This window comes from Diuraphis noxia, unplaced genomic scaffold (assembly GCF_037042655.1).
Source record: "Diuraphis noxia isolate RWA-SAM2 unplaced genomic scaffold, SU_Dnox_SAM2 contig0001, whole genome shotgun sequence".
NCBI lineage: Eukaryota > Metazoa > Arthropoda > Insecta > Hemiptera > Aphididae > Diuraphis > Diuraphis noxia.
This window is the reverse complement of record NW_028301711.1, coordinates 33,890,212-33,951,141: the sequence shown is the minus strand read 5'-3', so window position 1 is coordinate 33,951,141 and position 60,930 is coordinate 33,890,212. Positions and strand designations below refer to the sequence as shown.

Genomic DNA, 60,930 nt, shown 5'->3' with positions numbered 1-60,930 from the left:
ATAGTCAAAATAAAAAACCATCATTAGTACCTAAAAGGTCCTGGACTTCAAGCACCGCTGCTTCTGAATAGGACTCAGAATTTGGTGACCACTGGATACCTCAAATAGGGTCACTATAGTAGTACTTTGTAGCCTTGTAATTCTAATGCAACTGATTATAGCCTATGGATATTTAATGAGTATTTTACATTGGGATTGGTTGTGTCTGTATGTATACGTCAAACGAATGTGAATACGTCTAACAGTATAAAACCCAGACTTATCTTAAACTCCTTACATTGATGAATAATTTTATTAATTTTTCATTTGATCAACCATCAACATTGAAAATACATATTATTTTTATTTTATTTTTAATTCAATAATATTAAATTATTCAGAGATACATAGTATGTAGAGTATTACTCCATATAAGTCGCCTAAATAAACATTCATAAGCCCACTCACAGAATTCAAATTAAGTTGCCAGATGTAGTGAAAGTAGTATTAGCTGCATCCATGCGAACATGTATACACTATACAGGTACGATGTAGATACAAGTGTAGATGTGACAAGGATATTTTATTATACACGATTACAAAAGACCATAATATTTTTTATTAAATTCGAACATAATAATATTATACACATGCATAGCAACCAGTTCTTATCTCCTGCAGCTGCAGTCGGAGATTCCGGATTCCCGCAGTCTAAGAAGGAACCGGTTTTTTTCTTGCATTAAAACTATTTTGACGTCCGTGTGCATCTATAATATACAAGGGGCTTAGATTTAAATCATAAATAATATGTGTACACTGTTATTGTATAGTTCAGCTTACGGTTGAAATGTATAAATCGTATCTTTCGAAAAAAAAAAATCCTACGCTATATGACTCGGCCGTTTTGCATAACTTAACGAAATAGGCGTTTCATTAATTATAATAATATTCGAGGTTGGTTTTAAAAAAAAAATCGATTATGATCTCATATCGTCATCATATTAAATTAACAGAGGACATAAAATCGTTAGTTCTATTCCAATGTTTACTTTCGATATTTTCGTGTTAGGTAGGTGCCATATCGATAAAAAAAAAAAACGTGAATTATCGATGTTCCCAAAATATTATTATAGGTATATCTAACCTTATGTTAACTGTTGTACTTACCTGGGTCGACTACACCATTGTAATATCCCCTCTGGCAGTCTGACCCATCTAGATGCCGGGTAAAAATTCAGCTGCCACACCTTCCGACCGTCATCATTATGATTTCAGTTGTTGTCATTCGATACAGGGTGACTAACGTTCGTATAGATTGTACTCCTCTCACCCACATACTATTGCTATCGTTGTTATTATTGTTATACAATACAACAGCGTCGTTCGTATCCATATTTTTGATGATCATGAGTACTTACCTCGACAATCCGATAACGGAGAAGGTCTCAGAAGACATGGAAGACGACACGTTGGTGTGTGGGGTCAGCTCAATGCAGGGTTGGCGTGTCAGACAAGAAGTAATGTTATATAATATAAGAATACAACACAATTGATGTAATAATTAATTATTATATATAAGTTAAATATAAGCAAAAATAGAGTAAGGGGGGATAGAAGGTAAGAAGGATTTTTGAAACGTCTTATTAGTCCCCCCCCCCCCCGAAATTCCACTATATTATAATAGTAAATAATAATGTACTTATTATATTGAACACTAACAAAACTATATAACGTAATGTTAGTCTATTTTATTATACCAGTTATTATTGCACATTTCAACATTTTTTTCGGTCGTAATTTTTTTACACCTCTTTAATAGCGAACACTTTAAAGCTCCCAAGCATTAATATCCGTCGGATTTTTTGTTTACTTCACCTAATAGTGGACACCATTTAATGGAGGCCATATTTTAATTTCTTATAGACGATGGTGTCTGCTATGAAGAAGTTTTTCTATTATTATACATTATTATTGTATTTTCGTGTGTTTTCTGTTTTAAATATTTGTAACATTTGAACTTTTGTCTTATTTAAATATATTTGAATATATCGTTATTTAAATTCAAGTGTCTACCATAATCTACTTTTATTATTATTCAATCTTATTTCCTGACAACACAGTATGATCGTTGTTTAATGTTGATTCATCAATACGCAGCAATATACAATTTACAGTTAATATAAGACTCTGGAATCTCTTAGAGGTTTTTTTTATTCTAAAATTATCAAATTCATTGAATACTCCCAGGTAATAGAATATTTAGATTCTATCAACTTTCTTACTATTTTCAAAACTTTCACTTTTACTTCCAATAATTGATTAAAATTGTATTATAGAGAAAAAAAAATAATTTGTTCGAAAATATGTTGTTTTTTATCTAATTTGAAAATTGTTTTACTAAGACAGTTAATCTGTTAATAACTAATATGAGGTCCAACATCATATGTTTTTCTAACAGTGAACAACGAACCTAAATTTAAAAAAATTTAATGTGTAATGTATGTTTATAGAACTATAACAAGAATTTCCAAATCATATTAGAAACCGGAAACTAAAAAAATATTTTCAAATAACCTAAACTTATATTTTTAATCATATCCGGGTATCATTTGTTATTAATTTTGTTTTTATCTACATAATAAGTTGAAACCGATCCATTGCATTGTTTTTTACCCGAACCCTAACCTTGACGATTATTTTATATTTTCCAAAATCAGTAGCCGAAACCATAATCGGAACCCAACAAACTTAAGGTTGTAGTCCAGAGGTTTCTTAACATGTTATTGTACGACCCATTTTGGAAATGATTTTCATTTTGGCAGCTCAAAATAATATCAATGACCTTTTTTGTTTATTTTTTTTTAAGTAAGCTCATCATCAATTAAGTTTGTTTAACCGTTAATACAGATATATTCTATTTCTTCAGGTTCAGCAGAATTTTAAGTCATTGATTTTTTTGTTTGACCATTTGTTCATAGTAATAACACAAAAGCACAAAAAAAAAACAAACGAGTTTATAATTTATTAGTAATTTGAAAAAAAGTAAGATAGTACGTGTATCGTATTCGACGTACCTACCATATGTTACTGAAATATTCAATTGATTTGAACTTCATGCAGGTACCAGTTTGTTTCAAATAAAATAAATTGCCATTTTTTCAATAACAATGATCTGATTGCGTCTGATCGACACAGTTACAGTAAATTTTAAATTGTCATTAACGCAGATAACAATTTATGAAATGATTAAATTTAAACATCAACGAAAAATAATAGAAACACATGTCTAAAAAATGTATTATTTAAAAACGAAACGCGATCCACTAAAAATATTATCATGACCCACAGTTTGGGAATCCCTGTCTAGGCCTTTAAACGATACGTGGATATATATAATATATATATATATATATATATAATAACCATATAATTTAATTTACTATTTACTATTGATAACGAATGTAAGAAAGATGTCTTCTAATTACATATCTATTATTTCAATACATCATATGGTTATTATTATTTTATTATTATTGTTTAAGGATGCTCACTTCAGTCTGCTAGACTTTGACGAGAACATGTCGCTTTTTGGTGTATTTGATGGACACGGCGGTGCTGAAGTTGCTCGGTTGGCGGTTGAAGTTTTGCCTGGTATGATAAAAAACCAATCATTTAATGTCGGTGATTATGAAAATGCTCTGAAAAACGCGTACCTGGATTTCGATCTATACTTGCGCTCCAAAACTGCTTTAGATAGAATGAAAATTCTTGCGGAACAAGACGATCCAGTTAATGCAGGTGGTAAGTTTAAAAAATATATAATGGTAATGCGGTTGAATGTTGCCTTGGCCGGAAATGGTAATGCCGTTTCGTTTGCGATATTAACAGAAGAAGAATCAACCAAATTAAGTCACTTTTATATCATTTCTATAGACAATATTAAATCAGAGAAACTATACATGAACATTTTAAATCTTTTTGTTTTCGGAAAACAATAACATAAATATATGGGTGGTTATAAATTTATTTATTGTATTAGGTTTATAGTGTTTTATACAAATTTGCGTAATCTCAAATTTTCTTAAATTATATTGACTATCTTCTCAATAACATTTACCATAATGATTATTATTTTAAAATTGGTTCATACACATACTGCTTTCTGATTAATCTATATAAACCTATATTTAAACTATTACAATTTTCTTGTTTATTTAGACGCCAATGCAGACGAAAAAATTGACAACAATGACGTCAAAGATGATAGCGACATATACAAAATGGTAACAAGTATGATTGTGAATATTAATAAGTAATTTGTATTTTATATAACGATACAGTAAATATCTAAGATATTTCATGAAATTATAAACAATTTTTATTTGGCATGATACCGAATAATTAATTTTTAAAAATGTATTTTAGACATGAATACATGATTTGGATCTGATTATTATTTCAACAATAAATATAACATTTTTAATAACTGCAGAAAAAAACGATTAAATATAGATTATTTTATTTTAACATAATATGTTAAACATTGGCGTAAATTAAATAATTTACTTGAGATTATAATGTTTGCATTAAAATTTAAGATCTTATCTAAATTTTTTTATTTATAAAGATTGTTTTTATATTTACAGTATGGCTTTTATAGTGGTTGCACAGCAGTCGTAGCGTTATTAGTAGACAAGAAAAAGCTGTATGTGGCTAACATAGGAGACTCCAGGTGTGTCGTTGCTGTTCACGGCACCAAAGCCGTTGATATGTCAAAAGACCATAAGCCTAGGGACAAATCAGAGTTATTAAGAATTCATGCAGCTGGAGCAAGAGTTACGTTCGACGGACGAATCAATCGCGATCTTAATTTATCCCGAGCTTTCGGTAAACGTTTTATTCGCACGTTTTACTTGCAACTCGATAATATATTTTTATTATACGTAATCAATCGCTATGAATAATATAGGTGATCACATGTACAAACAGAATACTTTTCTTTTGGAAACAGAACAAGTTATTATCGCTCTACCCGACGTACAGGCCAGAGTGTTAAACGCAGAAGACGGCGATTTTATTGTATTGGGATGTGATGGCATATGGGATTCATTAAGTAGCCAGTCTACTGTAGATTTGATATCAAATCATATCCATGAATCCGGCATAAAGTTATCGTCAGTTTGTGAAAAAGTGAGCAAAAAAATATATTTTATTTGTACAATTTCATTGTATCGCGTTTAGTGATACAGAATAGGCTATTAATTTTACAATCTACCGTTCGTTTCAGTTACTCAATAAATGTTTCTCAGCTGAACGCCGTTCAAAAGGAGTCGATAACATGACATGTATCATTGTGAAATTAAAACATAAGAAACAAAAGTCAGACCAAAAGGATGGTGATGTAATCGCCTGCAAGCTTAAAGAGCTCGAATTGCATTCATGAATTATCAACAATTATACAGTTATTAATTGGCCATCTATTGCTGCTAAATTCTCATAATATAATATTTTTATTTTATACACTAGCAAAATCTAATTATATAAATATATAATGTATAAAGATTTAACGTATTATAATAATATTATTATATAGTTTTTTTTTTCATATTGCGCTATGTCCGGGAGTAGGCACGAAGGCCTATTTCGGACGCCTATTTGGCAGAATTTCTATTGGGGCACCCGTAGGTTTCTGCCATGCCCCGGAGTGGGGGATGGCGGAACTTGTTCTCCGGACACCGTGACTTGCCCGGAGAAAAATGTCACCCGATGGTATATTGGTATATAGCAGGGATAGGCAACTGTCGGCCCGCGTACCTTTTTATCTGGCCCGCGCTACATTTTCAAATTACTTTATATAATTTTAGCACTTATCTGTATTTTATTTTATTATATTTTTCGATAAAATGTGGATATAAATTCTTATCTAGTTTTAAACCGAAACTAAATTATTAAATGTCTAAATATATATTTATAATGGCGTAGCTAACATAGTATTTATTTCATTTTTGGTTTAGTCATATCCGTACTGCCGTTAATAAATTTAAAGGACCTTTTTTTTTTTTGCCTTCTCCTATGCATTGCGGCCCGCTAGATTTTAAAGTACTTAAAAGTGGCCCGCTAGTTACTTTGAGTTTCTGGTATATAGTGTAATACTTTTTATTATTATTTTTATTTTATACACAAACTCATATGAAATACATACATTTGACCTATTGCAGCATTTTAATATTCGATTAAAAATATCAACATAATATATTGATAATGCAATCATTAAATTAATTTTAAATCTTTGGGTCATCATTAAAATATTATTTAATATACATTAGTTATGGAAAAATCAGGTTATGGGATGGTATGGTACTAATTATAGTATTTTTATTACTTCTGAAATAAAAATAATTTCAGAAGAATTTAGTTTTTTGTTCTGTTTATATACAACTACTCTATCTACCCTTAACAATTAGTTTATAAGTTAAATTTATATGCGTTTACTTTTGAGATTTCCATTAGGTATTGCAAATAATATTTTTTTAATGCAATTAAAGTGATAAGTGCTTGGAGAAATGACAGTTGATGTAGATGGTTTTTAGTATAATATGGTTTTAAATTTTGATGCATTTATTAATTTTTTCTAGAATGCTTACCACGATGTTTTCCAAGATGGAATAAAACATTTTTAAGGCATTATTAGTTTTTGGTCATTTTTTACCAATTTCAAGGAATAAAAAAAACCTAAATCCTTATGTTCCGTTATTTTTTATATGTTCCAATTTCTATTTTTTTTCCTGGGTGTCATCAAGTCACCCGAATTTCCATTTATTTTTCTGGTGATAGAGGGAGGGATAGAGAGCGTATTGTATTTAAAGATAACAGCTTTTAGGAATTTAGGAGATCTTTTAAATAATTAAGCGATATTTTTTCACAATATTGTACCAAATACTCCTTCGAGTAATCTATTATATCTTAAATTTATTATTACATATAAAATTGAAAATATTGTTGTTTAAGAAGCCAAGATTTTATTTTTAATTTTAGTAACTGAACTGGAATTCGTTTTTTTGTTTAAAATATACCTTTAATATTGTATTGTTTACGAGAAATGTTCATATTACGTCATTCATAAATTATAAAATCATTTACGCACTCTGTCGTTGTCCTAAATAAAGGCTGGTTGAAATGGTAATCTACCAATTAATATAGAAATATTTTACATAGATTATTTTAATATTAAAAATACTACAGTTAACGTGTTTAATGATCAACATCCGCACAAGTTGCGCCGGTCATTCGTCAGAGTGTACTGTGACTGTGAACACTGAATTGTGCACGTTGGTGTTTTGTCGGCTTTCGTTGCATACTACTTTTATATTTATGAAGATTTTATGTTTACTAACCTAAACGTTGCCTATTTTTTTGCTCAAACGCGTGTTTTAAACTCACGCTATTATTATTATTATTTTTTTTTTTGAAAGAGAAACACTTTTACAGGGCACATTGGACTTGGATATTCAAAATTTTATTTCTGAACCATATTAAACAGTTTTGAATAGAGCCAATTTTCACAAGCTTTTGTTGTTATTATTATTATTTGTTATAAGCAATCAAATTAAAAATCAAATTCTAATGCACCTTGCAGAAATTTATCCTTTTTCTAGCAAAAAAAAAAAAAATCAAACAAATCAAACTTCCCTAAGATACATATACAATCACACACATTCTAAACAAGTATTTCTCAACCTTTTTGATATCACGGAACACCAAATAATAATATTTTTTCATGCGGAACCTCTTTGAAAATTATCTTTAGAGTACCGCCCGCTGGCGGTCTCTCTCTCTTGCGATTTTAAACTTTCGTGGAACCCGTAAGTGATCTTCGAAGAACCCTAGGGTTCCGTGGAACATGGATTAAGAAACACTGATTAGAATTAAATCATCATTGACGACGAACATAATCTATGAACGGCGCCATGAAACATTTGCCTAAATATTGCCCCTTAATAAAGACATAATATGTGAAGGTCTCATAATATTATTTATGAGAATTAGGTAACATTTATTCGAATTATTTCAATTACATTGACTGAGGTACACTAAAACCGAGATACACCAATTAGCGCTGTATTTTATAGTTGGTAATTTTTTTCCGAACAATATCGGGTCTTACAACTGTCAACTAGTATAATGTAAAGGTACACATATTATTGAACTAAAACGAAATAAGATAAACTAGTTTTTAAAAAGAACGATTCACAAATTATCTTCCTTTTTTAAGGAAACCCAGGGTAAAGTTTTGAGAATTTTTTAGGACATATTTACGAGTTTAAACCTTTAAGATGACAAATTCATTTTTAAAAGAGTATTTTTTAAGAAATTTTACATATTTAACACATTTACATTACATTTTATGCACACTTTCGGTATATTTCAAATCATTTAAATTTGGGAGCTAGTTAGTAGTTTTGAAATGGATATTGCATTTTGTTTGAAAAAACAAATTTGTTGAACGTTGAAGTCTTATTTGATGATCTCACTTATTAGCTACTTATAGTTATGGTTAGGCTGGGGTTATAATATTACGTTCATACGATCATCCGGTTATCTGAATTTCATTGCATACTATTTTAATATAGACTGACCACTATAACATGCGATTTTGGAGGCGCGCAGGATAACTGAACAATGTTTTTGATATTAGCTTTTCTATGATTTTAGACTATATAATGTTGTATAGCTTACAATTTTTACTAAAGTTTGTTGCAATTATATTACGATTGCTTTTTGTCTAGAGTATTATATGTATAAATATACCTGTACGCGCCCAATATTAGGGAGTACGGGACTAATGTGTTGTGATACTCGAACTAAAAGCTACCGTCTCTTGGTTAAATAAATATCCTATCGCTGATTGTCTGTCTAATTACCCCTGATACTTGCTGGATAGGCAACTATATGTACGTGACGACACCAAGGAATGGGAGAGTGCTATTTTGGGAAAGAGGATAGTACAGGTTAATTATGGGGAGGGGGTCTCTGTGATCGGTTCGGTATGGTGCAATGATCACAGAGCTCACAACAACTAGGGACAAGACTTAAACTAAAACTTAAAATAATGAGGTCTTGAGGTGATTGGAGTGCAGTGACGGTGGTCTGGACGGCCTGGGCGGCCTCCCAAACACCACGGCGAGTGCTGGCGGTCTTACGCGGGTGTGAACAGCACGACGCTCAGACGAAGGTGGCCCACGCGTTGCTGAACTCGAGGAAGCTGAGGATCTTGTCAACCTGGGCGGCCTCCCACACACCACGGCGAGTGCTGGCGGTCTTACGCAACGGTGAAACAGCACGATGACCAGACGAAGATGTCGTAATCGACGAGTATGCGATGTATAGGATTACGTACTAACCTTCAGTAGGAGTCGACGTAGTGACATTCACATACGACAAATCGGGTGATGAATAAAATAGCAAAAAAAAAACACCCATGATTTTACGCCTGAATGGCGAGACAAGTATAATGAATTTCGTGTCGTATTGACAACGAATGAAAATAATAAATATAACAATGTAACAATAATAATTGATGTGATGATTGCGCTCAATGCGACTTACAATAAAAAAGAGCTCAACATAACTCTAAACGACAATAAAAACAACGCTACAGTAGCGGAATAGCAACGAACACATAGACACGGCGACGCCAATAATACATAATAATAATAATAAGGGCGTTGGCCGCAAAAACAATAATAAAAAAAATAATGATTAATAAGAGATAATATGAAAATGATAATGAACATATGCGGCAAAGACCCACCAATAATTGTTCGGTAGAAAATACAAAGAGACTATAGATATAAATCAACATTATAATAATAATTAAATAATTTAAACAAAAAGGACTGAGTGGTGTGAAGGGGAAACGGGAGACGAGATTAGGAAAGGTGCCGCCACGCGACAATTAGACAACAGTGATATAACTTGTTTGGCGCGAACAATACCATTAACTATTGTATTGAGATTTTGAGAAATTTTTAGGCTTTGGACAAAAAAAGAAATGGCCGCTTTTCAACAGTTCTCTCTCTCATATCCCACATCACATCACAGGAGTTGTATAAGACAAGTTAATAATTACGATTTACTTCACTTAACCACATGAAACCTTTAAATTTGTTGACTTAAAATCTTCCCCCTAGATCATAAAATAATCCTGGATCCTAAATTATGATGTTATACACTTTCTATCTCTACAGATTTATTGTAACTATTAATTAATATGTATGTACATTTTAAATTAATTTATTATATCCTTAAAGTTTAAAAAAGAAGTAAAATCGCGTTATATTCAGAGTATACCTAAATTATCAAGTCTTTGAGGTCTTTCTTTAGTTAGTATTAACCTTAATCTTGTAAATCGTCTCCAGTACAATGCGTAAGTAGATTATGTAGAGTTTACTCAATATATTGGTTAGCATTATCGATTAACTCAATATATGTATGAAACTGAAAAAATTTAAAAACAATTCGTATTTAAACCACCTCCGATAATAAGAACAACTAATTGAAGTGTTTGATGTAACTTTATAATAACTTTAATAGGCATTTTAAAATATTTTAATGCTACACAAAATCTAATTAAGTACGCAGTTAGGACACAACGCACTTAATGTTTTCAGAGCTACCGATGGTTATATTTGGTGACACATTTTGTATCTTAGTCCATCTTTATACAATACTACACAATACCATGTGGTTGGTGTTTGAATCAAAGTTATAAAATTAGGTATATTATCTTATAATTAATCTTGATAATCAGTGAATATGTATAGTGTTTGAAAATTTCATGAAATTTAAAAAAATGAAATATTTCAATTATCATTATTTTTGTATTTTTGTCTTGTAAAATATTAAATAATTAATCTAAATAAATTAAATACCTCATTAGTCATTGACACACATTTTTTTCGCAGTTTCAATGTATAATAATATGTTGTATTTTTTTTCTGTACCTATTATTTGATGTAAAAATGTAAAATAAATAAGGAATAGGTAGGTATCGTATACTGTATATGTATCATGGACGTGGTTAGTTATATAGTTATATACTTATATGTTAAAAATCAGATCAGAGTTTTCTTGATCATGAATCTTTATGACATTTATTTGTATAGGAAACCAGTACTTAGGTATATATATATATTATAAAGATCATAGTTTTTTTGCTAATGAACTTGAAATAATATAAATTATAATTACTGTAATCTAGTTATCTCCTAAATTGACGGGAAGATAAAATTGATAATGCAGTAGAGCCAAATAGTGAAATGATTAATAAATATCCAATATTTCACAACTTAGTGAAATATTTTTCATACTTCAAACACTACCTATGTATCGGTTTGAAATGTAACAATAATAATATTACTATCGTTGGAAAAAAGTGATCTCAATGACGAAACAAAACGCTTAATGACCAGATTGTTGAAAATGAATACATCTAATTGCAATATACTTAAACAAAACGATGAGATCCTCGCTGATTAAAATATAACATTATAAACGTCGTGTTGATCTTCAGATTGTTGTAATCGTGACGGGAAACAAAAACCAGACTGTTACAATATGATGCTGTTCATAGGCGCACATAGGGTGTGAATTTAGGGGGTGCTGAAATGATTTATAGTACACAGACCCGTGGGGAGCGAAGCCCCCCCACTACACCGCCCTAATACTATAATAATTGCATTGCAATAATTATAAATTTTATTAAAAATAAAAATAAATATTTTGTAATTATATTACAAGTTATAATAACATGTAATCATTAATTATTAATGTTAGACAAGATTTAATTTTCTGTTTGATATTGCAAATGTTTGCAATATAATTTCCCCCTCTATTTTATTGGTAAGATCACTCTCAATGCTAAGCGTAGATAGCTTGGTAAATCTTTCTATCTTTCTTGGCCCATATTGGTGCGTAACCAGTTTTTCAATCTACGTATAGCTGAGAAGGAGCGTTCACATGTTGACGAAGAAATTGGAATTGTTATTCCCAAAAGCTTACAGACATTTGGAAACGAACTTTTATAACATCAATTTTTCATGCCTTCATATATAAAGCTGGCTGGTAGACTATTCATTAAAACCATCATTTCTGCTGATAAACTAACTGTTGATATTTTCAAAATCCGAATCATAAAAATTCAAGATCATATAAAAGCTCTAGCAGAGAATTTCCATAGTTCACTCCAAAAATCAACTAGCTCAATACACTTCAACTTATACATACGTCCACCGCCTCAAAGACGACTAAAACGCGGTCGCCCGCACGATCTTATTCGATAATGCTATTAAATAACTAGTCACTACTGTAATTATCGCTCTTAATTGTAATTGTAAATACTTATATCATGTTAAAATTAGTCAAAAAAAATTATATTATTTATCCATAGATGTAGATAGCCTTATAGGCTAGGAATAATGTCTTATTATAAAATAAAAAAAAAGATATTTTCAAAATATCTTGATATACATAAACAGATTTATATAATAATATTTCAAAAGATATGACTATGTAATAAACATTTTAAATAGTTTATGCGGTGCTAATTTTAAACCTGGGAGTGCTAAGCACCCCCAAGCACCCCCCTATGTGTGCCTATGATGCTGTTAAGCACCAACGACACCAGCGAAACTCTTTATCCTCTTATAACAGACGTAGATGATGGCAGGTTCATCGTTCACGGTCATCAAACACGCTGAGGAGTTCAAATTAGTGAAGGTGACGTACTCAAATCAAGTAGTATTTGGGTACCTCAAACTGGTGCCGACCAGCAGGTCAACAAACACGAATTCATGTGTTGGTAAGCGCTGGACATGCAGTTCCAGGTGGCCATATACGAGTTGGTCAACATGTATAAACAACTGTAAAATTACATATTTGACGTACAACCCGGTGTTGCCGGATTAAAATTACCGACTTTCATACAATCACAAAGAACCAGTACCAAACGTATTGGGTTCAGTTGTTGACATCTAATCACGTGGTCTAGAATAGGATGACCGGTTTCCATGATTTCGTTCAGGGGCTGTAACTCGATTGCGCCCGTCTTACCTTTTTATATGCAAAAAACGTAACACAATTGCGCCCAGCAAATTAGCACGATTGTTTCTGTTTTACCCTTTTACCTACAAAAAACGCAACACGATTGCGCTCCGTGAAATATATATCTTTGCCCAATACATTTTTTTTAAATACAGTCGAAGAGGTTAACTCAAAGTTGAAGTTATCTAAGTTCGACAGGTTTAAAAATTGTCCTTCCCAATTTTACAGGCTTATAACTGACAACAAAAATAAATTGTTGGCTTGGTTAAAAATTGTTTCTTAAACATTTTTTTTTACAATATGTCCAAAATAACTCAATACAATTACGAAAAAGTACGAATTACATTTATTTTGAGACGTTGTTTCTTATGGCACAATGTGAACGGAGGGACCGGGTGCATGTAAACTCCACTGATTGCGACCTTTTTAGACCTTTCTTTATGTAAATTCCGCCAGTACGTTTATTTTACCTGAAAATAAAATGTAAACTCCACCGTTATGTTTTTTCATAGCAGCATCAAGTCAAGTTTTCCAATTTTTTTTTTCAATAAGTAATAAATATATTTTAATAATAAATTCCTAATTAAAATAACAAATTGTTTAAAAAATAAATATAAATGGCATTTTTAAGGTAATTTTTAGAGCATATTTGTATGGTTTTGAGTACATTTAAATCCGGGCCCTAATTATTATAATATATCTATTGTATTTAAATACAATAATTTAAAAAAAAAAAATCAAATAGAATTAATAGAAAAATATATAATTATTAACATTACGTAAGTAATACGTACCTACATAATTTATGTACAGATTTATTATTTATATATATTATATTCAGATACTTATATCTTTTTTTACACAATATTAAAATAAATAATATAATAATAGTTGAATATCTAATATGGAATTTACGTGCTTTCAGGTCAAAACGTATCGGTGAAATTTACATGCTATAATTCCAACCCTAAAATCGACTACCTGTAAATCGGTAGAGTTTAGAATCGCCCGAGGGACCCTAGCCCAGAAAAACCGTGTGTAACGAAAATAAAAGCGTTAGTCGCTATCTCTCTTACTCTTTACCGCTTTCTATATACTTCTGTCCCTCTCACTCTATGGCCGACTATGTTGAGTAAATTGTTATTATATATCACCACATCGTCGCTGATAAAACACACACAATAGAAAAAATGTCAGGTTGCAGGTAGCTGGAAATCCTAGATAATATTATTGTTATAATAAATTATTAAAGTATTACAAATGAAACCGTTTATAACTTTCATGACTGTGTTGACGAATCCGGATTTTTCAGTTGTGATATTTTTTCGCGTTGTTTTGTTTCATCTCATCGGGCTCCGGTGTTATTGACCTTTCCTCCGTGGTGCGTGTTGTGTTGGACAATTTTTCTCAGTGTGTGTTAAGTTTTCGCGATCGTTTAGAGACAACATATCATGCAACGATGGTGTCGACGATAAACGAATGCAGTCGGCCGTAGTGTAGTTGTATTTCTCATTCGGTGTACTTATTTATATTATTATATTATTCCATCGTACGAGTACTACAAAAACTGCAGAGTGTAACGACGGTGAGAGATCAAAAAATACATATTATAATGGAAATCGATCCAACGAAATTGGTGACTGAAGATTGTGTACAACCATCTATGAGCACGTAGGTATAGAAATTTAGGTGATAGGTTGACAAAGTGCAACAACTATTTACTGCTGTATGTGTATAATTGATTTAAAACTATCGTTAAATTTAATCTTCTTTAATTCGTCATATTTTAGTGGAACAAAATAACTTTAAAAACACCGGCTCAATATCAAAAAGAGTACCGTCAACGACTAAAAACACAAAAACAAATAAATAACCCAAGGTGTGCATTTAGCTCACTGTTTATATATGTTGATTTAAAATTGAACATTTATGTACATTGCAATACATATGAATATGAAATTAATACTTTTAAAATCCATTTTAGTCAAAAAAAAAAAAAAAAAAGAAGAAGAGGAATAGGGAAAAAAATAAAATCTTAAAAAAAATGTACAGCGTCAAAAGAACATCGGCAACGTGAAAAAAGCACAAACAAATCACAGGAGAGGAGTGTATATACACTATATGAAAGAGTATCGCCACAAATTTTTATGTTCTCAGTTTGAGGAAAGTTTTAAACTGGAGTTTTGTTACAAACTGAAAATGTGTAAGAAATTTTTTTATAATTTTTTTAGTTATTTTTTTTTTTTGTTTTACTTCAGATCTAAAAAAACAGAAATTGGACAATATATCGGATAAGCCACGAGAAGAAATCATCACGACTGATAATTTAAAGTTTCTGGAGAATTTTCAATTAACAATAATACGGTGCTTTATGTATTTAATTATTTTGAAAAATTTGTCTTCAGATTATATATTATTAGAAATAAACTGATAACAATGAAATTTATAATTTTTTTGTTTAGATCACAGCGCAGTATTCAAAATTTATTTGTTACACCATACAAGCAATCTCCCGAGTGTGCAATGCCGGACTTCATTTCGAACAGTTCGACTGAAATTAATCTTTAACCTATAAGACTGCCAAAGAAACTACGTTTCTGACAGCACTTGACTTTTTTTTTAATATTTTATAATATTATATGATATTATATGGCCACATTAGTGTGCACTACTAATATACATATAAATTTTAAAATTATGTATAATATGTCCAAATCTGTATAAAAGAACCCAATAGAATTACAAATTACAATTTTATGGCACAAAATTGTGATCCCATTGCTTTTAAATATTCCATATAGCAAAATTTTCCTGTGTATTAGTTTTAAGAGTATCACGTAAGTTAAATAATTAAAATTTGGATTCTTCCAGTGATTTTGGAATTGTTGGCAATTTTTTTTATGGAAATCGTACCTACTTTTCCTCCATAACTTAGTATCGGAATGAACGATATGTAAATCATTTTCAGTGCTACGTAATTCTTGTTGAATTATTTTATTTGGTCTCGTAAATAAGTCGTTTTCACATTTTCTTTTGATGCGGGAATTTACTATTTGTTACCTAACGATATATTTTATAATGATGTTATTCTTTGTAGTAGGGAATGAGGCACGCCCTTCGCCCAATGTACTTAGGTACATCGCAATAGCCCTACCCTGACCTTCATTGGTTGGGGTAGTCTGGTCCTCCAGGTTGGGGGTTGATCGTAGGGCTAACAACCCTACATTATAAAACAAAACAACGTTAAGATACCACAAAACAAGCCTTGGAATTGGAACAAAACTGGACAACGATTGGAAACGGAAACGAGCATCAAACTTGGAACGTTAGAACGCTTAATAAAACTGGGGAATTAGTGTATGCTGAACGCCATTAAAAATTATAACATCTCTTTATTAGCCCTACAAGAAATGAGGTGGGCTGGAGAAAGAAGTCTCAAAAAGGATGACAAAACTGTTTTTTATAGCGGAAATAGGGATGGAAAATTCGAAAACGGAGTGGGATTTGTAATAAGTGGGAATATATTACCATATGTTAAAGATTTCCAGGCGATAAATGAGCGTATGTGCTACATACGGATAACTGGATGCATATTTGATCTTGTAATAATAAATTGTTACGCATCAACTGAAGACAAGGGAGATGATATCAAAGAAGATTTTTATGAAGTAGGGTAAAAAAGCCACTACTGGAACCACCGCCACCGCCACCACCACCACAGCCACCGCCACCGCCACCGCCACCGCCACCGCCACCGCCACCGCCACCACATCCCACCGCCACCGCCACCGCCACCGCCACCGCCACCGCCACCACATCCCACCGCCACCACATCCCACCGCACCTTGACATTTGACAAGCCATAGGTGCCGCCGTCGGTACACCGCTCCCCGCCCCGCCACCACATCACACCGCCACCACATCCCACCGCCACCACATCCCACCGCTCCCTGCCCCGCCATAGGTGCCGCCGTCGGACGTGACCTAACCCACGGTATACATATATAAAACACTCATATTAGGTATACTTGATATAGTCTCCCACTACAGAACCGTTTCCCCACTATAAGTTATTATCCTCACCATACTCGAAACAATTAGTTAATAATTCAGTGTATGAACATTCAGTCTTAGTTTTGTTTTAACAGTGTCAAGTCGCGAGTTTTATAACAGTGTTATTATGGGTGGATCAATCAGTGAAATGAATCGGATGTACAAATATGTTGCGCCTACATCTCCGACTGAACTTATCGATTGCACTAATTTTACAATCGATTTTGAAAACCGTAAATTTTTAAACGTTGGTTTCGATTCAAAAGATGAGTTCAATATCGTCGTGCAAATAATTACACCGTCGCGCTATGTAAATATTTCTCCAGACTTCTTGAGGCGTATTTACTCAGTGATGGGCCATGTTTTATCTTACATTCTGGATACTACTGTTCGTTATAAAAAAATTATTTTTTTGGAAGATGAATTTGTATTGCTCACGAGTATGGTATATAAGGGAGAGCATGTTTTGGTCATGGAGTCTAAAAAAATAGACGGATGTAGAACTATATTAAATCGAAGAGATCTTATGACAATTCAAGATTTAGAGAGCACAATTCTTGAAACCATAACAATGAAAATCGCCATCACACGACCTATTATTTTAAATCAAATCGATCAAATAACCGACTACCTTAAAACCGATTTTAATGTTGATAAATCAGCGAAACTTGAAGAAGTAGTTTCAATAACAAAAGGAATTCATGCCGAATTAATCACAAGCCATATACCGAAAAACAAACAGAGTTTCATACATCAGATAAAATTACTCGCAACTGAACAGCTGGCAATCAAATGGATGGAAAAGCTGAATAACTCTATAAATGTATGAAAATTTATTTAAATATTTCGATAGTTAAAATTTTCGTATCATGATTACTTATTTTTATTACAGAATAAAACGGAAGCTTTTAACGTTGACATATCGCCACCAAGATACTCAATTTTGTCACCGTCGATTATACATGACGAAAACGATTTATCACAGTCACGGGTAATTTAAAAATTAAAAAAAAAAATATTTTTCTCGAGTTAACCGTTATTTTATTTTTAGGGTGCTGACGAGGACAGGGGGTTTCGAGAATACTTTTCAACACGTTCGAGTTTACCAACGAGGGCACCAATTCGGAAAATCAAACCTATGGTAATACACACATTATTTACTTGATAAACGGATATTGATAAATTTTTATTACAGGCTGTTGACGAGAACGATGGGCCGACTTACTTTAACAGATTTTCACCATCCCCACCATCTTTGTTTGACTAAACAGACGACAAGTCTCAATCAACTCAGAGGAATACGAAATTAATTTTTTATTTAATAATATCTTATTAATGATGATAATAAATATTCTTTATATCATAACATGTGTGTTATTCATTTCGTTATACATATCCCCACCATAAAGGATAGAGTAGGGATTAATCCCCGCTCCACACGGCAGCACTGCATAAAACGTGTGACACGAGCATAGGACAAGTCAGTCGTAACCCGCTCTTCAAGAAGTGACAATTTGTGCGTTTGATCCATCATAATGGCTAGTCAACTTATCGACTGTTCGACTTTTTTCGTGGACGATAATATTTTTATAAATATAGGTCTAGATCCGGATTTTTTGTTAAATTGTGTTGTATGTATTACAAGTAACATGCAATGTGTAAAAATGAGTGTGGACTTATATGAATCGCTTAATGTATTACTTAAAGACATCAATTTTTCACTACCATCACATTTACTGTTAGAGGAGTTTAAATTGATGTCAATCGAAGAATGCAACGGCAACAACATACTGTCAATCAAATGTTTGCTTCAAGACCAGAATGTGCAGTTGACAAAAGGGAATGTTGCAAGGATCTTACAGTTAAGTGGTGCCATTGAAGAAGTTATCCAGATGAAAACAATGTACACACGGCCCACTGCATTGGATCAGGCATGTAAGATTTCAATGTTTCTCGGAAAGGAAATGCCGTTATCTAAAGATACAGCCATAACCGATGTTGAAGATTATTTGAACCGCATCGAAGTTAGGAAACTGAAAGAATGTATTCCAGTCGCAGGTACTTGCTTAATAGCAGATTTGAAAATCAAAGCACTCAAACAATTAGCAAGAGGCTGGTTATCTTATTCGGCAAAAATTGAGGTAATACAAACATATTTTTGCATATTATTTTATACTAAACAAAAACATTTTTTTTTTTTTAGCCTGAAGTCAGCAGACCTAAGACAAGAGCATTCGTAGCACGTGAAAGGGAAATAGCAAGCCGTAGATTGAGTTTTGGAAAATAATTAATTATGTAATATTTTATTGTGACTTTGGTACATAAATAAAAAAAAAAAAAAAAAAAAATGTAATATTTTAAACTCACATTTTTATTGTGGCTTTGGTCGATGATAATAAAAAACAACTTGATGTTTAAAAAAAAGTATTTTTATTTACAAACTATTTACAATTTCCTTACATCACCATTAAAAGGGTTATAAGTTATAATTTGATCGTGTAAAATGAGACAATAAGCTGCAGTCTTCGCTGGAATGGCTTTGCCTGTTTCGAACTCGATGCGTAAATCAACAGTCGACGATTTTACGTTGTCGTTTTGTCGTGATAAATCTACGACTATGATTGGTACGTATTGTTCAAAAATGGTTTTTGACAGTAGAGGCTCACTATATTCTCTATCGTAGTATGATTTTTGGAAATCTGTATATGCTTTATATAAAATGGCCGTAACGTTGTTTGTGAAATCTGAACGGAAATCTTCGTATGGATACACTTCAGAATTTAGATGTATTTTAAGGTTTTTCAGGTAACAGTGATCGAATCGTCCAGACGGATTAAATAAATTATTTTTTCGATCTGTTTGAAAGCCAATTAATGCAAATCTGGGTTTCTCGAGCAAACTGCTCGATTTAACCGTCCACGAATGAGAAGTGTTCTGAGGGAGAACCGGATATTCGCACAAGTCCCAATTTCTGAACGCACACGAGAGTTGTTTACGAGAGTCTAATACTTTTAATAGTTTTATTTTTTCTTTGTCACTCACCCTGATAACCGGCATCTTCCAAATAATTTTACTCAGCTCAATCACTACTTTTTTGAGTTTTTCTTTATTGTCATTCGCAGTGGTCTCGGAAACGTACAACGCATCAGAGTCCGTAGACGATCTGTTTAAAATGATTTGTTGGTTGCAGTTGAGTAGTATTTTTTTATAATCTTCACAAAATCCTAACAAGTGTTTGAGCGGGATACAACCAGCAAATTTGTTATTTAACGTGAAATTTTTATTTTCACTGACATTCATTTCTACGTCCCAAGCAGCATTTTTTAGATTGTTCAATTCATTCGGTGTGTGTGAGCAAAACCCTTTAAGACTCGATGATATTCCAGGAGATTTTAATTTTTGTATTTCAACACCGTTAATTTCATACCGGATTTCAGAAAACAAAAACGCCAAACCATTATTTGTAAAATTAATTTCGTTCGCATTAATTTCGTTCGAATATGATGCAATATCTGCTGGTATATTTAATTTACCTTCAATATAGAGATAGCTCTCGCAGGGGAGAGTGTAAGCGTCCATATTTTGAATGGATATTCTAATTTCGTCGTTATTGGATAAAGCTGTTGAAGAATAGGGGAGGAAAGAGTGGTACTGCATTTGAGTTATTTTGCATTCATCTTCATATCCGCCGGCCACGTCCAAATACATGTCATCCATGATTATAGAACTTTTAAAGACCGTAGAAATGATAGATTGTTCTTTGTTAGTTTCTTTACAATCGGCGTACGTCTCGACGTATTAATCTTGTTAGTAGAACTGTAGCGACTCTTGATAGCATTTCTTTTTATATAGCTGTTGAACTTAATAGCCATTTTAATGTTTAATTTGTATACGAACTGTGATTGGCTCCCCTCTTAAATTGATCAAATTATTATCTTGATCTCTTAGTACTATATTCACTTTACTTATAGACGAAGAATTAAGCCGGTAGAAAACTAGATGTTTTGGGACTTCTATGATTTTATGTCCAGGCGGCGAAGAAGGGAAAAACTCGTGTATAGTCTGGCTCGGTATACCATTACTGAATGAACCAGAAATTAGATTGCAATCTATTTTTATACAGTTAACTTTCATTATGTTGACTATCCGTTCAGATTCGTGTAGTGTCTTGGCGGAATAAACTTTATTCTCAAACCCTAATATTTTCGATATATTATGTTCAATAGTGAAATCAACATCATGACTACAAGTCATCGAGCATTTCAATGTGCTACCATCGGCTTTGAGTTGAAACAAAGTAACATGATTCGGTAATAGTTTTTGAATCATCGACTCCAAGTTAATTATTTCGTACGATCCCGTAGGTATAGTCACAGTCACACATTTTCCGAGTGAATCGTGAAAACCTATTGTATTGCAATCCGGTTCTACGTTTGGTATAGAATTATGTGTTTGCAGGCTTAAAAGGCACAGCTGAGAGGTATTTTGTACTTCTAACGGCGGGAAAATATCACAAGACATTTCGCTGGAATTACCGTTTAATGTTATCGTGTACATGATAAAAATTTCAAACACAAATGACCACAATTATATGTGTTATAACGTTGATGCCTAGTGTAATTATATTGTATTTTACATCCGCTGAGGTACGATTGTAGTTCCAGTGGTGGTGGTAGATTTCCAAAACTGTCGTAATATTCTACTTGTTTTCCGATTTTCTTATACGCTACCCAATGAGTTCCGGTACTTTTTTCAACGTCCAAATTGATAACAGCCGATTCTTTATGCTTAGGACGTTTAGGTAACCTATCTCTGGAAAACACTCCGATGAAATGAGGTATTTTCATTATGTGCGCGTGTTTTATAATTTCATAATCGTACAAAGCTCTTTTGGGTAACGTAGTAATTAGTTTTTTTTCCTTTTTACGGTTTTCTTCACAGATTTATGAACTCCCTTTCTTTTATACGAACTACCTCCTTGTGAAGAGAGATATAGTCCTTTACCTTTCTCGATCTTATACGAGCCACCTTTATTAGGGGCGAGGTATAAACCTCTGCCCAAATGTGTAGGTTCATTTCTATTGAATTCGCTAACGGTCTTTACGACGTTAGCAATACCCCCCGTCAGCGCTCCGAGTGCGGATAAACCGGCAAAAATTGGTATCAGTGGTAACATTCCTCCAGTTTTCGGTAAAGGTATAACACGAGGTACCCGAGCTTTCTTGCTGTTTTTAAGAAATATTTTTTTAGCTGCCACAAAACATTTTTTTGTTAATTTCATCATGTTTTTTTCTTTCATATTTTTTTTTAATACATTTTTAGCTGCCTTGACTGCTGCGTTGAATCCACATCCAGCACCCATTTTTCGTTTTGCCTTCATGCCAGTAGTGACCAACCACGCTGCTGCCTTTTCTTTTAAATTAGAGTCTTTTGACTTGAATCTATTCCAAGCCTGGTTTTCTAATATATAATCTGCTTTTTGACGATCAGTCAAAGAGTTGCTGTGATCATAAGCGATATCGTGTTCTTTACACAACGAGTCTAGGGGGTTGATACCTTTATCGCCGCGATCTAATCGTTTTTTCAATTTTGTACCTGGGCCGCAGTACTGATAACCTAAAATTATGAGTCGATTATATTGAATGTTATGTGTGTTGTATGGTTTATAATTACCCGGTAAATGAAGTTCAAATGGTAATTTGTTTATAAGAGTGTTCACGATACCTCCGCCTTTATTCTTGTTGTTTCTTCGAACGGGTGACATCGTGTAATGATTAGATTACAGAGATTACCCAAGTATTTATAATGAAGTTTGTAGATCAAGAAATAAAACTCACAGTGGAAAATGTCGACCCGCCTACGAGTCTCCAATCGAGGCATGGGAAGCTTTTACCGAATACTTGTCGTGCTTTAGTTGTCGGGCCTTCCGGATGCGGCAAGACAAATTTGATTTATGCTTTATTGACTAACATCAATGGTATACGTTTTCACAACGTTTATATATATTCGAAAACACTCGATCAACCTAAATATAAAATGCTTTGTGAAATTTTAAAAGATGTAGAGGGCGTTCAGTTATTCACTTTTCACGAAAACGACGAGGTTATCCCACCAGAAAAAGCATTACCAGATTCTGTTTTTATATTTGACGATATTTTATGTGAAAATCAAAATATCGTACGTTCTTACTACACGCGTTGTAGACACAACAATATCGACGTGTTCTATCTAGCACAATCATTCGCTCGCATACCCAAACAACTTATTCGAGATAATAGCAACATGATTATATTATTCAAGCAAGACGAGACTAATTTAAAACACGTTTATATGGAACACTGTTCGGGTGATATGAACTATTCTGAATTTAAAGAGTTTTGTACTTTGTGTTGGAGTAGGGGGAGATTTAATTTCGTCGTGATAAGTAAAGACTGTGAACGTGACAACGGACGGTATCGACACGGTTTCGACACATTTGTCGTTGTATAAAACAATGTAGTTCATTCTCAACCATGGAAGACAGAAGTGCAGTGTTGAACGAATTAGTTATTGCCAAGAAAAACATTAAACGTAAATTTGAAGCATTGAAAAGAGGTGAAGCTGATATTCAATCTTATGTAACGCAAACATTTAAACCAATAATCGAACCGTTGAACAAATTACAAAATTCCGAAGCCGGTAATAATGAAATTATAGCTGAAGGTACCCCATATATAGCATCCGATAGCCAGTCTGAAATTTTTCGTACATTAGAAGAAGAGGAAAAAGATAAAATATATGGTCCAAAAAAATATTCTAATGGAAAAAGCAAGTTAGGTCAAGAAGAAGTAAAATTCAAAAACAACGCAATAATTATCAAAGATACGTCTTATCAGCTAACGCCTGGACTTGTTGAGTTATTATGTTTCAGATATCCAATGCAATATACTGATAATGATTTAAATACATATAAAGAAATACTAATACAAACTTCAGCACATTTGACACAGGACGGTGCAAAAATTAAGAAAGGTGGTACAAAATATACACAAATTATTCGCAAGCTATTTCCATCGGGAATGGGAGTGAAATTACAAACACATGATTTAGTATATTGGAATGACCCAAATGAGCTGGTTGATAGGTTGCGACTTCTTTTAGCCTCTCAATCTGCTGGAAACACTGGGGTTTCAAACGAAATATTATCTATTTTTGAAGAACTGTACGAATCTGGTATAACAAGGAAAATACCAAATGTATAAACGCAACATAGCTATCGAACTTCACAGACCGGCTAGGAAAAATTATACGAGGCGAAGAGTAAATGTGTATGGAAAAAACGATTTGTGGCAGGCTGACTTGGTCGAGATGATTCCACTTTCAAAGAAAAACAAAGGATATAATTATATTCTCTGTGTGATTGATTGTTTTACGAAATTCGCCTGGGCCGTACCATTGAAAACAAAAACAGGGTGTGAAGTGACCAAATCCATGTCTACAATACTTGTAGATAGGTCGCCCAAACTGTTGCAGGTAGATAATGGCAAAGAATTTTATAATTCAAAGTTTGACATGTTAATGACTAAGCATAATATAAAAAAGTATAGCACATATTCCACGACAAAAGCCTGTTTTGTGGAAAGGTTTAATCGAACTTTAAAAACAAACATGTATAGAGAATTTACTGCTCTGGGTTCACAAGAATGGATATCAATTTTACCTGACCTAATCAATAATTACAACAATGCGAAACACAGAACGATTGGGATGACACCATTGCAGGCAGACGAAAATCCTTCACTAGTTACTTTGAAACAACGTACAATCACTAATAGAAAAGTAAAATTTCATGTCGGCGATAAAGTTCGAATAAGCATTCACAAAGGAGTTTTCACAAAAGGGTATTTACCCAATTGGTCAACAGAAATATTTACAATAGTAAAAATAAATAAAACAATACCACCAACTTATCAGTTACACGATTATAATGATGGCCCAATAGCCGGCTGTTTTTACACCGAAGAATTATCTAAAACCAATTATCCAAATGATTATTTAATTGAAAAAATTGTACGAAAGAAGGGGGACCAGATATATGTCAAGTGGGTGGGATTTGCCAATTCCCATAATTCATGGATACATAAGGACGATGTTAAAAAATAGTTTCAGTGGTTGTTCAGAAGTCAATCCGTTCGGTACAACGAATTATTATTATTTAAAAAATTCCATTTTATGTCACACCATGTCGTCGGCTATCTTGGACGTTCAGTGCATTCTCGGAGTCAACAACAAGTACTTTATCAAAGAAATGTCTATAGTAGATACTGAAACATGGTCCAACCAACACTGGATATTTAAACATACATCTTTAAAACAAGATGCAAAAAGTCGAAGCGTAAACAGTTGGCTGAAGCGTTTATATCACGGTTTAACGTTGGAATATGGTGATGTAGAGTATGGAGAAATACAGAAAATATTTCAATCGTTAAAATTCGATAGAATTTACGTTAAGGGCTCTCAAAAACAACAGATTATCAACGAGTTTATGCCACATGCCACAGTATTCAACTTTGAAAATTTGGAATGTCCACGGATTTGTCAATTGAACGGAGAAACACTACCATGCTGTATTTTTCATAAGGATTTCAATCCAAAACAATGTACATTGTATAAAGTATTTGCATTAAAAAAATGGTATGTTAATAATTTTTAAGATTATAATTTTTTTTTTCTACATTGTAAAATTACACTATATATATATATATATATTATATACATATTTTCAATTGATTAAAATTGCAAGTTTATAAATAAAGAAAAAAAATATATAATGAAGACTCCGTGTTTTTATTTGTTGTAGGCTCTCCATCATATTGAGTAAAACATATAATTAAATTATTATTTAATGATATATATTATATAGCTCAAGTCACTCGATTCTGTAATGACCATGAGCTAATGTGTTAATTCCATCTTCGAGCACATACCGTTTGTCGTCATAAGAATTCAGTGCTAGCTTTTTAGATAAGATAGTATGGATTCTATGTTTATATGATCGTATAGAATACATTTCTCTGAATGGATCTTGACCGATTTCATTAAACAGGCATTTCTTATGGTCTTCTAACGTCAAGTTATTTTTAATTACATGTTTTTTGACACCCTTGGCTTTGATTGTCTCTAAACCAGACACTGAAAAGGCATACGATTTAGCTCTAAGAGCTACAAACTCATCAATGAATTCCCCTTCAACTTCATCGGTGAACATCCCGGGAACCTTTTTTCTTTCTTCTCGATAGCATGGGTGATGTTTTGGTAAATTCGACGTGTCCATGCGATGTAATATATCGGGATTGGATGCGAGGTCATTGTAATAATCGTTTGTTACAACATCATATACGAATGAGTCTGAAAAAATTAATAATGTAATTGAATATTTAGTATTTATATACAAAGAATAAAAATACCTGTGTCCATGTACATTAAAGAAATATTATTCTTGTAATGTTTTTTCATGACATTATAATGGAAGTCGTACATTAGAGTTTTTGAAATATCTAATATAGCCATCCCGCATGCAATAGGTTTGTCAAATGTTATTTCCATGTTCTTCAGGTGTACTGCACACAAATTTTCACTATATATTGTGACGTCCTTAAACGTAGGTTTGTTAACAAGTTTTTGCATCCTCAAGGCGTCAGTGACGAGTTCAATTTTTTTGCGATTGCGTTTAGATTCCATCGTTTTTCCAAATATCTGTAAAAATAAATAAATAAATCATTACATATTAATAATAATAATAATAATTAGTTCTATCTTAACTTACGGCATTATTCATATGCTTAAAAAAATTTTCCTCGAATTTATTTTTTGCATTTTTTCTCATTTCTGTGTTCTTATCTATATACGGTGCAAGCCAAGCAGTTTGATTAAATTGTACGACTCTGTGTACCTTATCCACTACTAGTCCCGCCGAAATTGACTGTTTGAGTGCCATATAATGAACAACATAATGTTTCTTGACGTGGAACGTCGCAAATAATTTTGTAACATTGCTGCCATCAGGTTTTGTTCTTTCCGGTAAATAAGGTAAATCATTGTGCTCATCGTGCAAAGTATCGGGATATGACACATCAACATCGTAGATCAAACCCATATTTGAATTTTCATCCAGTTGTTCTAACAATGATAACGCCGAATTAACGTCGCCTTCATACCATTTAAAATTATTTAAAGGTAATTTTTTCTTCATAGACCACCCGTACAAATTGCATGCATCAATGTATATAATGTAATTATGTTCTTTATTGGAATCGTAACTGGTTGCGTCAGGATGATTAGCCTTTGAATATCGTTTGCTAGCCTGCGTCATTCCACCCCTGATTCCTTTCTCCACCGCGAGCAACATCGTATAATCAGATATTAACTCAATCTCGACTTTAGTATGTTTTAACATACATGCAAAAGAAAACCCAGGGGCAGTGTAATAATAAGCCGGGTCGAGGCCGTAAATTTTAAAACATAAATTTCTAAAATTTTGAAACACATCTGCCAGTATGAGGGTGTCAATTTTTAAATACAAGTCACTGTATTCACCCAGATTTTTACACTTAAATTTATCCCATACTTTAAGTGCATGTTCATAATCTTCGTCTGGAATGTGCTCATCCTGAAGCGAGGAATAAAATGTATGTTTGGCCGGAAGAGATGTTTCGTTTAGTTTGCCCCAATCGCTCAAATATTCATAAGGAAAACAACCTTTTCGCGTTGTTAATGGTAATTCATCTTTTGTGAATACTTTCGACGTTTCATTAAATTTGTCTTGACCTGCCGCAACTAAATCATTTGCCAAGCTGGACAAACTCGAGCTCATAAACCTCAACGAATCTATAAATCTAATACTAAACCGGTTATTAATATGTTTTGTGAATGAAATATACTTCTCCTCGCTGTTGGGGATGACTGAAATTTTTTTATTGTCAAACCAAAGTTGTCGAACGATAAAATGTGCATCGTAATTTGATAAATTATGAAACACGCATGCCACAAAGTCCGGACGCTTCAGTTTAAGGTTGCACGAACTGCACAATGTACACCTAAACTTCCCAGTTAAGTGACAATGATCTTCAACTTTAGTGACATCGTTTAAAACAAACGATTTATCGCACACCTGACATTTTGTTGCTTTAGAGTGTTTTAAAATGTCTTCCGCTGTCATCTTAATACTTATATTTGTACATAAAAGCATATCAATTCGATTTGCAATTTCGGTTACATCTTTCACGAATCGCAGAGCTATCGAATCGTAACTCGTATTTTCATTTCCTCTATAAACAATAGGTTTCCTAGGTATTTTAAATTTTTTCAACAGCGCTTCAGGAACGTTATTTGATACTACATGTATACAATAACTCATACAATTATGGTTTTGAATAAGCTTAGTGTTAGGACCTGTATTAGCATTATTTTTTTCTAGTATACTTTCAAAATCAGCGAATATTATGAACGGGTGGAACTGAGTATGTTCCACTTTATCAAACTTGACTTTTGTGTTAGGTGTTGGCATAATCGGCGAAATTGATTCATGATCCCCGCAGAATTGCTTGTGGTAACGCAGGCCCTCAATAGCGGTTTTTGCTGGTGTGTTGTTAAATTTAGATAAACATCTTTTGCAATACTCCGAATAATGTTTGTTTGACGTCATTTGATTATTAATAAGTCTCGAAAAATTGGTTATCAAACAGAAGTGATGTTTCGTGTTATTAGATATTAATAGCAAATCGTAGTGGTTATCTTTTTCCGTAGATGTTTTAAGGGGATATACGATAGTCATATCAGGTTTATTTGATGCATGTTTGTTCTGTATTGTTCGGGATCCGTTTTTTAATCCGTAAACATTAACTGAAACTGTCGGATTGAATTTTTCAAATTGTTTCTTTATGTCTTTATAGTTTACCGGATAAATTAAATGAGAAAAATCGTAGAGGTTTTCGAGATCGTCGTAATGTTTTCCTACTCTATGAGCAATGTGTTGATTGACATGTCTAGATAGAATTGAATATTTGAAACACATGTCATCGCTGTTTTGACAATTAATCACACACTTTTTTAATTTTATGTCATTCGGAAGTTGTATGTATGACGACCCTCTTAACGGAATATATTTATAGACACCTACTAGCAGCCCATCAATAGATTTAAGTGTAAGTCCACTGCCTTTTGACTTATACACTTCCTGTTCCTCCAGTAATTTATTATAATCTTGTTCTATTTGTTTGTGAATATCATTAGCCAGAAAAAATTCTTTTGCCGCAGTTTTGAAAGCCCTGTTTTCATCAGATTCGGGAATTTTAGGATTGTGGTATGTCGCTTCCAATTTCAGGTTGTATTTTATTTCGCCGTCAAAACTGTTAATTAACTGGATTAAATGTGGTTTAGTGTTATTTAAAAATGTTTTATAATTTAATAATTGGGTGTCGAAATTTTTTGTATAATATTCTCTGCATATATCGTTTAAAGAAGAATTGATTAAATTAAAACCGCCTTGTAAAACTTCTAATAATCTACGACGTTTTGTTCTTATATTGTAGGTCGATGTTTCGGAATTATTAACTACATAAAAAAAAAAAAAAAAATATATAAGTATAATATTAAAACTAAAAAGTTATAACTATAAATACCATCGTATCTGGATTGTTCAGGCACTGGACGCTTATGATTTCGCCTGGGTGTACCTAAAATAATTAATTGAATAAACGGGTCATATAACTAAAGATAATATTATACATACATACATTGGTTCGAGGAGCCAGGTGGTATATCCTCGACGTAAATATTATCAGATATTTCAATCATTCTAGACCGATCTGAAAAAACAAACAAATAAATATTGTCATAAAATTATAATATGTATCGTACTTTCAAATAAGCCACTTTTTTCGGCCCTGTCCAACGCTTCAAGACATACATCATCGTTGCCGTCATCAAACCCGTTGTTATCATCTATGTTAAAAATTTTAATTTAGTATAAGATCAAAACATTTGATATAATATACATACTTTCACTCAATCCATTTTTTTCGGTCTCATCTAACACTGCAATACAAAAATCGTCATCATCTTCAAAGGTTGTATCATCTGTAAAATATAAATTATGTAAATTATTTAACTATAAATATGTATATAAATCATACTTGTAGTTGTAGCTGAAGTTGTAATTGGCTGTGCATTACTTGTAGCTGTAGTTGTAATAGTCTGTGCATTACTGTTTAAAATACCTAAAATGGAACAATACTGTTATTTCAAACGCGAATTAAATACTACTATCATGTACGTAGGGTTGTATATACTAAACCCCTTTTAACGCTCGGATAGCATATTTTATTATACGAGTATTAATTTATTAAGTGAAAAATAAAAATCAGTGTTATATGGTTGGAATATAGCGCGCGAGCGCGCGCACACACACACACGCTCGCGAGCGGTTGAAAATAATATAAGCATAGTGATAAAAATAATATTTTCACCGATAGAATCCTAATATTGTATAAAATTTACTCACCGTGAATACTTTTCATGTGTCGTTGGAGAGAATCGTTTCTAGTAAAATTATTTAGACAAATAGTACACGTAAATTGTTTAGTACTACTATGGTACTTTATATGCCTGAACAAAGCATCTTTCCGCGAGAAAACAGAAACACATTGATCACATTTAAACATTTTGAATTATTATTTCAATAAACACACCAGAGCGATATCACTGTGAAAACAGTACTAAATCAGTGATACTGTACAATACCCGTATATAACGAAGAGAGAGAAAAAAAAAAATATGTCAGCATTCTCGTATTACCAGAAAAAAAAAAAAAAAAAAAAAAATGCTTAATAGTGTTTTAATTTTTCATGAAACGTAATAGGTACTTATTATAAATCTCAGTGTAGCCTTGTCTCTCAGAATTGGTGCTTATAACCTCCAGTGTTTCATAATGTCTAATCAACTTATTGACTGTTCAACCTTTTTCTTGGATGACAACGTGTTTTTAAATATAGGGATCGATCCAGCCTCTTTAATGAATTGTGTTGTTCATATTAACGTAAATTCTCAACGCGTGAAAATGAGTACCGAATTTTTTGAATCGCTTATACCTGTTCTCGAGAAGAAAACGTTCATGGAGTCAAAGTATCTTCGTTCAGACGAAAACAAGGTCGTGTCGGTAGTCAAATGCCGTGTATCCAACTATTTTTCAATTAAATGCATACTCGATGACCAGTGTATTCAGCTGAGTGAAGAAAATGTATCTCGTTTATTGCACATAAAGGACAACATACAAGAAGTAATTAATACAAAAATAAATGAAATACGGGGTAAAGTATTACTACAGGCATGTGAAATTTGTGGAGCTCTCGGAACTTTAATGCCAATACCCAAGAATACCAAATTAGATGTATTGACAGACTATTTGCTGCACATCGATCCGGCGACAATCAGTGACGCTATACCAACAAGAAAGCCGTGTTTTGTAGCCCAACTGACACTTAATGCAACTGAACAGCTGGCAAGGGGATGGTTAAGAGCATCAGCCTTACCGGAGTAGTTTTATCCTGATGTCTACAGACCAAAGGCAATCATATCAAAAGAGAAATATAAATCAAGCCGTAGATTAAGTTTTTTTTTTTTTTTTAACTTGTATTATATAATATTTGAAAAAATAAAAAAATTCATTAAAATATCATTTATTATTACAAATCTTCATCCGATGATATGTTTGGAGAAAACACTTCTGACATTTCTTCGTCGTCACTACTATAAATAATTTAGATGTTAGAAAAAAAAAAAAATATTATAATAATATAAAACTCACGAAATAAAAAAATGTTGTTGTTGTGTATTTTCTGTTTGGGCATTAGCGTCGGCTATAATCTGCTCTATCATCCAGAAAACATGGTCTAAATCGATTGGTGGTGGCGGTATGATTGGTTCAATACTAAACATCAAATATGGTTAATGAAATAATAGTTATAATAATAACAATGATAATATTAAACTTACGGCTGAAATAAGAAAGGAATATTGAATTCATTTTGAGGACGATTGCGACGATCGAATCTTAGTGTATTTATGAAAAAATTTAAAAATATCACTTTGAAATTAAACATCTTTTAATAACACAAAACCTTTTTAGTACAAATTACGACTTATACTGATTTAATAAGATAATGTTTCATTATTTTTAATTCATATTGAAATGGGAGGGATTTTAAGTGTTGGATATTAAAAAAAAAAAAATGATAGCAGCTTCTTTGTCTACATGGTGAACGTGTCGAATTGCAATTTTGAGTGTGTGAAAACATCTCGGTGGCATACTGTCACCCACACAAAGTCACAAATGCCTGCACACAATGCCGGCATGGACTTTGTGTCACCCACACACACACACACACACACACACACACACACACACACACACACCCACCCACACACACACCCCGTGTAATAAAATAATGTAGACAAACATGGTCACTACAGTCATGTTAATCGAATCCACGGTACTGAGTATATGCATCATTTGCGTTCATCGTGAATACTTTTCATGTGCCTAATAATTTTTTATACACATTAAAAAATTTCAACGTTTCCAAGATTTTTTTTAAAATGTCGTACAACAGTCAAGCATCCGATTTTAAACACACCTAACGTTTCAGCGGGCTTCATTGACTTTTTAGCGAATGGAGAGTTTGATGAAATGGCAAGTTTATTTATACATACGATATTATATATCTATATAAATCTATGTATATTTTTTAGCTATCAAATACACCGAGACGTGTGTTTTATGAACATTTATTAAGCCAGGAAGACAATATTTCTGTTGCCGAAGTTAGTATGACAAAATATTATTGTAGTACTTACCAACTTTATATTATGCTGTTTTAGGTTAGAAACGACGCTAGGCATAAATCTGACGATTCTGTTGGCCAACAACAAACAAACGGTATTATGTTCATTTTATTATTGTTTTATGCATTGAGTATACAAAATATGTACTATTATCATAGATAAACAAAATGATATCGACTTTTGGGGCTGTGAAGAGGCTGATGATATTTGTCTTGAAGCACTGGAAAGATTTGTCTGGGGTGAAGAATACGCAAATGATGAAAAATTACTACTAAAAGCTTGTATTGAATCTAATACCTAACACCTATTATATATTAATTGTTAAATAAAAAATTCATTATAATAAAAAAACTATACATATATATATAACATGATTTATTAATCTATCAATTTTACATTAGAAAAATATATTATATTATATATTTTTGTAACCTTTTGCCTTAAACAAATATTGTACCTTTTCTTTCTCAAAAAAAAAAAAATAAATAAAAAATAAAAAATATATACGTATTTATAAATCTTCGTCGGATGACGGCGGCACCTATGGCGGGGCAGGGAGCGGTGGGATGTGGTGGCGGTGGGATGTGGTGGTGGTTTGATGTGGTGGCGGGGCGGGGAGCGGTGTACCGACGGCGGCACCTAAGGCTGGGCAAGGAGCGGTGGGATGTGGTGGCGGTGGGATGTGGTGGCGGTGGGATGTGGTGGCGGTGGCGGTGGCGGTGGCGGTGGCGGTGGCGGTGGCGGTGGCGGTGGCGGTGGCGGTGGGGGTGGCGGTGGCGGTGGTGGTGGTGGCGGTGGCGGTGGTTCCAGTAGTGGCTTTTTTACCCTACTTACTTCAAACACTACCTATGTATCGGTTTGAAATGTAACAATAATAATATTACTATCGTTGGAAAAAAGTGATCTCAATGACGAAACAAAACGCTTAATGACCAGATTGTTGAAAATGAATACATCTAATTGCAATATACTTAAACAAAACGATGAGATCCTCGCTGATTAAAATATAACATTATAAACGTCGTGTTGATCTTCAGATTGTTGTAATCGTGACGGGAAACAAAAACCAGACTGTTACAATATGATGCTGTTCATAGGCGCACATAGGGTGTGAATTTAGGGGGTGCTGAAATGATTTATAGTACACAGACCCGTGGGGAGCGAAGCCCCCCCACTACACCGCCCTAATACTATAATAATTGCATTGCAATAATTATAAATTTTATTAAAAATAAAAATAAATATTTTGTAATTATATTACAAGTTATAATAACATGTAATCATTAATTATTAATGTTAGACAAGATTTAATTTTCTGTTTGATATTGCAAATGTTTGCAATATAATTTCCCCCTCTATTTTATTGGTAAGATCACTCTCAATGCTAAGCGTAGATAGCTTGGTAAATCTTTCTATCTTTCTTGGCCCATATTGGTGCGTAACCAGTTTTTCAATCTACGTATAGCTGAGAAGGAGCGTTCACATGTTGACGAAGAAATTGGAATTGTTATTCCCAAAAGCTTACAGACATTTGGAAACGAACTTTTATAACATCAATTTTTCATGCCTTCATATATAAAGCTGGCTGGTAGACTATTCATTAAAACCATCATTTCTGCTGATAAACTAACTGTTGATATTTTCAAAATCCGAATCATAAAAATTCAAGATCATATAAAAGCTCTAGCAGAGAATTTCCATAGTTCACTCCAAAAATCAACTAGCTCAATACACTTCAACTTATACATACGTCCACCGCCTCAAAGACGACTAAAACGCGGTCGCCCGCACGATCTTATTCGATAATGCTATTAAATAACTAGTCACTACTGTAATTATCGCTCTTAATTGTAATTGTAAATACTTATATCATGTTAAAATTAGTCAAAAAAAATTATATTATTTATCCATAGATGTAGATAGCCTTATAGGCTAGGAATAATGTCTTATTATAAAATAAAAAAAAAGATATTTTCAAAATATCTTGATATACATAAACAGATTTATATAATAATATTTCAAAAGATATGACTATGTAATAAACATTTTAAATAGTTTATGCGGTGCTAATTTTAAACCTGGGAGTGCTAAGCACCCCCAAGCACCCCCCTATGTGTGCCTATGATGCTGTTAAGCACCAACGACACCAGCGAAACTCTTTATCCTCTTATAACAGACGTAGATGATGGCAGGTTCATCGTTCACGGTCATCAAACACGCTGAGGAGTTCAAATTAGTGAAGGTGACGTACTCAAATCAAGTAGTATTTGGGTACCTCAAACTGGTGCCGACCAGCAGGTCAACAAACACGAATTCATGTGTTGGTAAGCGCTGGACATGCAGTTCCAGGTGGCCATATACGAGTTGGTCAACATGTATAAACAACTGTAAAATTACATATTTGACGTACAACCCGGTGTTGCCGGATTAAAATTACCGACTTTCATACAATCACAAAGAACCAGTACCAAACGTATTGGGTTCAGTTGTTGACATCTAATCACGTGGTCTAGAATAGGATGACCGGTTTCCATGATTTCGTTCAGGGGCTGTAACTCGATTGCGCCCGTCTTACCTTTTTATATGCAAAAAACGTAACACAATTGCGCCCAGCAAATTAGCACGATTGTTTCTGTTTTACCCTTTTACCTACAAAAAACGCAACACGATTGCGCTCCGTGAAATATATATCTTTGCCCAATACATTTTTTTTAAATACAGTCGAAGAGGTTAACTCAAAGTTGAAGTTATCTAAGTTCGACAGGTTTAAAAATTGTCCTTCCCAATTTTACAGGCTTATAACTGACAACAAAAATAAATTGTTGGCTTGGTTAAAAATTGTTTCTTAAACATTTTTTTTTACAATATGTCCAAAATAACTCAATACAATTACGAAAAAGTACGAATTACATTTATTTTGAGACGTTGTTTCTTATGGCACAATGTGAACGGAGGGACCGGGTGCATGTAAACTCCACTGATTGCGACCTTTTTAGACCTTTCTTTATGTAAATTCCGCCAGTACGTTTATTTTACCTGAAAATAAAATGTAAACTCCACCGTTATGTTTTTTCATAGCAGCATCAAGTCAAGTTTTCCAATTTTTTTTTTCAATAAGTAATAAATATATTTTAATAATAAATTCCTAATTAAAATAACAAATTGTTTAAAAAATAAATATAAATGGCATTTTTAAGGTAATTTTTAGAGCATATTTGTATGGTTTTGAGTACATTTAAATCCGGGCCCTAATTATTATAATATATCTATTGTATTTAAATACAATAATTTAAAAAAAAAAAATCAAATAGAATTAATAGAAAAATATATAATTATTAACATTACGTAAGTAATACGTACCTACATAATTTATGTACAGATTTATTATTTATATATATTATATTCAGATACTTATATCTTTTTTTACACAATATTAAAATAAATAATATAATAATAGTTGAATATCTAATATGGAATTTACGTGCTTTCAGGTCAAAACGTATCGGTGAAATTTACATGCTATAATTCCAACCCTAAAATCGACTACCTGTAAATCGGTAGAGTTTAGAATCGCCCGAGGGACCCTAGCCCAGAAAAACCGTGTGTAACGAAAATAAAAGCGTTAGTCGCTATCTCTCTTACTCTTTACCGCTTTCTATATACTTCTGTCCCTCTCACTCTATGGCCGACTATGTTGAGTAAATTGTTATTATATATCACCACATCGTCGCTGATAAAACACACACAATAGAAAAAATGTCAGGTTGCAGGTAGCTGGAAATCCTAGATAATATTATTGTTATAATAAATTATTAAAGTATTACAAATGAAACCGTTTATAACTTTCATGACTGTGTTGACGAATCCGGATTTTTCAGTTGTGATATTTTTTCGCGTTGTTTTGTTTCATCTCATCGGGCTCCGGTGTTATTGACCTTTCCTCCGTGGTGCGTGTTGTGTTGGACAATTTTTCTCAGTGTGTGTTAAGTTTTCGCGATCGTTTAGAGACAACATATCATGCAACGATGGTGTCGACGATAAACGAATGCAGTCGGCCGTAGTGTAGTTGTATTTCTCATTCGGTGTACTTATTTATATTATTATATTATTCCATCGTACGAGTACTACAAAAACTGCAGAGTGTAACGACGGTGAGAGATCAAAAAATACATATTATAATGGAAATCGATCCAACGAAATTGGTGACTGAAGATTGTGTACAACCATCTATGAGCACGTAGGTATAGAAATTTAGGTGATAGGTTGACAAAGTGCAACAACTATTTACTGCTGTATGTGTATAATTGATTTAAAACTATCGTTAAATTTAATCTTCTTTAATTCGTCATATTTTAGTGGAACAAAATAACTTTAAAAACACCGGCTCAATATCAAAAAGAGTACCGTCAACGACTAAAAACACAAAAACAAATAAATAACCCAAGGTGTGCATTTAGCTCACTGTTTATATATGTTGATTTAAAATTGAACATTTATGTACATTGCAATACATATGAATATGAAATTAATACTTTTAAAATCCATTTTAGTCAAAAAAAAAAAAAAAAAAGAAGAAGAGGAATAGGGAAAAAAATAAAATCTTAAAAAAAATGTACAGCGTCAAAAGAACATCGGCAACGTGAAAAAAGCACAAACAAATCACAGGAGAGGAGTGTATATACACTATATGAAAGAGTATCGCCACAAATTTTTATGTTCTCAGTTTGAGGAAAGTTTTAAACTGGAGTTTTGTTACAAACTGAAAATGTGTAAGAAATTTTTTTATAATTTTTTTAGTTATTTTTTTTTTTTGTTTTACTTCAGATCTAAAAAAACAGAAATTGGACAATATATCGGATAAGCCACGAGAAGAAATCATCACGACTGATAATTTAAAGTTTCTGGAGAATTTTCAATTAACAATAATACGGTGCTTTATGTATTTAATTATTTTGAAAAATTTGTCTTCAGATTATATATTATTAGAAATAAACTGATAACAATGAAATTTATAATTTTTTTGTTTAGATCACAGCGCAGTATTCAAAATTTATTTGTTACACCATACAAGCAATCTCCCGAGTGTGCAATGCCGGACTTCATTTCGAACAGTTCGACTGAAATTAATCTTTAACCTATAAGACTGCCAAAGAAACTACGTTTCTGACAGCACTTGACTTTTTTTTTAATATTTTATAATATTATATGATATTATATGGCCACATTAGTGTGCACTACTAATATACATATAAATTTTAAAATTATGTATAATATGTCCAAATCTGTATAAAAGAACCCAATAGAATTACAAATTACAATTTTATGGCACAAAATTGTGATCCCATTGCTTTTAAATATTCCATATAGCAAAATTTTCCTGTGTATTAGTTTTAAGAGTATCACGTAAGTTAAATAATTAAAATTTGGATTCTTCCAGTGATTTTGGAATTGTTGGCAATTTTTTTTATGGAAATCGTACCTACTTTTCCTCCATAACTTAGTATCGGAATGAACGATATGTAAATCATTTTCAGTGCTACGTAATTCTTGTTGAATTATTTTATTTGGTCTCGTAAATAAGTCGTTTTCACATTTTCTTTTGATGCGGGAATTTACTATTTGTTACCTAACGATATATTTTATAATGATGTTATTCTTTGTAGTAGGGAATGAGGCACGCCCTTCGCCCAATGTACTTAGGTACATCGCAATAGCCCTACCCTGACCTTCATTGGTTGGGGTAGTCTGGTCCTCCAGGTTGGGGGTTGATCGTAGGGCTAACAACCCTACATTATAAAACAAAACAACGTTAAGATACCACAAAACAAGCCTTGGAATTGGAACAAAACTGGACAACGATTGGAAACGGAAACGAGCATCAAACTTGGAACGTTAGAACGCTTAATAAAACTGGGGAATTAGTGTATGCTGAACGCCATTAAAAATTATAACATCTCTTTATTAGCCCTACAAGAAATGAGGTGGGCTGGAGAAAGAAGTCTCAAAAAGGATGACAAAACTGTTTTTTATAGCGGAAATAGGGATGGAAAATTCGAAAACGGAGTGGGATTTGTAATAAGTGGGAATATATTACCATATGTTAAAGATTTCCAGGCGATAAATGAGCGTATGTGCTACATACGGATAACTGGATGCATATTTGATCTTGTAATAATAAATTGTTACGCATCAACTGAAGACAAGGGAGATGATATCAAAGAAGATTTTTATGAAGATCTTGACAGGATATGTGATATAACATCTAATGATTCTGTTAAAATAGTCCTTGGGGATTTCAATGCGAAAATAGGCAAGGTCATATAGACCAACGATTGGCAGAGATAGTCTCCATGACACAAGCAATGACAATGGCACCCGCCTAATTAATTTCTGTATGACATGGAATAGTCGTAAGTAGTACATATTTCCCTAGAAAGGATATCCATAAACAGACATGGGTAGCCCCAAACCAAGTGGTAAAAAATCAAAAAGATCATATAATGATTCAAAATTGATACAAAGGATGTATACAAAACATCAGAACCTATAGGGGTGCCGATGCAGATTTTGATCATTATATAGTCATTGCAAAATATGACAAGACTATCGGTGCATTGGAGAGAAAATAAAGGAAAGCTATCAGAAAAATTTTGTATTGAAAAGTTTTCGGAAGAACGTGTCTTGAAAGAATTCGCTCATACAACGCACCATGAAATTATAAGGCTAAATAATGAAAATAATGATGAGAATGTAGAACATATATGGAAAAAATAAGGACGACAGTGATAAATAGTGTAAAAAACTGCCTATGAGTAAGAAAAAATAGTAAAAAGAAAAACTGGTTTAATGAAAAATGCAAAGAAACTGTAAACAGAAGAAATAAATTGAGAGAAATAGCGCTAAGAAACCCAACAGATGAAAATTTAGAACGATACAAAGCGAGCAAAATAGAAACTAACAAAACGCTCAGGAAAGAAAAAAAGACAAGAAGAAAAGAGAAATATTGAAGAAATGGAAAATAACAGATTCAACTCCAAGAAATTCTTCACCCATAGTAAAGATATCAAACAGGGATATAAACAGTAGATTAGGATGGTAAGAAATCAGACGGGAGACTTACTAACAAATGAAAAGGATATAGCATAAGAATTTAAAAACTACTATAAAATGTTGCTTAATAAAACAGCTTCCAGACCATCTAATGCGACCTACATACAATATAGCACGGCGGATCCATGTGTTAGTAATCCCTCGAGACTCGAAATCAACTGGAGTATAAATAAACTTAAGAATAATAAGGCCCCAGGAGAAAGCAATGTAGTAGCAAAATTATTAAAAAATAGTGGGGAAACTCTGAAAAACGAAATATGGAAAATGATCTATCTTATTTAGGAAAAAGAAATAGTTCCTGAAGAGTGGAATTTGTCGATATTATGCCCATTGTTTAAAAAAGGAGACGTACTGGACACAAAAATCTATAGAGGAATTTCTTTATTGGATACGTGCTATAAGGTATTATCAATAATTCTCTTAAACGGATAACCCCATACGCTGAGGAGATTTTAGGACGGTACCAATGTGGATTTAGAAAAGGAAAGTCAACTACAGATCAAATATTTATCTTGAAACAAGTAATGGAGAAACATTATGAATTCGACAAAGACCTATACATGGTATTGTCTACTATAAACAGGCGTACGATAGTATAAACAGGGAAGAGTTATGTAACACATTGATCCACTTCGGTATACCGAAAAAATATGTTAATATGTTAAAACTGTGCAATAACAAATCAAAACGCAAAGTGAAATTTCTGTGAGAACTATCATCAGCCTTTGAAGTAAAATCGGGCCTACGGCAAGGAGATGCTTTATCCCCAACTCTATTCAATTTAGGTCTCGAAAGGGTGATTCGAGAAATAAATCATGGTCATCAAGTTGAGGTGGTAAATAAAGAAATAATATTGGCGTACGCAGATGATATCGTTATTTTAGGAAACACAAGACAAGATATCGCCCAGACAATGTCTAACCTTGTAACGACCCATAAAAGAATGGGACTTTGTATTAACGAAGAAAAAACAAAATTTATGGTACTTTCCAGGAGAAGAGAAGATCAGCCTAATCTATAAGTAGATAATTTCATATTTGAAAGTGTAGAAAGTTTTAAGTATCTAGGTGTAAACATAAACAATAAAAATGGGATGCATCAAGAAATAGTTCAACGGTTAGCATTTGGAAACCAATGCTACCATAGCATCCCAAAATTATTGAAATCTAAATTGTTGTCGAGAAGGTCGAAACACTGCTCTATATCAGTTATATGAGACTTACGCGTGTGAGACTTGGTCTACGACGAAAGGTGATAACAAAAAACTGGCAATATTTGAAAGCAAGGTTTTGAGAAAAATGTTTGGCCTGGTGTACAATCTCGATCTAGGAACATTCGAAAGGTGGAAAAACGAAAATGTGTACGTTTATAAGAACTAAGAGAACGGAGTGGTTTGTACATATTTGGAGAGCTGAAGATGATATACTAAATAGGTCATAACCACAACGATACAAAAAAAACGACCACTGGGTAGACCACGAACGAGATGGAAGGATGCTGTGATAAGGTGTCTGTTGAATTAACACTCTCACTCACTAACATAGAAAGGTGGAGAGACTTACTTGTGGCAGCTCAGGCCATTCAAGTACCGTTAAGCTGAAGAAAGAAGAAGACGTTATACTTTGTCACATCATTCTCAACATAAACACTTGATTGACAAATTTTGTTAGTCCACCGATATCGAATACTGCATAAGTTTTTAAGTACTTTATATTCCCAATATTTATGATCATCATCTAATAATATACATGGATTACCTTTTTTAGTCTCAAACTTTTTAGAATAAATAGATCCATTTTTAACACTTGTTAGTTTCACGATGGCACATTTTACGAAACAAAAATATCAACACGTTTCACAACAACCAACAGTCAGCTGCACCTAAGATGTAAAGTCCGTCAGACGCATATCTGTCTGATATATTATATACAGATAAGATAAATTACCAATAAAATGTTATCTCGATAATAATCTTTTAAATGTATGTACAATATAATAATAATTCCTTAAATACCCGGTTATTACTTACTATTTAGTTTATGCCTTATAGGATATCGATCTTAAATTGAACCTAAGTCTTTACTCTTTATCTTATACTTGCATAGACATTGGGAAAATATGATTATGAAAAAAAAATTTCATAATAATGTTTATAATGTCATTAATGTATTAATACAGTCAAACTTGGTTAACTCGAACATTTAACTTATGGTCATTTTTTTTAAAGTTGCATCAAAAACCAAAGTCGATTTTGTTGAAAACTAATCATGCGTAAAATTTCCCGTTTTCTCCTTAATTTTTAATTTGTTTATCCCGATTATTTAGAAAAATATTATGAATTTTGTACTTTTGACCCCCCCCCCTCCCTAGGTACCAACTAAATTTACATTCTGATCGAACGAGGTATTGAAGTCAAAAATCGAAGCACTTTTACAGCCCCAAAACGTGATGACAGACAGAAAAATAAATAAATAAAAACACTCATCATGGTAAATTAACAGATTAACAGATCTAAAAAGTTTCTCATGAGTAATTTATATGGTCATCAAAAAATGTAAAAAAATATATAAACTTTAATAGCAAAATTTTAAATTTGGACTTAATTATTTATTTAAATGAAGAATAATGATTTTAGTTTTTTTGTTGTAATTTTAAAATGCAAAGTTTTCAGAAAAAATAATTTTTCTATTGTATTACTAATAAGTTACTTTAATAACAATAATATCATAAAACGCCTATGCTTAATATTAATAGGCTTACAAACCACCTCGACTCAGAATCGTTTTGTATACAATTATTTTAGATCATTGAATTTATAGTTATTTGACACATTTACTGCAGTGACCTACACAACATCTAATGTACCTATAACAGAATGGTAGTGTGATACCACCCATTTGCCCATCTCTATTCATAACAGTATTTTCAGATTTATTAAAATACATACAATGATCTTATCATAGTTATTAATGTATCAAAGTTAAATTATATTATTAAAGATTTTTTTTTAAACTTTAAAGTTAATAAAGCAAGAAAAAGAATTCATGAGCCACTTAAACAGTACAATTTAAATAAACAATTAATTAATAAGGAAAAATACTAGAAATATAAATTTAAAAACTTAAATAAGATATAGAAAAATTTGAATTTGAAAAAAAAACAGAAATCAGAAATACAGGAATTGGAAAAAATGAAAGAAAAGAAAGATTGAGATTGTAAATAAGAGAGATAGAAGTGAAAGTAAAGAAAGAGAAGAAAAAGTAAAGTTAAAAGAAGAAAAATTGAAAATTGCTAGTCTACAACAAACATTGTTACAATTAATGTTGGAACAGTTTGTTAAAAAAGTAAAGACAGAATGATAAACTATTTATATAAATAAATGCATAATATAATATTTTATTTTAGATTAGTTAAAATTATTTGATAATATATAATTATTTACTATAAACAGAAATTCATAAGAAAACTCAAAGATAAATTACTTTTGATTGGAAGAGAACGTTTTAAAATTTATTTTTATTTAAAAATTAAGAGTTATGGTTCGATGGTACGTGACCATTTTTTTTCAAGTGAAAAATTTTAAATTTTGTTTTATAATTTATATTACAATATTTTCTCTGTGAAATGTTTGAATATAATTCCAATGTGGGAGGAACTATAGGAAAATGACTTGATATTTGACCTCCATACAAACATGTTAGACAATTGGATAAAATTACACCACATGTACTCATGTACATATTGCTTACTTTCTGAAGAAGAATTTTTTGATTTTTTTTAGATCTAAGAAAGTCAATTCAGTGATGACTTTACTAAATTCCTATTTAACTGCTTGGTGCACTGAGTCCATTACTTTATTGAAAGCAACCTGTTCTTGTGTAAGTATTTTACTACAATAACGCTTCAATAATCAGTTCTGACATTGGATATTCTTGACCACCATAAATTATTATTTTTTTATCACCATGTACTGCAATCTTAATTAATTCTGAATCTGAATACAAACCTGTATCCCTCAACATACCTTTGAAATAAGAAAATTTTAAAAACATGTATTTTTATGCATGCAAATTAATACAGGTATTAGAATAAGCAAAACTAAAAAATGTTATTAGGACAAACCAATGAATGATAAATATATAAAACACTAGGCAGACACTACCTACACCCCCCTAATTTGGGAATTAACTCTTACCAACATTTTACTCGACAATTTTTAAAAATGAAAATATTGTATTAATTTGTATTATTAATATTAATAATATAAAATTAATATAGGATCACCGAAATGGAAAGTCAGCTATTTCAGTAGAATTATCGCGAAACCATCGTTCCATAATTTTATCGCTGATACAGTGATACAGACATACAGTGGCAATAATAGCAAAAAATTACATATACAAATATTACACATAATTTGATAATTGGTTTACACACACAATCATATTAATAAATTATTAGTCTGCAGTCGCCTTTGCTGTGCAATATAAATATTTACTTATAGTAGCTACTAGACACTAGTCATAAAATTATGCAAGTTTTGTGAAATTTTAAAAGCGAATAATAATAATATTATGTTTTTGTATACAATTAATTCAGATCGTGTCAAAATGCTATTATAGGGGTAGATAATTATATACATACATAAGATTGACAATTATAGTGGAAATAATGAATACGAGTATTATAAAATGTATTGACAACTGTGTAGAACGAGCAATATTAAGATGACAAACATAAATGTTAACAATTGATATATTTGAGGTAATATCTAAAAATCATAATAATCACCCGACGTATGGAGTTGAATTGACACGACGTAGATTTGGAGATACTTTAAAGATTAAGAGGACGCCAAACCCGCATGTGTTGTCTCCGTCGTACAAGTGCGTAGCATAGCAAATTTTACGCTCAGCAGATCACGTTTATCTCCGTTATTTTAAAATTTAGAGTGAATTGACCTATTATACAATTTAAAGGTAAGATTATTACCGAGTGCATCTCATAGGCTTTTTATTATATTTTAATTTTAAGCCGAGTTATGAGTATTTTTAGATATAAAAATTACTTACAATTTTAAAATACTCATTACTCGCATTAAAATTAAAATATAATAAAAAGCCTATGAGATGCACTCGGTAATAATCTTGCCTTTTCATCTCTTAGTTCAATTCCGTCTCAACTTACAAGCTTAATTTGGACAGTGGGACACACCCTAATTTCATCACCGTGTAATAACGCAAAAATAAAAGAAAAGAATTTAAAATAAAATGAATAAAATTCTACAATAAATAATAATATAACTAAAATATTTAAGTTAATACAACTATTATATAACTAAGGCTCCTGCCAATAGTTATATATTACTAGATATAAATATTCAAATTGCGCTATTACCTTCCTCCTAATCGTCGGAGGGTTCCCGAGGTCGTGATTCGAGAACGATCAAGTACACCGTAGTAATAAAATATTAATCATTAAATTATAAAAATCTAATAAATACAATATAATATATGAAATTATATAAATATATGAATATTGATGCGCATGCACCTTACCTTATTCGCAGCTGTCTTTGATATGCAGTTGACGTAATAAAATAAATAAAGGTTTTTTATTAAACACTCAGATTAAAGAAAAACAACACTGTTAAATTTCGATTTTAAAAAAAAAACGGTCCAGCTGTCGCTCGCAATGTCTGGTGTTGAAAAGTTTTTAGGTGCTCCTGCACTCTTGAAGTTGTTTTAGTTTTGGGTGGTGCTCATGCACTCGAGAGTGGTGCTCATGCACTGATGGAAGGAGACGACGTGGTCCAGCCAGCCAGGGTTGTAGGTGGCTCCACCAAAGGCCTCTGCGTTTCCAAAGACTTAGCATTGTCTTTGGCAACAGAGATCCTCATTGGACCATCCCCTGCTCTGGTGGCACACGAAATAGCTCACACGTGTTGTGCCAGATAGTCACAACTACGTATAAGTTCCCATGTGATTAAATAATACAAATCGTTCCTTTCATCAGTGGACAATGGTTTTTTTTTTTGGATTTTAACTGCTATCTGCGTGCGACAACTTGACTGTTATTTATTTTATTGAATATTTAAACAACATACAATCATGATGTGTGAGCATATCATTACAACCGTTTCAAGGTCATAATCGATTATCAAGTATTTTTTAGGGCTTACTTAATATGTACCTATATAAAAGTCGTTGCGACGTTGCCCCATTATGTGGACTTGTATTAAGATCCAGACTACCAGGTTGTAACGTAAATCGTAAATCATTACTGATATACCTATCTTAGGCAGCGTTATTTCATTCGGTTCACACATATTTTGTTCAAGTTTAAAATAATACTGCCTATAATCATTAACTTACACAAAATTGTTATTTTTTTCCGAACCTATTCTCGTGTCGAAACGTTAGAACAACAGACGGTTATCAAAAGTGTTTGTAAAACCAAAATGAGAGATCATTACACAATTATTGGCACAGTAATATGTAATATTAAACACTGCCGTCGAAGTGACGATGAAGTACCTATATCGAACAATATTATAAATATTATAGTGCTCGGCTTGATAGATCGCTACAAAAATGCCCTAAAAGCAACGTATATGCAATAAAAACGCATAATAGTAGTTGACCCATGTTCGAAACTCCGAAATCTAGTGTGCGATCAGCTGGAATTGCCGCCGCCGGTAGATCGTTTCATAAAAAAATCTAAACGAGAATAGTGTTGTTAACGATTGTTTTTTTAATCACGATGTAGATTATCTACACCGTGTTTCAAACCAATAAGAATATTACGAAAACTCAGTAGTAAAGAGATTTTGGACTCGACGTAAAACGCTGCACTGTGATCGGCCTATCGCGAAAAAAAACCAAGCGGCAACTGGTAACTGCTGCGTAAACAAGTAAAAGAAATTATTCAACCGCTGCTGATAAGATAAGAAAAAAAACTTTTACGATTTTCCGGCTTCCGCATTCAATACATACCTTCGTTTTCAAAGCACAAGTCTTTAATAATTACTTACTGAGCCTTACCGATGTGAACAGAACAAGTGCACTGGTAACACGAAGTTATTGACGTTATTCTATATTCCATAAGGCTGATAAGTTAACTTGCCAAGGTAAGAACTAAGAATAATTAATTTACGTCAATATTTACATTTATTTAATTATTCACAAATAGTGATGAATTTTAAAGTCGAATGTTACCAGGCCAATTATCGAACAGGGCACTGATAAATTGTGTTATTATTGTTAAAAAATTGTAAACATGTAATACATGTCAGAGTGATCTAAGACTTTGACATCTGTAATGGTCACAATTTATTTTTTTCTTACATTTTTGACAATGCTTTGTATTTTTGTGTTTTACATACTATGCTAAAAATATTATAATATTGTTATTTTATTTCTGCTGATTCATTTAATCTACCGTCTATCTTAGATTGTTAAAACCATAAGTTTTTACCCCTATTTAAAAATTGTTGAGTATACCTAAATAAAAAATAAGACATGACCGTTACACACTTTATTAGTTTTAAAAGTAACAATTAAATTGCATGATTTGTTTTACAAATTGCTCATTTTTTCTTGGCTTTATAATTAATGTACTGAAACACAATGAAACATGTGCATAAATATACATTAAAAATTTGAGGAAAATTTAAAGATTTAAATAAATGCAGAATAATATGCAATTATGACTATTTATTTTTTTTAAACGGGGGATATTTGAGTGGGAATAAACTTTAAAAAAGCATAATTATTCAAAAGTTGAAACACCTTAGATATATCTATGTAGAAATATGCATTACATAATAGGCACCTACCGTCCATATTGATAAAATAACATTTTTATATTTTTTTCTTAACTTTAAATATTAATACTAAACGTAATCATAATATTATAAAGAATTGTAAATTATTGGTAAATAATAGATATACAAAATAAATTATATACATTTGATACATTTATAGTTAGTATGATTCAAAATATAGATTCTAAGCATGAAGGCTCTTTATTATTAAAATTAAATTTTGTTAATTTATTTACAAAATATATAAATAAGTATGACATACTTAATCATTGTTTGTCATTACTATTATTATTATCCATTACCATCATGCATGCATAACCTAACCTTACCTTAATTAATTTGGAAAGCCAACAAATGAAATTTTCGGTCTTTTATATTTATTGGAACATTCAATATATTATTGATAACATTTTTCTATTTTAATATACATTAAAATAATTTAACTTTTAGTAGGTACTTATTGGAAAGTAAAATAGCTCACATTATTTGCTATGTATTTACTACTTAAAAATGACAATAGGTACCTACCTATTAATAAAAATAAATCTTTCCAACTAATGATAAGGATTTTTAATAATCATATTATTTTTATGCTTATTACAATTTACAGACACTAAACAATGTCTCAATTCATGAAACATATAATTAAATGCAACATTTCACAAACATATCTTCAATATTTTCCATTAAAGGTAATTTTATCTCAATGCTTCAATTTTAAATATTTATTGCATATATTTGTTATTGTTTTGTAGAACATTCAAGCTCGACATTTAAATTTATTAGAATGTCATAGCAAAGACTTATTGAATCAACATGGAGTCTCGGTTCAAAAATTTAAAATTGTGGAAAATGCAGATGAAACAAACAATTTGTTAAAATCATTTGGTATGTAGTTCAGGACAATATGTTTAAATAGTGTTATGAATTGATAACATAATTTTTTTGTATCAATTTAGTTTATTTTGAATTGTACTATTATACTTTATATTTTAGATGTAGAAGAATATGTATTAAAAGCTCAAGTATTGGCAGGGGGGCGAGGAAAAGGCCATTTCAGTAATGGATTCAAAGGAGGCGTTCATGTCACAAAGGAGTAAGTAGTTTATTAAATTCAAAAATTTGTATTTATGAATTTATTTTATTCAATATTTTGTAATTTATAGGCGACCGTACAAAGTAGGCCAGGTGGACCATGTCCAACTCTCTAAACCATACTTGTTATATATATTGTGACCAAATACATTTTTACCATGAAACTTTAATAATTAAAATAATATACAAATATTACAATGTTCAATGATAATAATTAATTAATTAAACACATTGAAAAATAAAATTTATAATATATCTAGTATCGCTTTAAGTATCTAAATTATGTGTGGTTTGGACCACCCTGTCAAAAAGATTTGCGCATGTATAACAATAGTCACTCGATAATTCAAAATTCAAGGGACTGAGTTAAAAATTCGATTTATAAAGGTTTTCGATTTACCGAGTGTTCAAATAATCGAAGGAAAAAAATTCAAATTAAAAAGAGGTGAAAAATTGTATGTATGTCCATATTACATTTATAAATACATATTATATTTTAAAATTATTAATTGACATTTATCTACTATATTATTATATTTTACATGTTAAAAAAATCTGTTTTTTTTTTTTTTTGTAATAAATTGCTGGCCATAATCTAGTCCATAGCATTGTTTAACTTACTGATCGTAAGATTTTGAATCGAATTATAGAGGTTTGTGGAATAAAAATTTGAATTGTAGAGTGTGTCCGTCCCACCAACAGACATTTCAAATTATCGAGGGGACTGGAATACATGTATTTTCTTCTAATTATAGAGGTTTTCTCTGGGGACTTTGCGTGTAGTTCAATTTATGGCGTATTTTGAATTATCGAGTGACTACTGTATTTATGTTGAAAAAAAAACAATTTTTTTCTTTTTGTCTGTTTTTAAATTTTAATCATACATTTTTATTTTCTTAGGAGGACAAAGATTTATGATTTATTAAAGAATATGTTAGGCCATAAGTTAATCACTAAGCAAACTCCCAAAGATGGAATATTAGTTTCCAAAGTTATGGTTGCAGAATCTGTTGATATTAAAAGGGAAACATACTTCTGTATATTGATGGATCGGTAAGTCAAATATTTGAATTAAATCTAACATAAATGGTGTATACTTTCTAAAATATTTGTGTTTGTTTCAAAACTATTAAATATATTATATTGAATGTTGAATGTTTATGCTTACAGAGGTCAAAATGGCCCAGTACTAATAGCTTCTCCAGCTGGAGGAATGGATATTGAAGATGTTGCTGTTAATTCACCGGAATTAATAAAAAAAATTCCTATTGACATATTTGAAGGTATTTCTGATAAGGTAGCTTTAGATGTAGCCAAGTTTTTGAATTTTAATGAACCATTGACATCTGTGGTGAGTATTATACCATTCATACTTTTATACTAAATATTACAATATATTTTTTTATTTTTTTTTCATAGGCAGCAAATGAAATAAAAAGATTATGGGAATTCTTTTTGTCTGTTGATGCAGTTCAAATAGAAATTAACCCATTAGTTGAAACTTTGGATAACAAAGTTGTATGCGTTGATGCTAAAATTCAATTTGATGATAATAGTCAATTCAGACATAAAGAAATATTTGAGCTGGATGAAACAAGTGAATCAGACCCTCGTGAAGTGATGGCTAATAAACATAACTTAAATTACATTGGTATGGATGGAAATATCGGATGTCTAGGTAAAATATTTAAACTTATGTTCCAGTACACTATTATACAGTCGAATAAAAAATCTCCATTTATTAATTTTTGTAGTTAATGGAGCCGGTCTTGCAATGGCTACTATGGATATAATTAAATTGCGAGGTGGAGAACCGGCCAACTTCTTAGATGTTGGGGGTAATGTTAATGAAAATCAAGTATATGAAGCTTTCAAACTGTTGACATTGGGTAAACATTCTAAATAATTGATTTATTTTCTGGAATGCATTATACTAAATACTAATTGAAATAATTCTTACAGATTCATCTGTTAAAGCGATTTTAGTTAATGTGTTTGGTGGAATTGTAAATTGTGCAACAATAGCAAAAGGCTTAATAAATGCTTCAAGAAAGTTGGATTTAAAAGTCCCGTTAGTTGTAAGATTAGAAGGTAAGTTTTTTAATTAAATGTTTTTTTTTACACCTATTTAGAATTATTTTATTTTTCTTATAGGTACAAATGTGTCTGCTGGCAAGAAACTTTTGGAAGAGTCTGGATTATCCATTGAATTTGCTTCTGATCTCGATGAAGCAGCCAAAAAGGCTATTTCATCTCTGACAAAATAAGATTTAAATTATTAGAATTTTTTTTTAAATATTTTGTATCAAGTTCTATATATATATTTTTAACTTATATTGTTGGTTTCAAAAATTTATTTTATATATCAATATTTTATAATATTAATAAATGATTTGTTAAACTTATTCTATTTTTTTAACTAAAGATTTAATAGGATAAAAGTTATGTCGATTTCATAAACAATAAATAATCAAAAAGACAAAAAAATCTTCTATCCCATGCTTTATTTTTTATTATCAATAAAATTCAACTTAGAGATATAATTAAATTTAATTATGTAATAAAATGTTGTATGGCAGAGATGGTAGATGGATAATGGATAAGTATGATGTCCATCGCTCAACAAATATTGAAATATTTTAATGTTGAATTATATTGAAACTTGAATTACCCTACTAGATAAAGAGATTTTTATAATACTCAAAAACATGCAAAATTATGTTAACAAAGTTGCTGCTGAATTCTTATTGATGATAGTTTAAGCGTAGTATATAGCAAAATAGGCAATTATTTATTGTACTGATTACAATGCAATGAGGCATGTTTTTAAGAGAAAACTTTTAGTAATTTATCAAACATAAAAAGTAGATGATATACAAGTTTTTCCACATGTTTCTTGATAAAATAGTTTTTTAATTTCATTGATGAAATTTATTGTAACAGTGGCTGGTGACTACAGCTTTGGACCTTTATATATCATACTCAAGTTTAGCTCTATGTTTTTCATTATTTTATTTAAACACAGTTAACTATATTTAAGTTCAATAAATCTAGAATCTAGGTTAAGTGTGTGAATGCCGTCACATAATATTTTTAAATAAGTCCTTTTTATTAAACATTCAGTGCTGTTTAAATTTATCAAAGTTTTATTATACAGTGAAACATCTATTAGTGGACCCACCTAATAATGGATGTGGACTCTAAAAACTGGTACCAAAATTAAGAATTTCATTAATGAACACAATACATGTTTAGATAAAAAATATTTATGTAATGAAATAACTATATTTATCTTCTACAGATTTCGTTCATATTATTTTAATGTGAGTCGATTCATAATCCAATATTTGAAGAAATTTGAAAAACAAATAATTTAAAAACATATTTTAAAAATAAAGATAAAGAGATTGCATTATCAATAGTAGCCAATTTTTAAAATCATTATGAAGAGCAGAAAACTGAAAAATTTACACAAAAATGATTACAGATTTTTTAATTAAGCATAAACTTTAAACCTTTTTTTTACCCACATTTAAATACATACATATTGTACTTGTATATAGTAAATAATAAATTTATATGTACCAATTGCAATGTATGTATATTGAATTTGTATATTATGTATGAACAATTCTTTATAATGTCTTCCTATAGGGAAATTTAGTAATTTCTTGTAAATGTCCACTATGTAGAAGTTTTTTCAACATTGCTATAGTGGACAACTTCTGGTGGACATTTTTTAGTTCATCATAGTTGTCCACTACATAGAGGTTTTGCTGAATTTTAATTAATTATATGTCTAACTAACATTTATCAATATAATATATTTTTCCACTCTAAACCAACCTATAACTTGCCTAATAATTATACACTAATGATGATCCTGCATTTCTGATTTAGGTAATGTAATAGATTTCAAAAATACTAAGATATTGACAAACTGACATACAAATTAATAATAAATATCTTTAATAAAAGGCCTAATATTGTTATTTGTAATATTGGTTACAGATCTAGAAAAATTGTAATGTACCATATTATGTTAGTGATTCAGTGATTGAATTGGAAAAAAAAATAAAGTTGAACAATTAGTGTTCCAAAGTAAATAAATCTAATGGTAACCATAATCCTTGATGAATATAATAAAGGGGTACGCTATGATATGAAGAAAAATGAAGAGTAGCTCAGTCTCCCTACGTCCTTCCCCAATTCAACCACCAAAGTGATTTAGATTTTAAGATTATCAACATTGATGAGTTTAAAAATATCTAACTATTAACTAGAAACCAAACATCCCAACAATAGCATTTTGTTCTCGGAAAATTTGAAATTTCAAAAGCATTCTTACAAACCTATACAAATTTGTGTTAAATTTTATTTTTAAATAATAAACAGTCCATTTCACTCTCTCGTAACCTTTTGTAGAACATGATGCATTTATCTTGGAGGTCCACAAATTATATTTGAGTAATCAAACACAAATAAAATGAAACAACAATATCCCAACGCCTTTATTTTACTAACTTTCCATCTAAAGCTACCATACAAAGTAATACGGTCTACCAAGACACTTCCTAGTTTTTATTTCACAGTAATTGGCTGTTTTGTAGTTCATTCTGTTTCATTAGCGTTTAATATTTCATTTTCATATAATAATAAGATGACACGACATCTGAAAACAAACGCATAATATTACATATTATTTTGTTTTATCCTATTATTTTTAATATTATACTGAATTTATCTAGGTATCATCAAATTCAAAAGTAAAAATATTATCAAGAAAATCGTGTAGGTTATTTCCCAAATTTTTATTTTAAAGTTTATTATAAACATAAACAATACAATTTGCCATATTGTGAGCTTATAAAATCAAAATATACTTTGAAGTTTGAATTATTAAAATTTTAAAGTATTTGGTAAGAAGAAAACAACGTATACTATACTCTTATTACAAAAATTATAAAAAAATTCTATATTGTGGAACAAAAATCAAATGATGGATTGAACATAATATGTAATATACGTAAAATAATTTATAGTGAAAAAAAAAACTAAAAACATGACGGATAATAAATTTGTAAAATATAATTTTTTGTTGTTATCATTAAACGAGTCGTGGCCCGTGGAACAAATTAATTTCGTAGAAATATCGTTAACAAATAATTTGTAGGACAACTTATTTGTCTGGCAAGCAGTTTTAACGTCAACGTGTAGTAAGTATGATAACGTTATCAGTGATTTTGTATTCAAAACATTTGAATTATCTTACAAAACTACTACGTGTAGTCTACACGGTTATTACGAATCTTTTGGAATCGGCGTCGATTTATAATGAATAAAATGCATTTTAATTTACTTTTAACTACTTGATTTTACCTCGACCAATTTATCGTTGCTAGCCGTCGTACAAAATGGCCAACAATCTACCTGAACTGGTAGCAATCAACGAAGAACTGGGTGACAGTTTTGACGGTCTTATAACCCGGTGCGAGGTGTATAAACAAGTTCTCTTAAAAAGAAAACATGATATTGTCGAGAAGGTAAGTTGAATTCAGTTAGGTACTAATAGGAAATTTGTTTCAGTATACCTAAGAGTATAATTATAAATATTGATTGTGTAGATCAACTCCCAAGTGATTGGGCCAAACTCAAACATAGTCAAGACCTTGAGTGAGGTGCAACAGGAGCGGCTGTCAATTGTTTCGTTGAAAATAGAAGTTGAACAGCTCAAGTTAAAATATGCTAGGTTCAAGAAGGAGACTGAGAGTATTAGGACCGTATTTCAGAAGTTGATTGAAGATTTAAAATATAAATGTAATCGAATGACGTACTTTACGTGTCTTCAATGTATTGCTTCCAAAAGGTATGTGTTTAATTGTTTCACTTGGAACACAATGTAGAGTGACATATAATGATTTTTAGCAACAAAATGAGAACAGATTTGATGAGTAAACGTGATATTGAAGCTGTTAAGTCGTATAACATTTTGTGTGAACTCAGTCTTGCTATGAGTGCTGCTCCATCTAAACATTTGGTTTCCTATATTACCAGAGTAATCAATTATTGGCACAGCATACTTGAAAAATATTATTCAGAGTAAGAATTGTTTCGCTATAATAGGAATTAATTAATATATTTCTATAAAAACAATGTATATGATTACCTACATTTAATTTTACTTTTAGAGATATGGAAATTACTCTAAAACAAATGAACTGGCCATTTACAATCAGCGAAATAACTGATAATGCAAAATTAAATAACTTTAAACAACAGTTTCAACGTTTAGCAAACATGTTAATAAAAGTTCAACTTCCGTATCCTTTAGTATGAACAACAATAATATATATATAATCAGTTCATATAATATTTAAAAATCCTTAGCTGCACTATTAGAAAAAATGATTTTAGTGAAATCAACGAGCAATTACAGACGTCTCCATTGTTGGAACATTATTCTCATGTAACCGTGCCAATTATTATGTTAATAGTACCTTTTCGAAAAAGATTTTTTTACCATTTCACTGGAAAAAAACAGACCAATAAACCTGATAAGCCTGAATGGTTTTTATCTAGAGTATTGAGCTGGATTAGAGATTATAGAACATTTGTTGTGGATTGGTTGGGCCCAGTCTATGTAGAAAATGGAAAAAGAGCTGTCGATTCTCAAGTAGATGATATGATTAATATTAATAACAATAAGTCTATAGCAACATCAGAAAATTAATCATAGCTTATTTTGAATGTTATTGTTTCTTAATTAGTAATAATTTTTATATTTTTTTTTACAGTATGACTTTATTATAGGGCTATTGCAGCTGGTAGTAGTTAAACTTGATTCAGATTTGTCACATTTTCAACTGGAAGATGTAGTATTTTCACATATTGTGGATGAAACATTAGCATTTGAACATGAACTAAGAAAAGTTTATGGTTATCCAATTGATTATCCAAGTGTTACAGAAGTCTTAACTCAAGCTCAAATATTTTTTAAATGGATTAATATGGAACGAAAATGTAAGTGATATATTTTAAACGTTATTAATAAAATCTATAATTTTTCGATATTTTTAAGATGCTCACATAAAAATGGATGAAATTATACAAAACAAAGAACAATGGAAGATCTTAGTTTATGATAGTCAGTATTGTATGACAGTATGTGCGGATAGTTTTCTAACTTTGTTAAACACCATGAGCGATCGATATAGTATACTTCGTCAACCTAGACACAAGTAGGTATATTTATAATTTTGAGTTGGTCTCAAATAAACAACATTTTAAGAATTTGAAACTACTTATTATAATATGTTATATAATATGGCCTAAAACATATATCAAGTATCTCCCAATCTATTTGTTCAAGAGTCATAAAAAATTAAAAGTTATATAAAATTATACAAACACATACAAATTTTAGTTTTATAGAAATGTTATACAAACATTTAAAAAAATGTTTTACAAATTATGTTCATTTAGATAGTATTAATTTTAATATTAAATTGTAAATTGCTTATTTTTTATGAATTATAATCTTTTATACATTGTATTTTATTAGATTGAGAATTCAATTTATTACTTAAATCGTAAATTGTACAAGGAACAGTGTTAGTTTAAAGACCAATAATTTTCAAAATATCATTTTTTTTTTTAGATTAATTTCTTCAATTACATTAGTTATGCATTTGTATACTTAACTGCCACAAATAAACCTAATTCCTGTTTTAGTGAATATAATATTTGAAATACAAAAACTAATCTATCTAAAAGTTTTATTAATATTATTTTATATTAAAAAAAAAAAAAATCATTTTGTTGGAATGAATAATTATTTTTAAGTGAGTAACTGTAATTTATGTTATTTTAATTATTTACCGAGCAAACTTTTAAATTGTGGTCAAATATTATGTTTCATAATTATTTTGAATTAACTCTTTAAGTCTTTAGTAATCCAACGACCACTTTTCATTAAAAACTCGATAATCAGAAACAGATTTTCATTTCTCTTTTCATTCTAATATCTCCAATCAGCATATTTTAAACAAAAGTTTAAAAAAATAATTATAATGATATGTTTGATAAAACAATAAAATCATTCTTTAATTAACTGTTAAATTAGTATAAATATTTTTAAATTTTTACTGTCATGTGGGTAATGGCTTGTTTGTGATCTGTAGTTTAAAGATCCCTGTCCTACTGCACAGATTATATTTATTCAATAACCTAGTTTTTTTTTTTATTTTAGTTTTATTCTAATGAATTAATAATTTTTGTTTAAAGACTTCAGTTTTTAAAACTGCAAAATGACTTATTGGAAGAATTTAGACAAAATATAATTGATGGTGAAATTGAATCAAGTGAATATTTGTTAGAAATGCTGTGTACATTGCATTACATATCATACACTCTTTACAATTGGGGAACAAATATGGTTCGTGAACATAAAATTATTAATAATTATTAGTTGTAAAAAGAAAAATAGAATAAGAATTAATTTAAGTTTTGTTTTAAATGTATGAAAATTATTAATAAGTAACTCATTTTATACATATTTTTATAATGTTAAACTATTTTATAAATTAACAATTCTAACTAAAAAGTAAAAATGTTTTTATATAATTTGTTTGGTTTTTGTTTTAGCACTTTTTATCTCTATTAAACTATCAATGTGAATTAGAAAATGAAGTGAGAAGTAGGAGTGAAAGTGAGTTTACAGAAATATTAGAAACTGCAGACACAGTATTTGACGATTCAATAAGATTATACAATTCAGGAATAGATCATTTACTCAACTATCTAACAGAAAATATTATGACTAAAGTTAAATATAATTCAAAACAGTATAAACGTGATAGGTAAATTTAAGTTTGAAATATTTTAAGAACATTTTTTTTAATAAGAATCAATTATAATAATAAATAATACTATTTACTATTTACATTTTAAATTAGCATTAGCATTAATTATTCATAGTTTTAATATAAATATTGTATATTTTTATCCTCAATTATCAACACCAGAATACTTAATGATGTAATGTTTAATGATTACAAGCTGGAATGTCTAATACATTTTATAATCACATAAATTTAACTTACAAAATATATTTTTAGATGGCATATAATGGATTCTTTAGTTGATGAAAATAAGTACAGTATTACAGACAGTGGTTGGATGATGTATGAAACCTTAGCAGAAAATTTGAACACATTAAACAAAAGTTTACCTACTTCTTTGTTTAATAAATGTTGGCCAATATTAGCTACTAAGATATCATCGGTTAGTGTATCATTTGTGAGCTATTTAAGATAACTTAATGAATTATTTTCTATTGTTACAGTTTCTTTTCAATGACATTCTGTTAGCCAATATGTTCAACAGAGGTGGTGCTCAACATTTTCTATGTGATGTACGGTATAAACTTCTTCCCATTTTCTCAAAATATACAGCTAAACCTAGTATTTATATTGAAAGGTAAAAATAAAAACATTTAATTTAATATCAAAAAATGTATGTATCTATTAATGTAAACATACATAATCAAATAATAATAACTTTTAGGTTATTAGAAGCTTCTAGAGTTCTAAATTTTGAACCTAATTTTAAACCAGTTATATTAAAACAGAATGAAGTTTCAGAAATACTGCTGCGTCGTATTGAACACGGAAATGCGCTTGAAATGGGATGATTTAAATTAAGTTTGCTTAATGATGTTATGATCAATGTGTATGTGCTAAATATAAGTTGTTATGTTTGTTTAAAAATTAAAATATTTGTATCATGTAAATTGATCAGAAATTATGTTTTTACTCCTTCAAATAATATAAAGCAATGTAATATGTTATATGACTATACATTTTTGAATTTCGGAAAATATATTCGCATACATTTGTAGGTATGATTTCTAATTATTGCATTATATAATATTGTTAATAATTTATATTATAGGTACTGCCGGTAATTGAATACAAATTAACCCAATTCCTTGTGGTTTTTCTGCCTTAATATTCAAAATGTTATATCCTGAATCTCTCTCAAGGTTAGTCCAAGTGGTCCTATTTCTAGTTAAATTTAACTATTAACATTAACTGGTAACAATTTTACATAATTTATTTACAAACTACAAAATATTTGAATTCTTTATATTATATTTGGGTATGTTTTTCATTGATACAACATGTGAATTAAAATTGATTAACAATATGTTTAACTTGCTGATCAAAAATTTTTCGGTATGACAGTCTTAACAACAAAGATTAATTTTAAGAAATCTGAAATTTCATATTGTCATTCATTGAACATGGAAGTCTTTTTAATATTGTTTTTGACTACAGTCATTACCTTAAAAAAATAAGTATAAATACTTACAACATACAACTTAAAAATAATCAAAGATAATTTCAACAGAAAATAAAATCATTGTTTAATTTAAGTAAAAATTATAAAATTGTTTGAGTTAGGTCTGTGTGAAATTGTGTTGGTGCTCAAATCTCAGTGGTTATGGTATATCTAAATATGCTGTTTTCCAGGCTCCATCATTTATGTTTGATCCTTTTTTTCTTGTACCGACTTACATGTTGGGTGTGGTTTAATTGTTTTATGCAATAGAATTTTTAAACATTAATATTTTTAAAATTCTTTAACCAAGTTTTGATATTTATCATCATAATAATCTTTAATTATTAATGGTATATTATATGTTCACCAGATTGGATTATAGTTACTAAAAATATTTATATTGATTATATATTATGTAGTTTTTATACATATAGGATATTATACTCGTATTACATAGAATTACCAAAAACTAACTATTTAATTTACATATCTAAACAATGTTTATGAAATATATACGAAGGACTTACTTCAACATATTTATTGTCATGCCTAAAGATTTGTACAAATTTTTATTGGGACAAGTGTACACTTGCATTTACTAATAAAAGTTATATGTATTTAATTCAATTGTAATTAAAAATTTTAATAAATTAAAAATATGTGAATAATATTTTTAAAAAAATACAATATTTAGTATTGTAATTTTATCTTTTGATATTAGTATATTATTCTATGAAACAAACATTTTTATTTAGGTACCTACGTAATAAAATATTAAAATGTAGTTTTAGGCAGTTGCCTCGTCTAACAAACATATCTATATTATATTTTACATACGATATACCTTATTGATAATATTGTTAAATACTTAATTAATAATATTCAATATTTATTACTCAAAATATATGTTGTAAATAGCATTCAAAAGTACCTAATTAAAAAGTATGTACTTTAAATACATTCTCAAAATATTTGTATTTAATATCAAATACTAATTTTCAAATAGATTTTTTATGTAGATCATAGAAAAAGACTGAACTCGAAATATTGCAACCTAAAACTAATTTCTAATTAGTTAACATAATATCATATTATAATACTTATGTATAAACATTCACATTTTTGTTCATTAAATAAAATTAATAAAATGCCTATATTTGAAATCGTTTTATAAAATTGAATTTTACACATAGATTATGCAAATTATTATTACGTAAGTAAGTAGCCCAAGTATAAAGATGTAGGTTCCTGTTAGTATACTGACAAGTTACAATAAAATATAAAACACAAAACTTAGGTACTCAAACGCTACTCATTCACTATAAATAGTATAACTATATTATAAGTTAGGTACTTAGGTACCTATATAGTGCTAAATTTAATTTAATATCTGAAATGAAACACGCAAGTCTTTGTAGAGAACTTGGCATTTTGTATGTTACGGTTTTTTGTTTTATCTCGTTAGTAGGTATCCCATTGATAAATAATCGTATATTTCCATATACGTATTATAGTACTATAGTATATTATACAATAGATACTGAATT

At 30.7% G+C, this 60,930-nt stretch overlaps 8 protein-coding genes and 2 pseudogenes across 9 annotated transcripts; 6 read left to right on the top strand and 4 right to left on the bottom strand.

Moving 5' to 3' along the window:
- The first annotated feature begins 1,162 nt into the window (after window positions 1–1,162).
- LOC107173183 (uncharacterized) lies at window positions 1,163–5,541 on the top strand. Its single transcript, XM_015523610.2, has 6 exons — window positions 1,163–1,496; window positions 3,522–3,780; window positions 4,198–4,262; window positions 4,626–4,866; window positions 4,949–5,169; window positions 5,267–5,541. The coding sequence occupies exons 1-6, from the start codon at window positions 1,245–1,247 to the stop codon at window positions 5,420–5,422; spliced, it is 1,194 nt and encodes a 397-aa protein (XP_015379096.2). The 5' UTR covers window positions 1,163–1,244; the 3' UTR covers window positions 5,423–5,541.
- An 11,534-nt stretch (window positions 5,542–17,075) lies between these two features.
- Window positions 17,076–18,484, top strand: LOC149060589 (uncharacterized). The gene is made up of 4 exons (XM_089216392.1): window positions 17,076–17,956; window positions 18,026–18,124; window positions 18,185–18,274; window positions 18,329–18,484. The coding sequence occupies exons 1-4, from the start codon at window positions 17,261–17,263 to the stop codon at window positions 18,398–18,400; spliced, it is 957 nt and encodes a 318-aa protein (XP_089072518.1). The 5' UTR covers window positions 17,076–17,260; the 3' UTR covers window positions 18,401–18,484.
- A 21-nt stretch (window positions 18,485–18,505) lies between these two features.
- Window positions 18,506–19,466, top strand: LOC149060588 (uncharacterized). Its single transcript, XM_089216394.1, has 2 exons — window positions 18,506–19,274; window positions 19,337–19,466. Exons 1-2 carry the CDS (start codon window positions 18,669–18,671, stop codon window positions 19,418–19,420), a joined length of 690 nt encoding a protein of 229 aa, XP_089072520.1. The 5' UTR covers window positions 18,506–18,668; the 3' UTR covers window positions 19,421–19,466.
- A 112-nt stretch (window positions 19,467–19,578) lies between these two features.
- On the bottom strand, window positions 19,579–20,850 carry LOC149060587 (uncharacterized). Its single transcript, XM_089229705.1, has one exon. The coding sequence runs from the start codon at window positions 20,848–20,850 to the stop codon at window positions 19,579–19,581; it is 1,272 nt and encodes a 423-aa protein (XP_089085831.1).
- Window positions 20,851–21,425: 575 nt separating this feature from the next.
- On the bottom strand, window positions 21,426–24,385 carry LOC149060586 (uncharacterized). Its single transcript, XM_089216393.1, has 2 exons — window positions 22,807–24,385; window positions 21,426–22,749 (listed from the first exon to the last, which is right to left on the bottom strand). The coding sequence occupies exons 1-2, from the start codon at window positions 22,895–22,897 to the stop codon at window positions 22,040–22,042; spliced, it is 801 nt and encodes a 266-aa protein (XP_089072519.1). The 5' UTR covers window positions 22,898–24,385; the 3' UTR covers window positions 21,426–22,039.
- Window positions 24,386–26,014: 1,629 nt separating this feature from the next.
- On the bottom strand, window positions 26,015–28,388 carry LOC149060585 (uncharacterized; annotated as a pseudogene).
- Window positions 28,389–28,430: 42 nt separating this feature from the next.
- Window positions 28,431–30,971, bottom strand: LOC149060584 (uncharacterized). The gene is made up of 8 exons (XM_089229686.1): window positions 30,674–30,971; window positions 30,306–30,389; window positions 30,172–30,249; window positions 30,031–30,114; window positions 29,907–29,978; window positions 29,793–29,846; window positions 28,511–29,724; window positions 28,431–28,439 (listed from the first exon to the last, which is right to left on the bottom strand). The coding sequence occupies exons 1-8, from the start codon at window positions 30,831–30,833 to the stop codon at window positions 28,431–28,433; spliced, it is 1,755 nt and encodes a 584-aa protein (XP_089085812.1). The 5' UTR covers window positions 30,834–30,971.
- Window positions 30,972–32,766: 1,795 nt separating this feature from the next.
- LOC149060583 (uncharacterized) lies at window positions 32,767–33,313 on the top strand (annotated as a pseudogene).
- Window positions 33,314–46,893: 13,580 nt separating this feature from the next.
- On the top strand, window positions 46,894–51,447 carry ScsbetaG (Succinyl-coenzyme A synthetase beta subunit, GDP-forming). The gene is made up of 10 exons (XM_089217147.1): window positions 46,894–47,251; window positions 48,558–48,639; window positions 48,703–48,835; window positions 48,944–49,043; window positions 49,943–50,095; window positions 50,213–50,393; window positions 50,462–50,720; window positions 50,797–50,931; window positions 51,005–51,133; window positions 51,197–51,447. Exons 2-10 carry the CDS (start codon window positions 48,568–48,570, stop codon window positions 51,307–51,309), a joined length of 1,275 nt encoding a protein of 424 aa, XP_089073273.1. The 5' UTR covers window positions 46,894–47,251; window positions 48,558–48,567; the 3' UTR covers window positions 51,310–51,447.
- Window positions 51,448–54,300: 2,853 nt separating this feature from the next.
- Rint1 (RAD50 interactor 1) lies at window positions 54,301–58,953 on the top strand. 2 transcript variants are annotated; one of them, XM_089217159.1, is made up of 12 exons: window positions 54,301–54,585; window positions 54,667–54,908; window positions 54,968–55,141; window positions 55,231–55,362; window positions 55,442–55,715; window positions 55,837–56,062; window positions 56,121–56,280; window positions 57,326–57,476; window positions 57,686–57,900; window positions 58,159–58,324; window positions 58,386–58,519; window positions 58,678–58,953. In XM_089217159.1, exons 1-12 carry the CDS (start codon window positions 54,457–54,459, stop codon window positions 58,703–58,705), a joined length of 2,031 nt encoding a protein of 676 aa, XP_089073285.1. In that variant the 5' UTR covers window positions 54,301–54,456; the 3' UTR covers window positions 58,706–58,953. The 2 variants fall into 2 exon arrangements, with proteins under 2 accessions (XP_089073285.1, XP_089073284.1); XM_089217158.1 differs by having other exon boundaries at window positions 54,302–54,585; window positions 58,607–58,953.
- The last annotated feature ends 1,977 nt before the right edge of the window (window positions 58,954–60,930 follow it).

Bases quoted from the DNA above. Each gene is read 5' to 3' on its own strand.
- LOC107173183 (XM_015523610.2), top strand. From the start codon at position 1,245: ATGATTTCAGTTGTTGTCATTCGATACAGGGTGACTAACGTTCGTATA. The intron at 3,781-4,197 runs GTAAGTTTAAAA...TTGTTTATTTAG, and splicing joins CGATCCAGTTAATGCAGGTG to ACGCCAATGCAGACGAAAAA. The intron at 4,263-4,625 runs GTAACAAGTATG...TTATATTTACAG, and splicing joins ATAGCGACATATACAAAATG to TATGGCTTTTATAGTGGTTG.
- LOC149060589 (XM_089216392.1), top strand. From the start codon at position 17,261: ATGGGTGGATCAATCAGTGAAATGAATCGGATGTACAAATATGTTGCG. The intron at 18,125-18,184 runs GTAATTTAAAAA...TTTTATTTTTAG, and splicing joins ACGATTTATCACAGTCACGG to GGTGCTGACGAGGACAGGGG. The intron at 18,275-18,328 runs GTAATACACACA...TTTTTATTACAG, and splicing joins TTCGGAAAATCAAACCTATG to GCTGTTGACGAGAACGATGG.
- LOC149060588 (XM_089216394.1), top strand. From the start codon at position 18,669: ATGGCTAGTCAACTTATCGACTGTTCGACTTTTTTCGTGGACGATAAT. The intron at 19,275-19,336 runs GTAATACAAACA...TTTTTTTTTTAG, and splicing joins CTTATTCGGCAAAAATTGAG to CCTGAAGTCAGCAGACCTAA.
- LOC149060587 (XM_089229705.1), bottom strand. From the start codon at position 20,850: ATGGATGACATGTATTTGGACGTGGCCGGCGGATATGAAGATGAATGC.
- LOC149060586 (XM_089216393.1), bottom strand. From the start codon at position 22,897: ATGTCACCCGTTCGAAGAAACAACAAGAATAAAGGCGGAGGTATCGTG. The intron at 22,750-22,806 runs GTAATTATAAAC...TCATAATTTTAG, and splicing joins ATTTGAACTTCATTTACCGG to GTTATCAGTACTGCGGCCCA.
- LOC149060584 (XM_089229686.1), bottom strand. From the start codon at position 30,833: ATGTTTAAATGTGATCAATGTGTTTCTGTTTTCTCGCGGAAAGATGCT. The intron at 30,115-30,171 runs GTATGTATATTA...TTTTTAACATAG, and splicing joins AAAAAATGGATTGAGTGAAA to ATGATAACAACGGGTTTGAT. The intron at 29,725-29,792 runs GTATTTATAGTT...TTTTTTATGTAG, and splicing joins TGAACAATCCAGATACGATG to TTAATAATTCCGAAACATCG.
- ScsbetaG (XM_089217147.1), top strand. From the start codon at position 48,568: ATGTCTCAATTCATGAAACATATAATTAAATGCAACATTTCACAAACA. The intron at 50,394-50,461 runs GTGAGTATTATA...TTTTTTTCATAG, and splicing joins ATGAACCATTGACATCTGTG to GCAGCAAATGAAATAAAAAG. The intron at 51,134-51,196 runs GTAAGTTTTTTA...TTTTTCTTATAG, and splicing joins GTTAGTTGTAAGATTAGAAG to GTACAAATGTGTCTGCTGGC.
- Rint1 (XM_089217158.1), top strand. From the start codon at position 54,457: ATGGCCAACAATCTACCTGAACTGGTAGCAATCAACGAAGAACTGGGT. The intron at 54,909-54,967 runs GTATGTGTTTAA...AATGATTTTTAG, and splicing joins CAATGTATTGCTTCCAAAAG to CAACAAAATGAGAACAGATT. The intron at 55,716-55,836 runs GTAGATGATATG...TTTTTTTTACAG, and splicing joins AAAGAGCTGTCGATTCTCAA to TATGACTTTATTATAGGGCT.